We start from the raw sequence: 72089 nt of genomic DNA on the forward strand, positions 1-72089 counted from the left end.
ATTTTATCAATTATAGCCATGCTCACTACTATAAGCACTCATGCAAATGAGGGTTAAATGGAAGACAGAGTATCTGCAGGTGTGAAGACATCTATCCTCAGATTCATTTTCCCTTAAACATCTTTTAGAAATGTCATTAATAAAGTTGGCCTCATAAGTAACTTGTTCTACTTCCTTTGTAAAACTACTGTTTATCTTGGGAAAAAAATTTTTTTTTCCTATGACTTATATCCAAAGGCAGGAGGAGGAGAGTAGTCTAGCCCCAGGAAGAAGAGAGGGAAAATTATTTTCTCTCCTTATTTTTGTTCTATACAGGCACAAACCCACTGAATGTTGCCTATGCAAACTGAAGACAGGTTCTCCCCATTCATTGTAATGACTTATATGAGAATTTCCTCTGGAAATATTGTCACAGATACACCTAAGAATTAATGCCTTTCTGTTCTCTAACCTTAGGACTTAATAAGAGTAGCTACCCCACTACTCTATTCTCAAAACTTTAGCATTAAACTGAGAATTACACCATTAGCCACCCCATTTCTGAGGCTTTTAGACATGGACTGAGTCACACTACCAGTATTCTTGAGGGTCAGCTTGCAGATGGCCTATCATGTGACTTCTCAGCCTCCATAATCATGTGAGACAATTCCCTTAATAAATCTTCATTCGTGTGGGTGTATATATGAATAAATATGTGCTATTGGAATCATTTATATCTATATTGATAGATATTGGGAAAAGATAGTCTTAATTAAATGGTGAAAAAGTGGATAACTCAATATCTACATGAAAAAACATGAAATTACCCTATCTCATCATGTACACAAAAATAAGTTCCAAATGAATTAAACACTTAAACATAAGACAAACTATAAAACTACTGGAAGAAAATATTAGGTAAAAGCTCCATTACATTGGTCTAAACAATGATTTTTTTTTATATGAACTGAAAAACACAAGCAACAAAAGGAAAAATAGTTAAATGAGATTATAGCAAACTAAAACATATTCTGCAAAGCACGGAAACCAATAAACAGAGTAAACAGACAACCTACAAAATGGGAGTATACATTTGCAAACCATACATGTGATAAGGAGTTAATATCCAAACTATAGAAGGAAACTCAACAACTCAATAGCAAGGAAACAAATAACTAGATTAATAGTCGAAAGACTTGAATAGACATTTCTAAAAGAAAACATACAAGCGGTCAACAGGTACACGAAAAAATATTCAACATCACTGATCAGTAAGGAAAAACAAAGCAAAACCACAATGATATATCACCTCACCCCAATAAGAATTACTATTTTCAAAAAGACAAAAGGATAACAAGTCCTAGAAATACTGTACAGAATAGGAAACTCTATACACTGTTGGTGGGAATGTAAATTGATACAGCCAATATGGAAAAGAGAATGGAGGTTCCTCAAAAAATTCAAAAATAGAATTGTGATATGTTCTAGCAATTTCACTACTGGGTATATATCCAATGGGAATGGACTCAGTATGTTGAAGAGACGTGGATGCTCATGTGCATTGTAGCATTCAAAATAGTCAAAATATGGAATCAAATAAGTGTCTATCACGTAATGAGTAGATAATGAAAATGTGGTATAAAATTCAATGGAATACTATTCAATGTTTAAAAAGATGGGAATTTTGTCACTTGCAACATGTATGAACACAGATAAATCTGGAGCCAGCCATGAAAAGATAAATACCACATGATTTTTTATATGTGGAATACAAAAGTCAAACTCATAGAAGGCAAAAAGTAAAATGGTGGTACACAAGAGCTGGGGAGTGGTTACCAAGGATGGGAGAGATTGGGGAGATGTTGGTCAGAGAACACAAAATTTCTGTTAGAAAAAATAATTTCAGGATATCCATTGTACAACATGGTGACTGTAATAAATAACAATGTATTTTATCTTGAAAAATGATAAGAAAATATTTTAGGTATTCTCACTACACACAAAAACATTATGTATGTAAAATAATGTATATGTTCATTAGATCAATTAAGGCTGTTATAGTTTAGATATGAGGTATCCCCCAAAAGTTCATATGTGAGATGATGCAAGAACATTTAGGGTAAAATGATCAGATTGTATGAGTTTTAACCTACCTAATCAGTGGATTAATCTCCCATAAGGATTAACTGGGTGGTGACTGTAGGCAGATAAGGTGTGGCTGGAGACTATAGGTCACTGGAGTGTGTCTTTGAAGTTTATATTTTGTCCCTGGTGAGGAGAGCTCTTTCTGCTTCCTGTTGTCATGTTCTGAGCTGCTTCCTCCACCACACCTTTCTGCCATGATGTTCTGCCACACCTTTGGGCCCAGTACTGACCTTCCATGGATTAAGACCTCTAAAACCATGAGCCCCAAATAAAGTTTCCCTCCTCTACATTGTTCTTTTCAGGTCTTTTGGTCACAGCAATGAAAAAACTGACTAAAACAGAGCCATTATATAATGTATATACATTTCAAACCAACCATGTTGTATGTCATAAATATATACAATGTTTATTTGTCAATTAAAATTAATGTGGACTCAGTAGTAGCTCAGTAGTAGAGTGCCTTGGCCTAGCATGTGTGAGGCACTGGGTTTGATCCTCAGCACCACATAAAAATTTACAAATAAAACAAAGGTATTTTGTCCATCTATAACTAAAAAAATTAATGTAAAAAAATAAATAAATTAATGTAAAAAAGAGGGCATACAATATGGAGTTTAATAGAAAAAATATTCAAAAAGTAGCCATAGCCATTACTTTAAAAGTATGGTTGTTGGAAAACCCAAGCTGAGAAAACTCCCCTTTCTCTGATTCCTGTCTTTTGATGACCCTTCTGAGTAGTGAACACAAAAGGGTTTGACTTCTTTAAATTGAGATGGGAAGTGGAAAGCAAAGCAAACTGCTGAGAGGGGAGGAAGTGGTTAATATAATCTGCCTCTTTTCAAAGATTTCTCCAGCCTCTGAGGGGCTTTCTGTACATTTGTGGTGATAAGTTAGAAGAAATGCCAAATACACTAAGGAAATTCATTCTTTTAAGCAATACTACTGTGAATAATTTTATAGAATGATTTTTTGTTTGGTCAAATGAATACTTACCTTCTAATTTTTCTTAGTATTTGAGAGTTTTCTTTAAGGGAAGGGTATCTTTACCTATATTGCTCTGATACTTAGGTGATGGTGTATTGATTTATCATTGATAACAAGGGCTATAAATTACAACACAATTGAGAAAATAGATTATTTTGCTTCCATTTTGCAAGACCAGTACATTATGTTAAAAATGTGTAAATTTAAATAATTATGCTCAGCTATTTAAAATCAATTATAAATTTTACTTATGAGCTCGTTCCTAGAATAAATGTCTACCCTAAAGCTACTAACTTTAAGTGACATATTCATAACTATCAAATCTTTCAGCATGTAGCTTTTCATTGATTGAATTCATAGTAATATCCACTATCATTATCTTCCTGCTACATGTGAAAAATTAGATAGATATAATTTATCTCTTTTGGATACATCTTTATTATACGTTTTCATGGTATATCTTAGTAGCAAAGCACATGCCACCTGGTGGCTGAAAAAAATATAACATAATAGTGATTTTAAAATAATTGGTGGAAAACCAAAGTTTCCAAAATATTACTTTGCATCTATTTCTCAATCAATAGCAAGCATGCATTTTTGAACAATGAGAAACACAGTGGGAAATCTTAAATGTTTAAAACGAGACAGTCAATGGAGGCTGTGTCAAATGGAGACATTTAATGACAATATTCCACTTTAGTTGCTTTTTTTATCTCTCTCCAGAACAGTTGTATTTTGAAACATTTTAATGCTTTTATGGCATACATTTTACTATACAGGAGTCAATTTGCATGCAGAATTGCTTGTTCTGGTGAACACCTAGAAAACCAAGTAAAATATTTTCTTTAATAAAGGGAGAAGTAATTAGACAACGAAGGAGGCCTTCATTTCTTCCAGGAATTTTACTGAAGTCATCCCTATCTGTCAGATGCCACACTAGAGGGGAATAAGTGGTAGCTAGGAAAGTTTAGTAGACACACTTTGGATTGAAAATCAGAAAATCCGGTTTGCAGCTCACAATTCACTGGTTGTGTGACCTTTGGCAAATGTGAAGCCACTTGATATACAAATATGTCACATATGCCAGGTCTAATATTTAAGGTTTCAAGAGGTTTGTTTTCTGTGGTCACCAGTTCATCATTAAAAAAAAAATAATAATAATAATATAAAATTTACCCTGTTAACCATTTTAGTGTGCAGTTCTGTAGTGCTAACTCCATTAAATATAATGTATAACAAATCTCTAGACATATGTCATCCTGTAATAATGAAATTCTATGCCCACTGAACAACTCTTCATTTCCCCCTCCACCACCAAATCCTTGGTAATTCCTATTCTACTGTCTGTCGCCACAATTTCAACTATTCTAGATATTTATCCTTCTGTGCATGGCTTACCTTTTTAGATCATCCATACTTTAGCATGTTACATGATTTCATTCTTTTAAAGATGAAATAGTATTCCACTGTATTACATACCACATTTTATCCATTCATCTTTTCATTGGATATTTCAATTGTTTCCATCTCAGCTACTGTGAACAATGTTGCAAGGAACATGGGTACACAGCTATCTATCTCTTCTAGATCCTTCTTTCAATACTTTTTATTATGTATCCAGAAGTAAGATTGTTGGATAACATGATAATTGTATTTTTAGTTTTGTGGAGGAAACTTCACACTGTCTTCCTTAGAGATTACACCATTATCATTCCTATTAGCTCTCCACAAGGTTGTAATTTCTCCATATGCTTACCAATACTATTTTCTGTGTTTTTCTTGTTTGTTTTATATTGACCATTCTAATGAATGTGAGGTGATATCATATTGTCATATATATTTAGAAATGGTCCATTTAATATACCTGTGGGTCATTTCTGTATCTTAGAGAAAATGTTCACAAGTCCTTTCTGTATTTTTTAATCATTTGAGTTTTCTTTCTGAGTTTAAACATTCTATACATGTTCTGCACATTACCCTTTTATGAGATGAATGATTTGCAAATATTTCCCCTTCTGTAAGTTGACTTTTCACTCTGTTGATTATTTCTTCTAATGTGCAGAAGTTTCTAAGATATACGTACCCATTAGTATATTTTTACTCACTCTGTTGATTGTTTCTTCTAATATGCAGGAGTTTTTAGGATATAGTATCCATTAGTATATTTTTGCTTTTGATGTCTACATCTTTGGTATGATATCTAAGAAATTATTGTTAAATCCAATGTCATGAAGACTTTCTCCTGTTTTCTGAAAGTATTGTATTTTCATATGTTATATTCAGCTGTTTAATCCACTTTGTTTTAATTTTGTATATGGCATAAACTCAGAGTTTAATTTCTTTCTTTTGCATGTGAATATATAGTTTTCCCAGCCCTGTTTTTTTGAAATTACTGTCCTTTCTCTATTGTCTTGGCAACTTGGAAGATCATTTGACCTTATATATGGTTTTATCTCTTTTCTATTAGTTTATATGTCTGTGGTTATGCTAGTACCACAGTATCTTGATTCCTATAAATTTGTAATATATTTTTAAATTGGAAAGCATGAGGTCTCTAATTTCATTTTTTTTTTCAAGATTGTTTTGGCAATGCAGGGTCCCTTAAAATTCTATACAAATTTTAATATTGTTTTCTGCTCATGTAACAGGCCTAGAACAATTTCACATAAAATATACATTTTGATGTGTAGCACTATTTTCTTAAAATTCTGGTCACCTTAGCAAAGGAAACTGGTAACTTTATGTGTCAATTCAACTTCCCTTTCTCATATAACAACATTTATTCTTTACCTCTCATTTCAAAAATATCTCCATCACTCATCATTCATACTGTCCCAGGCCTATTATAGCAACTTACAGAATCATCCATTTTTAGTCATGGAATTCCCCTAAAGTGGCTTATATCCTAAAATCGCTGTCCCATTTTGTCTTCTATTTTTACTTTTTATTCTGGCTAGCCAGCTGTTTCCTCTTCTTTGGACTGGTCTTGTGCATATTTTCTAGGCCTTTGGCCAATCATTAACCTTGCACTAACCACCAATTTGTCAAAACTTCTTTCATTGGGTTTATGCTTCATCAGATAGCTGTGACCCCTTCACTGAAAGTGTTACAAAGTAGGCTCTCCCCCCCCAAATATAGTGACTGAGAGTCATTGTTCTATGCAGTGTAATCTCCAAATGTATGGTCAGCTGAACAGAGTAAGCCTTGGCTCCTTTCTAAGGACTAAGTGTAGTCTGTGCTACATCTGTCTGTAGCAGGATCAAAAGGCAGACTGGGCCATTCTTCTGCTCTGTTCAGTAGTAAATGACTTGAGGTTGCCTAAGAGTATGAAATCAACAAAGATGATGCCTAAATCTTATCAAAAGATTTAGGAAGTTCAATTTTTTTTTTTTTGTAGCTAATGAGACCAACCCATGAGTAGTAGAAATGGTAGTTAGTCCATTTTATCTACAAACTTAAATGTGTTGATTGTTCCATTACATTCAAGTAACAATAAAATAGATCTACAATTTGAATGTGATAATATGTTTACAAATGTAAGTGAATTGTGATAATGTCTACTGTTGAATGATAACATCACTGACAGATAGCATAGTAATTAACAACAAAAAGTTTCTGAACAGAAGAATTACACCAGGTTTTAGGTACATAAATGTATTTTCCAGTGCCTTTGAAGAACAGATTAAAAATTCTACTAAGATAAAGATTCATGGACTTGACTATGAAATTACTGGTAATGCATGCACGTTGCAGTGACCAGGTGCAAAGAAACTAGCATTCATTGAAAAAATACACTAGGGTAGGTGATTTATATATATGATTTCACTTAACTATTACAATAAGCTCATAGTATAGATGGTATTATTAGCTCCTTTCATATATGAAGTTCTTGAACCTCAGAGAGGTTAAGTTAGATTTGTAAGATCACATGGCTTGTAGAAAGAAAGGCGAAAATTAGAATGTAGGCTTGTATGGGCATATTTTCTACTCTACCAAAAGGTACATGAGAGCTTTGAAGGAAAAAGACACTAGGATACCCACACAGCTGAAAGATGGCAGAGGAATTTAGTATAAGGAGGTCAAAAATGAAGCTGATATTGAAAGTTTTTAATATTTGTTGCTTGAAGCTATATGATAAAGATTTAGAACATTTTCATTATAAAAATGTGCATATATGCAACTTAATGGTAGTATGAATATACATGAAGGTATCCATACCTAAGCATCTCCACATTTTTAAAATATTATACATATTTTGTCATTTTTAAGTACAAGATCTGTGCTTGCTATGCAGTGGTTTAGGTAGAAATATATGCAAGACAAACCACTCCAAGATCATGTTTCCCAAGGAGCAAGAAAAAAAAAAAGAAGCAATTATACTCTAAGTATCCCATCTCAATTTTGCACAGATTTTGGACTCTACACATCCATTCATTCAACAAAACTTGGTTTTTTACCTGTTATGTACCATGAATTGTGCTAGGTTCAATAGGGGATATATAAAGGAAAGAATAAAACAAAAGTTCCCTAAACATGGCTTCTTTTATTTATACTATCTAACACACTGATCTCCCTGAAAATTTCCTACTTGTCTTAGGCTCATCAAACTCATCATAGGTAACTTGTCAAAGAGGTTAAATATTATAGTCATTCATTCTCATAAAGTTTGTGGGCTCTGTACCCCCTTCACTCTGCAAGAGTATAGCAACCTAACTTCAGCTCATTTATTATTATTATCGCTATGACAAGAACATTTTAAAATTTCTCAGTGCATTACCAGTGGTAGCAGTTTTACTCGTTTCCACTAAGTAGCAGTTAAGAAATCATATTAGGTATTCTGGCAATCTGTTTTAATACTAATTAGCTAATAAAGTAATTAGCAAAGTAAAAAATATATTACTACTATGCTGTATTATAATTTAGCTGAAATTGCATATGCAGATGCATAATGTTGAATTTCTAAAAATTCCATTTAGAAAATTTAGCAGTGTATTTAAATAATTCTCATTCACAGGCAACCAGCTGTGATGGAGGAAGCTGTATTTAAATAGTCAAAATTGAAGGTGCCAGCAGATTTCAAACAGAACACGTGAAAGCAAACTTTTTATAAACTTTGTTTTCCTTCTTGGAATGGATTATCACAACACACTGAAATTGAGGTGTTAGGTCTATTTTAACCTCTTTTGTATATTTAAAAGTTATGAAGCACACTCTCTTCAAAGTGCACAACTGTCTGGTTATAGTCACTAATAGTATCTATTCAACCTGTACACCTGTACCAGACACTATGAGCATGAGTGGTCATGACATTACTATACGTTTGCATTAACCTTAAACATAGCTTTATCTAACATATGGGCATAATTATTCAAAGCAAACATGCTTTTACATCTGATTATCTGTATGTATAATTGTGTGTGTGTGTGTGTGCGCGCGCGCGCATGAGTGTGGCCAAATTTATTTTGTACTACATGAAATTATAAGGTAGATTTTAAATGTGTTATAGTGTTTTAGTCAACTTTTTCACTGCTGTAACTAAAGTATCTGAACAGAACTGTAGAGGAGGAAAAGTCTATTTGAAGGCTCACGGTTTCAGAGTTCTTCATTCATAGAACGCCAGTTCCATTCCTCTGGGCTCATGGTAGAAGAATGTGGCAGAGGGAAGCAGCTCACATGATGATCAGAAAGCAGAGAGAGAGAGAGAGACTCCACTCTCCAGATACAAAATAACTACCCTTTAGACACACCCCCAATGAACCACTTCCTCCAGCCACACCTGACCTGCCTCCAGTTACCACTCAGTTAATCCCATAAGGATTAATTCACTGATTGCATTAAGGCTATAACCCAGTCATTTCTCCTCCAAATCTTCTTGCATTGTCTCACACGTGAGCCTTTGGGGAACCACATCTAAACATAACATGTTGTATTATCAATACTTCTTTCCCATTTAAAGTGCAAGCATCCTACTATTCAGCACTCATAGAATAAATGATGCAAGAATTAATGAAGACTCTTTCAACACGTAGTGTCAGATCACAGAGTATTTTTAAGCAGTGAAACTACACAGTATAACACTGTAATGGGTACATATTATTATATGTTTGTCCAAATCCATAGAATGTACAACATAAAAAATGAACCCTACTATAAACTATGAACTTTGGATGATAATGATGTGGCAATGAAGGTTCATCAGTAATAACAGGGATAATATCTGGTGGGGGATGTTGATAATTGCAGAAGCTATGCTTGTTTGGGGGAAGACTGTATATGGGTAATCTCTGTACCTTCCATACTCAGTTTTGCTATGAACCTAAAACTACCCAAAAATAGCCCATGAAAAAAAGAAAGAAAAAACAGTAATAAGCATAACACTGGGACAAATAATAATTTCGTTAAATCTATTACACCATGATGAAGCAAACCTTTTCTATCCACTAATAGATATTAAATGTACAGACATATAGTTACCATTTTCCTTTCTAAAGGGCATATTCATCATTGAAAATTATTAGGAGTCTAGTTTTGTATAGCCATATAGAATATGAATCACATAGATTGCTTCTTGGAACTTAGCATCCTATATCTGACAATTAAAAAAAATTAAAAATAAAAAGGGATACAAAGCATAAAACCAAGACATGTACATGGTGAAAAGAACACAAAGAAAATGCTATCCAACTGCCTCTTAGCACAGTACATGATTAGGTAGATTACTAAATGTGGATGGGAGGAAGTTCTATAACCAATGGGCTGGAATGGGTAAAAGGTTGGCTGTTCTCTAAGCAAACTGGTAAAACTGAAGAAGCTGTGGGACCTCAGAGGTGTGCTGGAATAACCAAAAGCAGCTGCAAGTCAGGGAAAGTCCAAATAGGAAATAAAGAATGAAACAGCATCTCCGGTGTGATTCTACATCATATACAACCAGAAGAATGAGAAGTTATACTCCATTTATGTACGATGTGTCAAAATGCATTCTACTGTCATATATAACTAATTAAAACAAATTTAAAAATAAATTTAAAAAACAAGAAATGGATCTGTTGGAAATACAAAAAGAATATCTTGGTCCTCATGAAAGAACTACTTATTACAAAACTTATTTGATGAATTAAGTTGTGACTTTAAAATATATAAATTAAAAGCTAAATGCAAATGAATATATAATACTAAGTCATGATCTTAACTTTGCTATCCCACCATTGATAACATTTAGGTTTCCTTGTGAAAGGAAAATAGTAACTATGCTTCTTTCTTTCTTTTTTTATTTTTTATTTTATTTATTTATTTACTGTACCAGGGATTGAACCCAGGGGCACTCAACCACTGAGTCCCATCCCCAGCCCTTTTATATATTTTACTTAGAGAGAGGGTCTCCCTGAGTTGCTTAGGGCCTTGCTAAGTTGCTGAGGCTGGTTTTGAACTCATGATCCTCCTACCTCAGCCTCCCCCGCTGCTGGAATTACAGGCTCATGCCATGGCACCCAGCATAACTATGCTTCTTTCAATGTAATATCTATTGGTGGATAGAAGAGGTTTGCTTCATCATGTGTTAATGTTTTTTACTATATTAGTAATTGTGTATTACTATGATTTTCCTCCTTTTTTCATGGATTATTTTCAAAACAGTTTTAGGTTCTGGCCTTTATGACTATTATAAGATTGAAATCGATGTCACAACAAAAGCACTCTGAGATGAAACAAAACTACACCAAAAATATATTAAAAGAAATGCTGAAACATAAAGATTGCCCAAACCACTATCTATGACATTTTTAATTGCATACAGATTGTATAATGTTGGTTGATTAAAAATTATTTAAAGAAAAGATGAATAAAGTACACTGAATTCACCATCAGAAACCCCCAGTAATTTGCATGGATTTACAATGGGATTTATTTCAAGGGGCAGCATAAATCATTTAAAATCTGGATACAGTTACTCTTATTATCATTATTCACTGATAAATTTTCAAAAGGTATTCAAAACACTGGTTTATCCTGCTTTGTGAGATTTCTTAATTTACTGTGGGGTATGGGAAACTGCAATTATTCACTGATTTGTAAGGGCAACAAGAGGAAAATTCATGGAAGGTCACCCGCCACTGGCAAGCAAATTAAAGTGAAGAGAAATAAGCCATCAGTTTATAAGCATGAGCCCTTTAGGTGTGAAAGTCTAACACAGCTTAAACATGTTTCCCTTATGTTCAGCTGTTTTACTGGACCTTTAAGTATGCACCTTGTGACAGACTTTCTAAAGAGAAGTCCCAAAATATCTATCAGCTATTCATCCAAAATAAGCCTTTCAAACCAGTAACAACTGAGTCAGAACCACATGCTGTCTTATCTTTAACAGTTTAACCTAATGCTATATAATTCCATTATATTCCTCTGGTATGTACTAATCACTTAGATTGTTCTTGATCCTGGGCCATATAACCGGCATACTACTGGATGGGCACTGGGAGAGGTAAATACAAAGATAAGACAATAGTACCATAAGAAATCTATAATTTGATGAGAAAGGATAATTTAAAGAACAGATTACTAAAGTGCACTGAATTTATCATAAGAAACCTATTCATCCAAAATCTGCATGGAATTAAAATGGGATTGACTGAAAAATGTTTGACTCTAAAAACTGATGATGTGCTTACAATATTATAAGGAAGCACATCTGGTTGAAAAGTTCAACTAAAGGCTTTAATGTAGCATTTTTTATTCAGTTTGAAGTATTCATCTCAGGACATTCACAGGCAAATGGAACAGTAGATGCTCATGCCTAGAGGTGCAGCAAAATACATTTATATAAAAACTGTTTTCCATAGATCCATGCATTTCTTTAGAAATTTCTAATTAAATGCTGGATTTCCTGTTCAGCATTCCCCAAAAGCAACTTCTCAGCCAAAGAGTTCCTGTAAGACACAGGCAGTGTCTATTCTGCTGCAGTAGCCCATCTCAGTTTTGGACAATACTAACCATAAGATATTACCTTAATGTAAGCTTACATATTCTTTCTTCTGTCATGCATCTACTGTACATCATTCTACCCTCTGGGAATATATAGAATATTAAACTCTTTTCAATAAAATATCCCTCTACATGACAAGAGAGTCAAACTTCCCTGGTTACAGGTGAAATGCCATCAGTCTCTTCAATGGCTTTTCTTCTGACATGATTTCTAAAACCGAAGTTTCATTCTGGATGCTTTCTACTGAAGTATGGCACTTGGAATGGAATAGTCCAGTTATGCTGTGATCAAGAGAAAACAAAACAAAGTGATCTTTTGTATTACAAGCACAGGATTGTCATCATAATGCCTATTTGCTTTTGTGGCAGCCATGTACGCAACTGACTTACACAAACACCTAACAGTGCCTGACACAAGACACACTGAAAGATTATTAAAATCTGAGAGGCAAAGAGAGATCAGGCCCATTAGGATAAAGGTTGGTGAAAGAATCACAATTTACCTGAATACAGAAACAGTCTTAAATATGACTAGTGAATACGTTTTTAGAAAAATCCTTTCAGAGCAGAGGCTAAAAAGAGGAAGAAGACTTCTTGGATCTGGGCACTTCCTAGAAGAGATTAAAGATATGAGTGTAGGTAGGATCTACCTGCCTTAAGCAAGGAGATCATAAACGTATACTTCAAGTGAGAAAGAAAGAGGGACTCAGAGAGATTATAAAAGTGATCCTGAAGGAGACTGAAATTTCTACAAACTCAAAATTATAAGTCAACTTCCCAAGTGTAACACTAGTAGAGGCCTGAGTATACTTTGAACAAGCGTCTAAGCAGTTGAGCTAACCACCCAATACCATGTGAGCACGTATTACAATTTTTCTTAAATATTTCTGATACAAAATTTTCTCTTAACATCAGAATGGAGTGGCAATATTTTGTTTAAGAAACAAAGCTATTATCATGTTCAGGCAAGAAAGTAAGGAATTACAGACAAAGGACAATGACTATAATAACTCTGAAACACTTTTGAGCTATAAATCAGTGACATCAAAAGATTTACTAGAACTATAATCTCCATGAAGATAGGGGATATTCAGTTCCACTGCTGAAACCCTAGTACTTACCACAGATCTTGGGAAAAAGTAAGCCTTCAAAAATGATTTGTTATACAAATAAACAGAAACATTTCTGTTCATCTCAACATTTTTCTTCATAGTGATTAAGACAACACCACTTTAATTTAAAAAGGTAGGTGTGAGGACAATAAAAAAAGCATTAACTCCATTCTACAAGTGATCTTCCAGGAAAGGGGACTCTCAGGAGCTAAGATATTTGGCACAAATGATGAAGATGAGAGAAATATGAGGTAATGAGTAAAGCTGGTGAACAGGAAAAAAATGAGGAAGGGTCAGACTATTTGCCTGGGCCAAAGACATTGAACTTGTGGAAGAACAGTATAGTTCCCTTAAATATATTCATTATTGAATTTTCAAATCTACCCATTAACTATAATCAAGTAGACATAGAATTAGTTTGGTATTATTGCAAATGAAATGTGAATGCAATCTTGGAAATCACTACAATTACCTTAAATTTTAATTTAAAAAAATTAACCATAATAATCCCATTGAGTTCAGTGTATTTTCCACCAGATTCACAGCACAATATGTGCTGCGGCAGTTCTTCTCATGTTGCATCACATAGCCATGACAGGCAAAGAGATCTGGAAGGCTGGCATCGATAAAAGCTGTCATTTAATAAACTGTAATATTGTGAAAGAACATGCCTACAAAAGTCATCTGACACCTATAGTTTTTGCTATCTTTGAATTTGTATCATGATTACCAAGGAGGATTTTCCATTTTTGCTACACAATATAAGTAGAAATGACTATGGGTCTTAGAGCTTCCATGTTGTCTCCTAGCATGTGGATGACCTTGAGAAAATATGAATGGAAAAAAAACTCAACTAAATAGTGAAGCAGGACTAAGGATTTAGACCACTTGAGTATGCCACTTTCAGGGAAAGGACACCTACCATCTGAATCCTGGTTTAGAGCAAAGGAAACACAGAAGGGGTAGAGAAAGAAGGTAGGTATGACTATTTTTACAGCATCATAAAAGAAAGAAGTGCAGCAATGCCTATTTCCTCCCTTGATTTGTGTGTGTGTGTGCAAGTAAATATATACCATATACTATTATATATGTATATGCATATACATATATGTATACCATCATATATATATACTATATATATAGTTCATTACATATATATATATAGCTCATTACAGATATATATATATATATATATATATATATATATATATGAGCAAGGATGTATGGGTGTGTCCATATACAAACACACATACACAATTTTTCTACTCTCCCCTCTTTTGCTCTTACTGGAAGTTAACTTTACAAATCAGTCTTTGAGTCATCTAATCTTTAGGTGACATTAAAGGAGTATTTATTATCAGCTAAAGATGGATATCATGATTGTCAGGACTTGGGGGGCACAGAAAGGAAGCATTTTAATTCAGAGAAAGGATAGAAAGCACATTATTTCAATCACAAGAATGAGAAGTTATATTCTATTCAGGTATGATGTGTCAAAATGCATTCTACCGTCATGTATAACTAATTAGAACAAATAAAAAACTTTAAAAAAGAAAGCACAGTGTTTTGTTATTGTAATGAAATATATGTAGAAGGGTGGATATGGATACCAAGTAGCCAAAGAGCAGGCCCTGCTGGTTATTAAGCTGCAGACTCTCAGCACTGTACACAGTTGTGTTAGCAGGTTCCCTGTTAGATTTAGCCAATGGGGGTGCTAGAGGGAGGCTGCAAGGTTGGAAGAGAAACAAAGAACTGACTTTCCTGATGACTAGCTGATACTGTCAACAGTGACCTAACCCCTGCCCTTTACCCTAGCACTGCAAGTTGATTCCAGTCTCCAGTTTCTTCCTCAAGACTATTTTTCTGTTCATTTCTGATGACTATATAATAATTACCCACCTTTTAGAGTCACAGAAAAACAAATTTAGCATATCAGAATGGGAACCAGGAAATCTAGTTTTTTCAAATATTTTTTGTTTGTTTTTGTTTTTTCTAATTCCTAAATTATCAACTAATGTAAATTTAATTGAATTTTCTTTAGTTGCTTATAACCAGTGTTATTATGATGTATTTTTTAATAGTCTACAAGAGTGTTGTGAGCATTAATGAGCTCTTAAATACAGAAAAAGTATAATTTTGAGCTAAGATTCAAAATGGCCAAAAAAATAATTTTCCATATTAAGCCTTTTGGAAAATATACAGGCACCAATCCAGATGAATGACTAATAAACTGAAAATCAGTCAAATAATAGTACAGCAGCAACAGCAGGGAAATGTGTTTTTTTCTTCCCAAATAATTGATTTAAGAAAAAAAATTAAACTTCAAGTTGATTGAATAGCAGCAGGGGATTTCAGAGTAAGATGACAAACACCAAATGTTTTGGCATGGCAACATTTTTGGTTTTCCTTTTATCTTTTCCTTTTTGGAAGGAGGTGCAAGAAAGGGTGAGATAGGGGCTTATTTATGCAGAAAATCAATGAAACTGAGAAAATGGCAAATCTAGAACTATTGAAGTTCTAACAGAAATCCTTGCTCCAACTCAAATGCACCACTAACCCAAGACTTGTTTATTGGTGGTAGGCTGAAGAAATGCACAAGCCAAATATCATGTTAAGAAAAAAGTGTAAAATCTCTTGACATCCATAAACAACAATTAGAAGGCATCACTGTCAGGAAGAGGTAGGAGTCCCAAGGCTAAATGGCTGTAAGAAGTAAATCTACAGTCTGTTTTGACCTAGTAAAACAGACAAAAATATAAAGGAATCCACTTTCAGCATTGGTAAAATAATCTCAGTAAGATTCCTCTCTTTCCTTAAACATATCTCAAATGACCCATTTAAATATTGTGGCAATTTTATGTATATTGATTTAAAAACTAAGTAATAATGTAGAAGCAGATGTGATTATACTTAGAATACTAATATCAGCTGCCCTTATTTCCTGCGATGAAGTTGAGGTTTTTAGTTGTTGTCTCTTGATGGCTTGTATATACAAGGTAGAGAAGACAATTTCATTTTGCCCTCAGTTCCACTTGGAAAGCCAAGTCCTTAACACCTATATAATATTCATATTCATGAAAACAGCATGCGCTCCTCCTCTTTCTTATATCATCCTTTGTGAAGCTTTCATAGTTTGGACATCAAATTTGAAAAGATCCTTTTTGTTTTGGTATCTTCTTTCATTTTGTTTCTTTTGCTTATGTGAGTTATTTCAATTTCTGGCCCTTCTAAATGATTTAATTTCTTATTTTATAGAACATTTCCTGTTAATGTCCTTTCCAAATATGCCTGGCACATGGTAATATTTGACTCTGTATTCTGGAGGGATATCAAAGTTTTGGACTGTGTCATCTCCAGAAGGACATACAAGTTGGTGACCTTACCATTTGATGGAAGGCAATGTTCTGATTTTCTTAATTTCCTTGAATATGTGCCATGGAAGCCTAACATTATTGCTTTCAACTATGGTATTTCACAATATTTAATAAAAGTGAAAAATTTGGTAAAGTTTAAAGATGATTACATAGTACTTCAAGGGCATTTTAATTTAATACATTATATTATTTATCATGACACAGTCCCATCTGATTATCACTAAAATAAGAGATCTTGAAGGACAGGGGTAGTTCCTTTCGCCTTGGTATCCAAAGTCTGATGTGCAACAGATGTTCAATAAAGATTTAATGAACTGAACTTAGTGGTTGAACAAATTATTTGTACTTAGGTTACCTTAACTAAATTTTGAGATGTTTGAAGTTCTTGGAGACTGAAAGGAAAGGCAATTTTCTATTCCTAAGATAGAGTAGGAAAGGCCAACTTTGACTCTGAATGTGCAGGTAACAAATCAACCATGGAATCAAGAATGGGAAGGGTGAGTGGTACTGATTTGTATAAATTCTGGATAGTTTGTTTAGTATATGACATGATGGGGCTTCCTAGGAACTCTGAGGATTAAACTTGCTCTCGTCCCAGAAAATCTCTTGAGTATAAATGTGTTGAATACAGAAGTTACAGTCATTGGTAAAGAGAGGAAAATGCTTGGTTAACAAAAAGTTAATTACTTGAAGTAGGCAATATTTTGAATGAGAACAAAAACCGACTTGAGAGTTATGTGTAATTTATAAATTGTATGCATGACTATGCTAAAATGTCATTTGTTTCTCCTTCATCCATTCTTCCCCTCTAGGCTAGTCTATTCTTGCCATGAGTCTTAATAAATGATAAAAGCAGAATCTCTAATGAATTGGAGATACCTTATATAAAAATATTTAATAATGAGCTAAAAAAGAGACCCAAACAAATTTACTTTTTGTGCTAAAATCTGTTGAACCACCAGGTCTTGTAAGTTCTTTGCTACTACTGAAATAATATATGAAATTATATCCAGATAGATTCCACTATATTTGCCAAATACAACTTCTTTTATAAGATGCTACCCCCTTTCAAAATTTCCTTTTTACAAAATCTAATAAATAATCTAATAAAGTTTGACACTTTTTAATCAAAGAGGAACAACTGTCAGTATGTTCAATATCAAGTTTAGATGTCAGTGATAGGGAGGGGAAAGGTATGAGGGTAGGAAGGATAGTAGAGTGAAACAGACATTATTACCTCACGTACATATATGACTACATGACTGATGTGATCCTATAATATGTACAATCAGAAAAATGAGATCACACTCCATTTATGTATGATATATCAAAATGTATAAATGCATTCTACTGTCATGTATAACTAATTAAAACAAATAAGAAAATTAATAAAAGAAAAAAAATTTTAAATGTCAGTGATAACATCAAGACTTCCGACCTATCACATAGGTTTTCAGTTTCCAAGACACAACTGACCAACTAACCAGCACAATCTGGACACTCCAAAAAATTTAGACAAGAGAATGCTGCTTCGTATACTTAAATCTAGAATACCTCCTTAAGTCTCCTAGGAGGAACATGAATGAAAAATCAGATTCACAGAACCACGGTCCTCACACAGGGATGCCCTGCTATATGTCACATAAGACAGACTCTCAAGGAGAAAATCAAAATGACCATCAGTAAGACTCTTCTTTTAAGGCTCAGGAAACTCACATCTCTTCAAATGCAGGCAGAGAAATGAAAGGAGTCGTGATTATGTGGTCCATTTGTAACTTTTCCTCATTCCCCCTGAGTGCTTAGATCCTACTGTTTTGGCATTCTGGATATTCTTCCATCCATACAGATAATAAAAATAAAATTTCATAAAATAGCTTTGGCTGTAAATGGAAGTCAAATGCCCAATAACTTTAGTTCTTCTGTGGGGAAAAAAAAAAAAAACGTTGACTAAGAGGTCATCCCTTGAAAATTTTTTACCTTAGAATACTTTTACTATAGGAAGTTACAAATAGCACCAAGATAATATAGGTTAGAGTTCAACGTTTCCAACAATGAATATTCTAAGTCAATTAACAATAGATATAGTAGGCACTATATCTGTCTGAATAGTTATAGAATGACTGAGATTGAATTAATTTGCATATAATTTATCACACTAATGTGATCTTAGGCATAATTGCATCACATCTTGTCAGGTATGACTTTCTTTGGTCTAAAATAGCTCATGCCACTCTTATGACACAATAATCTTAGAAAAATACTGGTTCTTTAAGTCATTAAACTTCTAAAAATATACATTTTTATAAATAATGTAATAACTTTGATGCCCCAAAATCACTTGAATATTTTTGGGGTATTACAAAAAATAAAGACATATGTCCTCTAGATTTTTCCACTTTTCTTTCCTCCTGTTTCCATACAAATATATTGAGTGACAAGATTCAGAATAAGTGGTTTTAATATTCCCCCAGGGCTATTATGAGCAACTTTGCTTAAATAATGTTAATGCCCACTTCTTCCAGAACCCCAAGTGGTTTTTTTTTTGTTGTTGTTGAAATTAATTTTTTAAAAAGTCATAATAGATGAAATGAGAATAGAAAAGTAAACAAAGGTAGCAGGAATAGTAAGAACTCCCAGATTCATTTAAAAATAATGGTTCTAGATTTTGAAGTAATTTAAAATATGCAAAGATAAACCCCACAATTAGTCCCACCATCCTCTCTTGTAATCACCATCCTTAGACAGATTCAGGTGGTAAATGAATATATAGTCTGCATTCTTAGTTTTTCGCATATGTGGAGGTTGTTTCTGCTTAAGCAAAGAAGGAAATAATAATACTTTGCCAGAAAGGCACGGTGCTAGGTGCTTGACATTGTATTTATTAGTCCTTATAAAATTTGGGGAGATTGAATTGGTTATTCCCATTATACAGAGGAGACAATGAGAGCTCAGAGAAGTTAACTGCCCTAAACCACAAAACTATTAAATAGCAAAACAAGAATTTAACTCCAAGTCCACGTAGAGTGAAATCTTGCACTCTTTAAACTCTGATAGATTCAATTCTGTGTTGCTTTCACATGTGTAAAATAGCAGAGATTACAAAAATTCTGTAATTTTCTGGGAGATTTCACCCCCAGTGAGGCCCCATCATGGATTCATCTGATGAGGATTTCAGTTTCTACTGAGTGGTTAAAATTGAAAAGCATTAAGGCCCCTTTACACCCCAAATTTCAGATTAACAAGAACACTGTGCACATAAAAGGTAGCAGAAATTCTCTGTGATGATGTTTTCCTATAACATGATCCACTATAATGGGACCACAGGACAGTTCTCATGATGACCTTATATGGGTAGACATTACTCAATTTGAGACAGTAGGGAATTAGAAGTTCCAATTTTGAACTGAAAAAGAAGATAGTCAATCACAGATACATGACACTAGCTTACACAGATGTGCTGCTTTTCTCTGACTCACTCTTTGAGGCTTGAAAAGGGATACATTTTATTTTTGATATAGTAATTGGGATCCAGTCACACCATAACTCTTGTCTTCATATTATGTCTCTTCTGCCTTGTTTTATGCCCCTGATTTTGACCTAAGTTTTGAGTTGTCCAAAAGGAGTCTCTAAAATAAAAGAGGACGGGCTGATAACAATATCAATTTTGAAAGAAAGGTTCAAGTTTATATTTCTAAGGAAAAAATAATACTCTACAGAAGCACTGGAGGAAAAAATCATTTTGAAAAAAAATTTGCTGGCTGAGGATAGCACTCTGGTTCCCCAAAGTTGAGCATGGTAAAAATGAAAGGATTCTCATTAAATTTCTATCTTTCTGACAAAGCTTTGGTTGATTGTTATGGAACATGCACAGACCATGAGACTAATTCTCAAGGTATACTTTTTAGCTATTAACTTCCTATTTTTTATTTCATGATCTTTTTTATCTTCAAGTTGTCTGAGGGCAGTTGAGCTTGTTCTCAGACCTAATCTTTGACAGTGAGTAAGATGTGATTTCTCCAAGTAGAGGATACAAAGAAAGAAAAATGTGTAAACAAAACAGAGATGCTATTGAGAGAATCTGTGGCTTAGCTAAATAATATTCTAGACAGTATAGGTGGTACCAGTGAACCATATGAACAAGTACCACCTATAAGCCAAAATTTCAATGATCCTTCAACACCACACATAATTTTTATTCTTCTTCTAGAAATAATAATTTGTGAAAAATCAGCCAATGACCGACTTTAATATATTAACAATTGACACCTTAGTTTCTGAAAAGGACAAGTTACTAGCTGCACCATAATGAAGTCTGTGGGAAAAGGAAGGACAAAGTAGTTGATATAATCAAATAATCAACCAACATCATATTTTCCAATTTATTTGATATCTTATTGGATAACAGGTTTTTTTGTTTGGTTGGATTTTTCCTCGACTCTGGTGTAAGTCTGGGGAACAACATTACTCCTTTATATGCCTCCACTTGGCTGTAGCAAAATCTCCCCTTGTTAGGGACAACTGAGACATCATCACAGATTCAGAATCAACTCAGGTATGACAGAGGAATAAACAAGACAGAAGATAAAACAAGCCCACTTTGGTGATTGGTAAAATCAGTTGATTTAAGATGCTCTGTCATGTCTAATTGTGAACTGTTATTTGCAACCTTTATGAGTTCATTCTTATGCTAAGTATTGACACTTTAATACCTACAAACATGTATGTCCCAAGTGTTTACCTTTGGAAAATCCATTGTGCTTTCAAATCTATTCTGCTTTTAAAGTCAAAAGTGCCCTGATTCCCCTTTGGAAAAGAAATTGTGGAGTAGCAGAAAGACATCAAAGACCTGACTATGACCTCAGACAAATTATTTGGCCCCCCTGAACATATTTTTAAAGAAGAATAATGATATTTCCCTTACTCATAGGACTAAATAAAATAATATTTGTAGACAACATGACTGAGCAACAGCATTCAATAGGTAGTAGCTACCATTATATGGGTTAGATTATGACCTGAATGTTCTTTCAGTTCCTACACTCTATAAAATTTGCAAAACAAAATAAGTAATTAGTACAAATTTCTCAAAATGTAACAATAAAAAATAGGATCTATTATCAAATAAGTTTGGGAAATGTTATATATCATATCATTTTTCCCTTGGTAGATAAAAATTCATTTTAACATAATTAAATGTTTTTAAAAATCCCAAAGTTAAGAAATATGACTATCTGTACGGAACAAAGGATCTTTTAAACTTATTTGATCATGAAATGGCTCTTCCCAGATGTATTTACAATCTAAGAACCTTTTTTTTGTATTCCACTTAAAGAAATGCCAAGTTCATAATTGTTAAAATGCCAGAGGATACATGAATCTTCAATATTAAACCGAATGATCTGTGATACCTAGATACAAAACTTACGGCTAAACAGTAGTAAGACAAGGTAAAATAAATAAGGGATACTAAGAAAGTGAAAGATCACCAATTGGGGCCAAGACTCATTGGCATGATAATCATTTTGTGTCCTTAGTGTCTTACTCACTACAACTGCCTTTAGAATTAAATATTCAAGATCCTGTTGAAATTTCTGGTGCAATTGTTTATTCTTCCTGAAGGAGGGAGGCACAGTATATCAGAGTAGCCCTATAGTTCCAGGTGTATTCCTGCAAAGCCAAGATTAAGCTCAGTAGAACATCTGCAGAAACATGAAGAGGTTATCACAAATTTTATCATATTTACATTCATATGTTTGAGGAAAAACATTAACTTTGTTTTTGGTTCAATTTCCATACATAGTGCTAAAGTTTTCCTAACACTTTTGTTTCTATATTTACTTCTTTTTAAAGCTAGCAATTCCCCTTAGTTCACTATTGTTCTATCTGGATGTCACATTTCGATCGAGAAGATGGAAAAGAGATTGTAGAACTCAAGGATTGGGTTTTTAAGTTACTTTAAAAGTAAAAGAAGCATAAAACATTGAAGTTGTTTCTTATATTTTATATTGTGTCCACTTAATCTTCTTAAACATTTTAATGAGTTGAATATTAATCATTGATAAATTCTTAGCACTATTATTAATGACAATTTATCAGTGTTCTAGCCGCACTTGCATTCATACCCATATGAAAAATAACATTACGGTTATTGCAGTTAAATATTTCCAAGTCTCAGAACAGTTTTTAAAGCTGAATAAAGATAGGCATTTAAATCATCTGATATTTACTCTCCAAATCTGGCCTTTTCAGCTATCATGGTACTTGGAATGTGCATCATATTTTCAGGTAAAATTTTTTCTCATTCTATTGAATCTTGTTAACATTTATAGTAAAGGAAAAACAATTCACCTATCCTGATAAAATATATCATGGCTTCCTGAATTCTCTGCATTTAGAATAAATGCCAACTTGTTTTGGTATCCATTACCACTTGCAAATTGCATTATGCAATATAATGCAAATGTGAGTTCTTAATTAGAAGGATCTGTTTTGTTCAAATGTACAACAGTAGAGGGATTTTTCAACATACTGCAGCTGTTACCTATAGAGGAAACACGTTTCACCTCACTAAGAAGAGCTGCACAAGTACATAAGTTGTTATGGACGGATCCTTTAGTGTTTCCTTAAGCAATACTATCTCATAATGGGTTTCACATTGAATATAACAAATTTTACCATTGCTGCCCACTCAATTTCTGTCTCTAGGTTGTTTTTAAAAGAGAAGATGAAATTTTTCAAGGCAATGGGACTGGGCTGAAGGAAGGGTTCTTTATAAAGGATGCACTATTTGCCTATGTATGCATATCTACTTAAATATTGTATATGCATCTCTGTATAACATGCTGTTCCCAACCACCATTTGCATGAATAACACTGGAAGGCAATCTCATGAAATGATGAAAATAGCAAAAATAATAAAACATATATGAAGAGATATTACAGACAATATAGAAGGTAGGACACTATTGACAAAAAAAATAAAAAATAAGTCCTTTGCCTATCAGATTTTTTGCCTACATTTGGCCTTTAAACATCAACCAATTATGGTAAACGTTTAACTGTAGGAGTTCAGGCAGCCAGCCAAATTCTGGTTTCAAAGCTATTGCTAGCTTTAGCTTAAAGAGTTCTTCATTTTTAAACAAAAGAAAAAGAAAGAAAAAAGAAAACATTCCTGGATATTGGCAATACCTACTGTGGTTACAGCCAGTGGAATCTGAATAAGCGAAGTGGGCAGAACATGGGTCCTGAAGAAATGGGTCTCACCTGGCTGTAGTACTTGAAATGTGGCAAATGGGCTCCCAGGTGTCCCAGGGAAATACTTCCTGCTCATGACTTGGCCCCATTTACCTAAAGTCAGTTTATTTCAGACACACAAAGTAAAGAAAGAGTTGTTCTTCTTAGCCAAGCACCTATAAAAACAGCACAGTTGAGGGAAGGGGGCAAAATGAACATTTAACTTTTTCTTGTTTAGGAAAGCCAGTATTTGAAAAGGCATGCATGACAGCAAAAGTTCTCTGACCCCTTCCCCGGGCTTATTTGTTTTCTTAAATTTATTAACTAAATTACCAATCTGCATTAAACTGGTTTGAACATTGGCCCTTCCTGACGACATTCCTACCTTTTGGTGGAAGCACTAACAAGGGCCTAAACAATCCATAGGCTGAATCTACAGCCTCTGGATATTTGAGACTCAGCTGCTAAGGATTCTTTGGTATAGACAATGAGGGACTTACTGAAGTGACTTTTCTTAGTTCATTTCCTCACCTCGGTCTACCCAGTGAATCCCGTGGGGGCCCTTCCCCTTCCCTCTCCAAGGTCCCTCCAGCACAGTCCCACATCTTCAAACCTGGTCTCCCCCACCCCCTTCCCTAACGTCTCCCATCCACCCCCCACCCCCATCAAAGTCCCCTCCCGGTCAAAACCAAAGCCCGGAGAAGTGGAACGCACACAATGCCTCCCTTATAGGGCTTGAGCTGGGAACTGGGCATGCTCAGTAGCCAAAGCAGAATTTTTTTTTTTTTTCCTTTTGGTCGCAAGTGCGGCATCTCTCCCAGTCCCACACCTCTTTTTCCCCTACCCCTTTTCCCTATCCCCACCCCCAGCTCCCTAATCACCCTGCTTAACCCGTTTTCTGCCAAATGCTCAATGCCCGCGGAATTCTAAAATGCGGATAATTAACCCGTGTGCTTCTAACCCGGCTAAATAGTCTCACTTTGAGCTAAAGCCTCACTTTTACCTTAAAGCCCCCGGCCCCTTACGCGCAGACAGGTAGGGGGAGTGCGAATACTACTGGATCCCAGAGAACTGGTCCCAAGAAGGCTCCATCCAGGATCGCCGGCTACCAAGAAGTATTCTCCGAGCTCTCTGATCTGCAGGGTGACTATTAGCCAAAGGTACCTTACCCGCGATACAAAACCCAAGTGAGATTGTTGTATTTGAATGTATTGTTGTTGACTCACCCCCCTCCATCCTGGAATTATTCAATTCCGCGTAGACTCGACGACCCTATCTCCCTTGGCTCCCCTCCCCCCAGGCTCTCCAATGTTTCTTTGGCTTTTGCTGGGTTCTTGGTTGCTCTCTCAAAGGAACGCCCCGGTTGTGTGTGTGTGTGTGTGTGTGTGTGTGTGTGTGTGTGTGTATGTTCCTTCTTAGGAGACTGTGGAAGAGAAAAGACTGTAGTGTGCGTGTATGGTGGCGGGGGTGGATGGAAGCTAGTGCGCCCGCGTTGTGAAACTGGGGTCTCTATGCCTGAGGATAGGGGTCGCTCCTCCCTTGGGGTGTTTTAGGCAAAAGAGGGGGCGGATTCCAGGAGGAAAGCGCGCTGTCTTTCTTGGTGTGTGGGTAGAAGAGGAATCAAGTGGGGGTGTCGGGGTGGGGGACTGAAGGATCAGGAATGTGGGGGGATCGAAGTGGTTGGGTGTCGGGAGGGAGGGCTGTGTGTGTGCCAGGGGGCGGGGGCGGGGGCGGGGATTCGGCGCGTGTATGTAAAGGTGCAGCCCGAGTGCGAGGGTCTGGGTGCGCGCGCGGTGTCTGGCCGGGTGCGCGCGCGCGCCGCTGCCCGCTTGCTCGCCTGCTAGGGCTGCTCTGTGGGCTTGACCGGCGAGCGGGCGCGGAAAAGCTGGATCCCAGATCACGTAGAGACCATCGCGGAAACTGCAGCTCCGGTCGTGGCGCGGCGGGCTCTGCACTAGGCTCTGGGCTCCAGAGGTGGGTGAATTTCCAGAGAGGACTGCGCGAGCTGCAGCGACACGCGCGTGGTCTCTTCCCGGCTCGGATTGTCATCGTGTGTGTGTGTGTGTGTGTGTGTGTGTGTCTGTGTGTGTGTCTGTGTCTGTGTGCGCGCGCGCATGTGTGTGTGAGCGCGCGCGCGTGAAGGGAAGCAGGTAGCTTATTATTTTTAGTTTGAGTCCTGTTGGTTTGGGGCCGGCTGCGTGGACGAAGTGGACGTGTTAGCTAACCCACACACACCTCCCACTTGCTTGCCCACAGCACTATCGCTTGTCCCTGAGGACCGAAGGAATCCGGGTGCCCTTAGTATCCCTGCCCCCTGGGCGGCGGGGGTGGCAGGGAAAGTGTCCTGGCCTCTGGCATCTGGCAGCTCATGCTGGCGGAGCCGCTGCGCTGTGCTGGGCTTTGTTTCCTGCACCCTACTCTTCAGGCACTCTGCGTGGACGTAGATGTGGGGCTCCAGGCAGTGGTCCGCGGGCTGGTCAGAGATTGCTGGGACTCGCCAAGACTGGGAATTCGAGAGGAGGAGTCGGTGGGTAACTCCGAAAGCCCTGCACAGCCGGGTCGAGCGCTCGCAGCGCGACTTTGCAAGGCGCTTAAATGTTGAGCTGATTTCTGGCTTGGTGAGCAGTTTTGTGAAGCTGGCCAGGGGAGGGGGTGGCGGTCAAGGGGAGCCTGGGCCGTCTCTCGCGGCCACGTAGCGATGGGGTCACTCTGCCTGTGGCAAACGGATCAGTGACGTCCCAGTGCCATCGCCCTCGCGACCTGGGCTAGTTATCTTTCCTTCTTCCTAACCCACCGCGCGCCACGGTCTAGAGAGGCCAACGGAAACTCCAGCAGCTATCCCTTGTGGGACGAGAGCGCGCTGAGAAATGTGTGCGCAGCCGGGCTGAAGGCCCCCGCGACATCGCGCACAGTACCCCGCCTCCGCCACCCTGCCCGCGAGGCTGCTGCTTGGACCAGGAACCGGGGAGGGGGCTGCGCGCCGGCTCCGGGCACCGGGTTGCGGCAAAACATTGCGGTACGCGCCGGCGCCAGTGGCCCCTCCAACCGCGTCGCCGCCGGTCCGAGGTAGCGCACAGGGACGGTAGCGACTGAGTCTCTCCGTGGACTCCTATACCTCTACTCTTGCCCTAGGGCGGCCGGCAGGTTTCCCATGTCAGCTCCGGGGGAGCCACCTCGATCCACCGACGCCCCTGCCAGTGCTGTGTCCCCGGTCGGCAGGCTCCCTCCGCCTGGGCTCTGAGTGCCAGGCGCGGCTCTGTTGGTGTATGTCAGAATTGTGGTAGGGCTAGGTTTTGTGCAGTCCTGGCCGGCCGCGGAATCTGAGCGTCCTGCTGGGCACAGAAGACAGAAAGACAAGGAGACAGATTGCTCTTGGCAGACTGAGAGATGGTTCTTGGTACCCAACTCGGACTTTGTATGTTTTCGTTTTTGCCTCCCCCCCCCCCCACGATTTTTAGTGCATGCTTTAGCGGTGCCTTATGAATGTTCGTATTTTTTCGTTTACATTCAGTGGTCCTTTTTTTACCCTCTTTCAAGCTCCCTTCTCTGAGCTCTTTTTCTTCCATTTTCCACTTCTCCATGTCTCTTACCCTTTCAGTGCTTCTATCCCTCTCTCCTTGGCGGACCCACTCTCCTTCTTCATTGCCTGCTCCTCCAGCTGCTTTCGGCTTCCTCTGTTTCACAAGAGCTGCCTTTGGGAACTTCCTAGCTTGTCCTTGTGCCTTTTTGCCCCTTTGCTGCTTGAAGTAGAAATTACTAGGAGGAGGACAGTTCCTTATGCATTTTCAGATCTGTTGATGCTGATGGTTCTTGTTTTTGTACCGAATTTGGGTTATTCGATTTTTTTTGTTGGTGGTTTTTTGTTTTGTTTTGTTTTCTAGTTTGGTTGCTTTTTGGTTTCCCCATTTTGGGGTGGGGGAGGTGTTGGTTAGTAACAAGAAATGACTCAACTGAACCAAAATAGCTGTTGAAAACCACGTCAAGGTAAAAAAGATCAAGTGAAATTTCGATTTTACAATTAAAGTTTGTTTGGGCGATGTCATACTTAAGAATTGTGAGTTCTTTTTGAAATGCCAATCATACCTTCCTAGGGAATAGGGGAAATGCACCTCTGTATGGCAGCTAAGTAGCATCTAAGCAGTGTTGGTTGTATTTTCTACCAAACTACTTAAAATGCAAATCTTCCTGGGTGGTGGCTTAATGGATTGTCTACCTTGAGATAGGTTCCATTTTACCACTAGCTGATTCTTCCTGAACAAAATAAACAAAGGAATTCCTGTGTGACACTTTTTTCCTTTGCATCATTCCCTCATTGTGTTTCTGGGTATGTTATTTATTGAATTAATATTTGGTGGTAATCATATTGAAATTGCAGCCAGCTCTCCATTCATGATGGCAAAGAAAAGACTCACATGCCTAAAATTGCATCAGCAGAATACACACTGTTTGTGTTCCTTTTAATCTTTACTGTGAAGCAGGAATACCGTGTGTATGAGTGAATGAGTGAGAGTGAGTGAGTGAGTGTGTGTGTGTGTGTGTGTGTGTGTGCGCGTGCACACTGAAGTATGCTGTTTAAGAAGTGGGCTACAACTGGTTAATTGGCTAAGCATTGAACTCTACCAAGAAGTTACAATTTGTTTACAGACTGGAACATGGGGAGATAATATTGGAAGGGTGTTTGGGAACTGATGCCTTTAGGAGGAAAATATGTGGTATCTTCTGCAGATTAAGCTCCTCAAATTATAGCATATGAACTCCTCTTCCTCAGCAGGGGCAGTCTGTGGTCAGTGCGAAGGAGATAGCATTAGAGCCAAACTTCAGTTGGACCTGGGTTCAAAGTGGCAAATAAAGGAATGGGAGAGGGCCGGCAGGCAGGAGAGCCAGTTCTAGGTGTGAAAGGCTGCCTGGAGACAGCTAAGCAAGCAGGTTCTTCTGTTTTCAGGGATCCAAAGACAAAAGGCTTTCTTTTAACCCCCTATTTGGGAGATGACTGGCAGGCAACTAGATGCTGTTTATTCACCTGAAAACAAAATTTGGCCATCCCCTACTCAGTTGTTTTTCTAGAACCTCACAGGGTCATCTGTGTTTTGAAGGCAGCAGTATATAAGAGGGAACTGATTAATGGCACTGTGCCTACCTATGAACTGAAGCTCAGGCAGATCTTTTTGCAGGGCAAATTCTACATAGGTCTTTTCAACAACCCAGTCCTCCCATTGCTACCTTCCTTTACAACCTGGGCCCTAATATGGCGTCTGCTCAGCCTCTGTATCTAACACAGCGTAGGGTTTAGATATCCACTAATTGCAGTGCCTTTGTGGTGCAAAGGACATGGCATGCTTCCTGATCCAGGGGATGGCTATCTGATTTGTAAATAGGAAGGGCAGAGTTTGGTAAGTCAAGTAAAAAAGAAATTCAGATTGTTAAGATGTGAGTATGATTAATAATCTCTTTTCCTATTGTTTGTAGTGTATTCAGCACATGCAAATTTTATATAAACTACAGGTATGGAAATAAAATATGTGGCATTTTTGGTGGTTATTGTTCAACTGAGTGCAGATATTTGCAGTTTGGGTGCCTTAAAAACTACAAGGTAGTAATTATAGCCATGTACTCACTATAATATGATTTAAACACAATTTTTTAAGTAATGACCATTGAAAAAATGTTTTCTTTTTATTTTTTAGATTATTTATCTTTATTCAGAAGCGTAAAGTTCCTTGCTGATTGCAAGAAGATGTTTCTTTGGCTCTTTCTGATTTTGTCAGCCCTGATTTCTTCGACAAATGCAGATTCTGACATGTCGGTGGAAATATGCAATGTGTGCTCCTGCGTGTCAGTTGAGAATGTGCTCTATGTCAACTGTGAGAAGGTTTCAGTCTACAGACCAAATCAGCTGAAACCACCTTGGTCTAATTTTTATCATCTCAATTTCCAAAACAATTTTTTAAATATCCTCTATCCAAATACATTCTTGAATTTTTCACATGCAGTATCCCTGCATCTGGGAAATAATAAACTGCAGAACATTGAGGGAGGAGCCTTTCTTGGGCTCAGTGCATTAAAGCAGTTGCACTTGAACAACAATGAATTAAAGATTCTCCGAGCTGACACTTTCCTTGGCATAGAGAACTTGGAGTACCTCCAGGCTGACTACAATTTAATCAAGTATATTGAACGAGGAGCCTTCAATAAGCTCCACAAACTGAAAGTTCTCATTCTTAATGACAATCTGATTTCATTCCTTCCTGATAATATTTTCCGATTCGCATCTTTGACCCATCTGGACATACGAGGGAATAGAATCCAGAAGCTCCCCTATATTGGAGTTCTGGAACACATTGGCCGTGTCGTTGAACTGCAACTGGAAGATAACCCTTGGAACTGTAGCTGTGATTTGTTGCCTTTAAAAGCTTGGCTGGAGAACATGCCATATAACATTTACATAGGAGAAGCTATCTGTGAAACTCCCAGTGACTTATACGGAAGGCTTTTAAAAGAAACCAACAAGCAAGAATTATGCCCCATGGGCACAGGCAGTGATTTTGATGTGCGCATCCTGCCTCCATCTCAACTGGAAAATGGCTACACCACTCCCAATGGTCACACAACACAGACATCCTTGCACAGATTAGTGACCAAGCCACCAAAAACGACAAATCCTTCCAAGATCTCTGGAATCGTGGCAGGCAAAGCCCTCTCCAACCGTAATCTCAGTCAGATTGTGTCTTACCAAACAAGGGTGCCTCCCCTTACACCTTGCCCGGCGCCTTGCTTTTGCAAAACACATCCTTCAGACTTGGGACTGAGTGTGAACTGCCAGGAGAAAAATATACAGTCCATGTCTGAACTGATACCGAAACCTCTAAACGCCAAGAAATTGCATGTCAATGGCAATAGCATCAAAGACGTGGACATCTCAGACTTCACTGAGTTTGAAGGACTGGATTTGCTCCATTTAGGCAGCAATCAGATTACAATGATCAAAGGAGATGTATTCCACAATCTCACTAATTTACGCAGGCTGTATCTCAATGGCAATCAGATTGAAAGACTGTATCCTGAAATATTTTTGGGCCTTCATAACCTGCAGTATCTGTATTTGGAATACAATCTGATTAAGGAAATCTTAGCAGGCACCTTTGACTCCATGCCCAATTTGCAGTTACTGTACTTGAATAATAATCTCTTAAAGAGCCTGCCTGTTTACATTTTTTCTGGAGCACCCCTTGCTAGACTGAATCTGAGGAACAACAAATTCATGTACCTACCTGTCAGTGGGGTCCTCGATCAACTTCAGTCTCTCACACAGATTGACTTGGAAGGCAACCCATGGGACTGCACTTGTGACTTGGTGGCATTAAAGCTGTGGCTGGAGAAGCTGAATGATGGGATTGTTGTGAAAGAGCTGAAATGTGAGACACCTGTTCAGTTTGCCAACATTGAACTGAAGTCCCTCAAAAATGAAATCTTATGTCCCAAACTTTTAAACAAGCCATCTGCACCATTCACGAGCCCTGCTCCTGCTATTACATTCACCACCCCACTGGGTCCCATTCGAAGCCCTCCTGGTGGCCCCGTGCCTCTATCTATTTTAATCCTAAGTATCTTAGTAGTCCTCATTTTAACTGTGTTTGTTGCTTTTTGCCTTCTTGTTTTCGTGCTGCGACGCAACAAGAAACCCACCGTGAAGCACGAAGGGCTGGGGAATCCTGAGTGTGGCTCCATGCAGCTGCAGCTAAGGAAGCATGACCACAAAACCAATAAAAAGGACGGACTGAGCACAGAAGCTTTCATTCCACAAACTATAGAACAGATGAGCAAGAGCCACACCTGTGGCCTGAAAGAGTCAGAAACCGGGTTCATGTTTTCAGATCCTCCGGGACAGAAAGTCATCATGAGAAACGTTGCCGACAAGGAGAAAGATTTATTACATGTGGATACCAGGAAGAGACTGAGCACAATTGACGAGCTGGATGAATTATTCCCTAGCAGGGATTCCAATGTGTTTATTCAAAATTTTCTTGAAAGCAAAAAGGAGTATAACAGCATAGGTGTCAGCGGCTTTGAGATCCGCTATCCAGAAAAACAACAAGATAAAAAAAACAAGAAGTCTCTGATAGGTGGCAACCACAGTAAAATCGTTGTGGAGCAAAGGAAGAGCGAGTATTTTGAACTGAAGGCGAAACTTCAGAGTTCCCCTGACTACCTACAGGTCCTTGAGGAGCAGACAGCTTTGAACAAGATATAGGTCATGCAATCTAACTTCATACAGAGGACATTTATTTAATGATGAAAGTGCCTTTTGTTGACTTCTAACTTCCAAATACTATATTATCAATAGGCATAGAGGCAAGTGTTTCCAAGGGTGTCTCATTAACTGTAGCTGCAAAGACGTGTCGAGTAGAAGAGACTTTCCTTAATAGATTTTACTACATAAAACCTATACTGTGGAGTCCTGTGGGGATACTGCAAACTCTATTGCCAAAGGGATGCTTTATACACAAAATACACTGAATTTAACCTCAAGAGGCAAATCTGTTTTGTACCCCAATGCAAAACCTTCGTCTCTTTGTGCTTTGTAAAGCAAACTCAAGAAAACTGGTACCAGTGTTTGTACCTCAGCTGGGTCCTTCATCTTGCACGTAGATTAAGTTGGTGGAACTGGAATAATCCTTTTGATTTGTGGCATTGTAACAACTCTGTGTAAAGATTATCTGAAAAGTGTAAAAAAAATAGCATGCAAAGAGAGAACATTCGATAGTATTTGTAAATTGGTAATCTTTATGGCCTGCATCTTGAAACCACTGGATTTATAATGTTAAATTGTGCAAATACTTGTTTAAAATATACCATGCATTACATAACTATAAAATAAATTTGAACACTCTAAGCATTACCTGTCTATACATAAAAACCTAAAAGTGAAAAAAAAAAAATCAACGTGAATTCCATAGCGTTTGTGGTGATCTGAAGAAATACATGATGTTTATCAGAATTAAACATGGCTCAAATTAAACTAACACTAGAGTTTGTTCTCAGTTATGTGAAATACCCACAATCCTTAAAGGTTGTCCAAAATTAGCAAAGTGCTTACCGTGTGAGCGCACCCAAAGCTATTTTTGTAACATAATTCATATTTATGAAGTACTTTGTATACTAAATAGGAAAATATGTACTCCTTAATATGTATTTAATATGCCTGACTTGTTTTCCTGATCACAGTGAATTTATCAGTAAGTATAAATTTAGATAGAAAACTATACTAAACTGAAACTGAAGGTAATGTGTACAGAAATATTTCGGACTTTGTGATCAGGTGAAATTTAAAAATAGAAAAAGCAAAAAAAAACATACAAAAAAACCACAAAAAGACAAAAAAATTCAGTTCTGTGCTATTCTTGTGAATTTAGCATATTATCTTCAGATTTGTTACCAATCGTGCATTTTAAAATAGGCTCCTTAGTTTTATAGTATTATGTCTGGGGCAGTTGTTATTTGCCATCGGTTGTCTTGCTTTTCAGGATTCTATGAGCTTAATTCAAATAGTTTTCACTACAAATACTTTAAAAAATTAATGACTAAGGTTAATAGTATCTTGTATGCATCAGTATCCTGTTCTTTCATCATTCTGACTACTGTCAGATAATCTAGTAGGAACTGTAAACATCATGGTAAGCTTGGCTGTCAAAGCCACACTGTAAAATACTTGCATTGGTATCAGATGAGTTCACAGTCTGCAACTGCAAATGATATGCCCCCAAGTTTGATTGTACTGTTAAGTTCTACGTAAAAATTGGTCAAAGGAATGATGGTATTTGATAAGAGGGGATATTGAAGATTTTTAGGAGCTCTTGATTAGCAAAGTGATATCCAGAAACACATTGCCTTCTTGGCCTCTGTGTCTGTGTGTGTGTGTGTTTGTGCGTGTGTGTTCGTGTGTGTATTCATCTCTTATGAATTACTGTATTAATCTGTAAGATAACCAAGAAGGTGAACATAATCATTCTTCATGAATTTCAAGTGGCAGATGTTTTGGTGCAGCTTCCAAAATGATATTATGGCTGAAGCTGTAACAGCAGTCCCTGTGTTAAGCATTAATTTCAGGGCTTCATGTATTTGTTCTGAGATATAAAAACAAAAAACAAAAAAATTGCCATTCTTGGAGGTGTGTGTGTGTGTGTGTGTGCGTGCGTGTGTGCATTTGGGTATATATTCACACATATAGATAATTTGGAGATTTTTTTAATAGGAAAAATTTCTCCATATGTATGTGCTGGTGCTCTTAAAACTTTAATGTGTAATTTTAATTTTCATGACAATGTCTGTGAAAACTTTATATGAATATAAAAAATCCAAACAAATAATTGCTTTCTGATCTCAAAAGAAAAGACAAGATGTGTGCTCAACAGCTTGTTTTCATCTGCAATTTCATAAGGACTTGTAATATGCCATTACCATGCATGCATGCATCCATGGATTAAAGGGCTCCTAATGCATACTGACAGGGTAGAGATGCAGAGGCTTCAAAGAAAGTGTTTTAGTTTATCCTGTCAATAAAGTATGGATTGAGGAATCTTAAATAGACACTTGTGGGAGGAACCAGAAAACTCCTTCCATGATCTGGAGATAATAGGTCATTGGGATGATGCCTTTTATTCAGTGTGGTGGTGCTTTGAAGATGTTTCAAGGTTTCTGCAGAATTGTCAATGGCAAGAGTACCTGCCACCATCTCAAAGCTTGCTGTAGTATATTGGCTATTTCATACTCCTGCTGAAAGGTATAAATGTTCAAAGTTTTTTTTTAAAGTAACTTAATTGTATGTGGTTATTTGGAGGTTCTAATTGTAAATGAAAGTAACAAATCCTTGGTTAAGGCTGATATATTTTCCTTAACTAAAGTCATTGTGCCTACATTATACAGTGTGTACTATTTTGCACCTGTCTCTCATTAGTTCTACTTGTACATTTTATGATAATGTAGTTAGGCATAAGTTCTGAGTTGAGTACAAGAGCAGTTAAAATACTGTATCTACATTTTGTTGGCTTCAACTATAACCTTGATGTTAGTTTAACCCCTTGAGGTATGACATGTACGTTGGTACAGCATTTTTAGTAGAACTTTGATTCAAATCTTGAAAATCCAAGAAGTGTTCATTTCTAATGTGTTCTGACACATCATGGGCTTCTTGGCATTATATTCGTGTGTATGGACTGTGTTAGAACAGTTGCAAATAAAACTAGATCCTATGAAATCAATGAAGGGGTTGAGATAATATATTGTGTCCGTGTAAGATAAATCAAGTTTTAAATTATTTTTTTATGAAATCAATAAAGATGACTCAATTCTTTAAAAGTAAATCTTTGTGTAATTTTATGAGAAAGCAGCTATTAAAGTGATTCAAGTCTATAAGGCAATTTATATTCTATATTTAGTTTTCCACACTGAATAATAAAGTGAATAAATATATTAATTAGAAAATCATTTAAGACCATCTTTCTTTTGTTGCTTTTTTAAACATTTAATTTTCTTAAACCTCAAAGATCCATAAATTATACAGGGCCTGGCTTCGTGAGTAACATCAACAGGTATTTCAGAAATAACAGATTACATCTAAAAATGTATGGTGATAATACTAATCTATAGTATCTTGCATGACTTTTACATTGACATTGTACGAAATGAGCACAGTGAGTTGTTCTTTGGTTTGTTTTTTTTTTGTTATTGTTTTTGTTTTGGGTTTTTTTGTTGTTGCATCCAAAGAATTGGGGATAAAATATATTAAGAATGTATTTATAATCACTATTTTGAAATAAACTAAAGAAAACACATTGTATTGTTTTTACCCTGATTCAATTATTAGTATTTTAGATTAGTTTATAAAATAAAAATCAAGTAATTCTATAAAATCTTAATGTAATTCACAGAAAGGAACTGTTTTAAAGACTTTTGTTTGGTTTTAATTGCATCAAGGTATTAGAAAGAATTTACTAAATGCCACTTTCATGAAAATCTTAATAAAATTGTTTGCTACAATATTATTTCTGAAGCTACAGTGTGCTATATGTATTTATTTTTTCATTATTTTTCAGAAGAAATAGAACAGTAGCCAAACCAGTCACAGCACTCATATTTGAGAGTAAGATATATAGCTTTTAGAATATGGTTTGTAATCCAATTTAATTATTAAATCTCTGTTAAAGATGCTTTCCTTACAAACGTCTTGGCAATCTGTTCCTTCCCACTGACAGCCCCTTTGGAGAAGAGTCAGAGAGAGCCAAAATCAACATGCTTTGATTCGTGCCCATTCTCATTCATCAGTTGGAATCTGACATAACTTCAGATAAGCAAATATTAGTATTCAATCTTAACTATCTACTCAGATACTTGTAGTAGAACTATAGAACCTCTGTGTAACTTAAACAGCTTGACTGATGGCAGGCTAGCTACCTGTTTATGGGTGACTTTTGATTTTTATTTGGTTCTTTTGAAGATAACCAAAATGATCAATCCATCACTTTATGAAGATATTGTGGTTGCAGAAAATGAACCAATTACCTTATGGCTAATTTGATGACACAGAAGAATATAGACAGTTTTGACCAATAAGTGGGTTTAAGGCATGTGTACTTCAGGGAAGAGAAGAAAAGATGGGAACAGAGAGAGACAATAAATTAAGATTGTTGTGGCCTTACATCTTTGCATAGCTGTGCTGAAGGCATGAAAAGTATAGATAGCATGTACAAGTACTTTTGGACTAAATGTCTTACACATCACAGGAGATACATGATGGGATTGTGTTATTTTAGTTTGTTTTATATGAGTATTTTGGGCACAGGGCTTTGGGTGTCAGCCAGTCTGTTATGTAGACAAGTGGCATCAAATCAAGAGTTGACTTCATTTCCAGTGCTCATTAGTCATGATGGTCAGATGGGCTGAACTAAAATATTCAGTTTGTGGTGTCACTTACTGAGAATAACTAGTGATATATATCAAGTTTAACTGATAATCATTAATCCTCAAATTCAGATCTCCTTTGGAATATGTCCTTTGTTAAATTAAAAGCAAATGGGAGGTCAAATTAATTTTAATAGCTTATTTTATTCAAACTTCCCTTTATCTTAAACTTTGAAATTTATTTATTTACTAAATTTTTTTCATTGCAATTTAGTTTCCACTAATTGATAGGATTGCACTTTTGAAGGGAAAATTTAAGAAGGGAAAGTCTGTCTTCTATCTTATATAAAGTAATAAGTTTATTGTTTTTTAAAATTATTTTAATTTATTGTTCCTGTGTCTGCAGAAGGAAAAAACAGTGGGGCTCTAAGACACTTGAATACTTTGGGTCAAAATAACTGCTATCGAGAATGAAAATATTTGAACTTCTCATTACTTGATAATTACCAGATTCACTGACTATAAAACCTACAACCAAGAGAAAATTACTCAATCATCCACTTTAGTTTACTTTTGTAGATACTGCCTAGATAGGCATAGAAGTTCTGGTGATTCCATTAATCCAGCAAAAATGAGAAATAGTTTTACTTAAAAAGCTCCTAAATGAACTCTTCAGAAAGATAAAATGAATACGTAATGAATAAACATACATTATTATCTTTAATTTACTTATAGAAAGAAGATAGTCTTTTAAAATTCCTGAACAATATACTTCTTTTAGTTGTCAACTCAAAAATACTTGTTCATATCAAATGCTGCTGGTTAGCAGCCTAAGGAAGCCATGCTGTGCTGTGGATATTGCTCATGGAAACATTTGAATATCACAGTAAGCTCTGTTCTCCCTAACTAAGAATTGCAATGTGTATTTCCATCATTGTTTCATGTAAATTGAACCATTGTGCTAAAATTCTGGAGTTGGTATGCAGTAACTTTAATGCTGTTTTCACAAATAAAAGTCTTTTCTTATAGGTCACATTTGTAGCCATTCAGTGTGTTTATTAGTGTGAAATTAGTGAAACTGAAGTTCAAAAAGAAATGGAAATAATCTGTTTTACAGCTGATGCAATTATATTAGTTTATATGGATAGGCAAGATCTACCTATGCACACACATGCACCCACATACAGAGCGAACAACACATGCAAACAGTGAATTATCCACAAAGGGAACTATATACTTGATATTAGCAATTAAAATGTTTGTCTTGATGACCTAGATATTTCAAATCAAATTAGATATTATGGCAGATAATTGTTCTGTATTTTGCTTTCACCTTAAATTGAAACTTGACCACTCTGTCATATACAGTGTCAATTAGGCTCAGTTTATCTTTCAGGGGTTCTTTGGGTTTCAGTAATGTCTGCTATCATGATATTCAAGTTTGCTGTTCCTTACTGTTAACTTCATCATCTTCCTCCATCTGTAAGCTTACTAAATAAATGTCACTGTATGCTATTCCCAGGCAACCAACAATGGTGCAAATCAATGCTGTTATTACCATTCACAAACATTATTCAGAGCACCATGTAGAGGCATCTAAAGCCAAGGTAAGGAGATCCCTCGTGTGAGGATTTGACTAGAAATTACTGCAACGTTCAATTTTTCTTACAAGAAGGAATAGTTGGTTGAATAGTATACCTAAGAAACCTGAAACTAAAGTTAGGATCAGGAAGGATAAGGACAAATGAATATTCAGAGAAAAAAGTGTTTGTTAGATAGAACCCAGTTGTCTTAATCCTGCTTTATCTATTTTAATTGAATATAAAATCCAGGCTAGTGTCAGTATAGCAGTAGTAGTTTATGTTATTTTTTTGGTATATATATATATATATATATAATGTGTATATATATATATATATACATATATATATAATGTGGGAACAGTGCTCATTAGTGTATATATATATATACACATATATATATAATGTGTATATATACACACACACACACACACACACACACACACACACATATATATATATATATATATTATAGAATTTGCAGGTCAAATAACGTATCTAGTTAGCTTTTCAGCCCCCATGGTACCTTTTCCTTTGGTTGACCTATCATTATTTGACTGGTTATCAGAGCCTTCTGATACTGCTTTGGTTGTTAAAATAATGATAAGCAGCATTTTTGTTTAACGAGTATAAGAGGTAAAACATGCATAATACACATAAAGTACTTTGATAGGGAGCAAAATTAATCAGTACAAACATTTTGGGTTCCCAATCCTGTGGTAAAATGCTTCTAGGCTGTCTTGTTTGTTTTCAGAAATTGTAGTTCAGTCAAAATTATTAAGTGCCTATTTCAGAAGCCATTTCCTACATGAACCCCCAGGAAACCATGTATCTGCCATGGATCCCCTTGCTCCATAGCAGGATATGTCATATTTGCCAAGTCTTCCCTGCTGGAAATTGTTCTCTTCTGCTGTTACAAACAGCCAGCACTATCTATGGCATGGACTAGCTTAGGGAGAATTTTTCACTGTGGTTTTGTTAGTGGCAATACACAGAAAAATCCAAGATTCTAAGTCCAAGCCAGTATTCGCCATTGTAATATTACCACTAGATACTAGTAGATACTACTAGATAATTCTAGTAGATAAAATACTACTAGAGAGCATTTTGGTCGTGTATATTTTCCACATTGCATTTTCGTTTTTGCTCACCAGTTCCCTCTAGCCCATAGAAGCTAGTGGTCATTTTATTCATCATTCTCCTACAATATAAAAACTACCTTCTCTCCAGAAATCTCAAAGTTATTTAGAAAAAAAATCATCACACTCCTCTCTACCCATTTCCTTCTATAACTTCTAGAAATACAGAAGATAGAATGCAGCAAGTAATGGATTTAAATGGAAGTCCTGCTGACATAGAAATAATTATAAGATAGAGTGAGGTATCAGGGAAAGAAAGCCAATTTGGGGAAGATATTTCTTGTATTTTAGATTTCCTTTCCCAACAATTAGGGTTCCATGTCTTACTTAGCTCATGAACTGAATCCAGAGAAATCAGTTTTTACTCTTGAATCTCTGTAGTAACTACAGATGTATATTATTGCTGACATGTTGGTCAGTTTTACCACGTGTTGTCATAAACATGGCTGTTATTTTCTCCTTTCATTCTCTACTTCAGAAAATATTCATTTGCTCAGATTTGGCACAGCTGCTGAAATGCTGCTGTATCAATTCTCACCATGAAATTTCACAAAGCATTTTTTTTCTATATGTAACTAAGCAGTTACACAGAACTGTGTGTTGGAAACTGAATAAAACCATCAGGATTAAGAAGACTAGTGCGCTCCTAAGAAAAGACAGCTTTACAGAACCAAAATGAAGGCATTTTAATAAAATTGCATCACGGTCACCAACCTCCCTTTGAACATGCTGGCTTTTTATAGGCTTCAACGTATGCATCATCAGGGAAATAGGATCAGCTCATTGGCAGCATTTCCACTCTTGTTTCATCTTCTTGGTTGCCTAATTTGTTCTGCAGTGTAAAATGTGTGATCACTAACTTGATTATTTAATCTCGAATGCATATATGATTTCATCTGGCTATTTGCATATAAATACATTGGAGAAAGCTCTATCTGTAACTGAGTGAGACTGCACTAATGGCTTTATATCACTTAATCATTACCAGACAGAGATAAAACAAGTGCCTATCGGTAAATAGTAATCTTCAGTGTTTAAGGTCCCTCACAGAAGATGGAGTATATGTACTCCTTCAATTTTGAAATCAGATTATTTGGTCCCAAATCTCTTGTTTTTTTCAAAGAGAAACTAGGGCTAGAGAGGGGAAAGTGACTTACCCAAGGTCACATAATATATTACAGTCACTCTGGTGTAGGATCTGATTGTCACATAGTAATTTTATTTCCATTGTTGTACTGTGTTTGGAAATTTGGGGGAGGAAAATGAGGATCTGTGGGTAAGGCTACAGGGAGACATTCCGTTGCAGAAGGACGTTTTCCATAAGGTTTTAGAGCAGCCTATAACTTGAATGAATGAGATATAAAATATAGGCTTCTTTAACCATGGGAGTGTCTAAAGTGAGAGTGGTTCTAGCAAGGAAGATGGATTCATTCAAGAAAATGTATTTGAATGCAGGTTTCGATGAGATGATCTTGGAGGACATTTTTAATGCTAAGATATTAAGGATTCTCTAATGTAAATACCAAAATCATTCAAGACAAAACTATCATGTGTTTTGCCCTCAATGTTTAATTAAATACTTGATCTATTGTATTTATATACTAACAGGTGATATTCACTACATATTAGTATTACAAATCAGTAACCCCAAAACACTAGATATTAGGCTTCATGTTAGATGAGAAATATAGTAGAATTCTCCCTGATTTATAACGTTTTTAAGTGTCAGCATTCCCAAAAGAAGACTCACTCATGTTTAATATTTTATAAAGGGAAAAAAACAACTACCTTTGTACATTGCACTGAAGATGGCACTCTAGTAACAACCTCACACTAGAAAGGATAAGACATGCTTGTATTTATTATTTCAATCCTCACTTTCAACTTTGGGGTGATTTCTTGAGCCTGGCAAACAAACCACAAAGGTTAGTTTACTGTACTATCATCTTCACTAATTGGAATTGGGTTGGTTTTTTATAATTTACCCTCAATTAGGTAGGATTGAAATTTATTTCAGAGAATTGCATCTCAGGTTTCAGCCCAACAGACTATTTAAGAATCCACCTGAAGATGAATTATGAAAAAAAGGCATTCTCAGAAATATTTATTTGAATTTCATTCCACATAGACAGAAAGTTTTCTTTAAAAGGAAAGGAAAGAAAAGAAAATCAGACCTCAAGTGTTTTCGTTAGCTTGCTTTGGGGGCATTGTACATTTTTAAAGATTCTGGGCATATCTATGATGACTCTAAGTGAAATTCTGAGGTTTTCTTTTTTTCTTTTAAATGCAGTATCATTAGCTAGAACCTCATGAAACATGGCTACTATGCACTCACTGGTTCCTTTTACTGTATGGGGTCTATCATAGCAGAACATACTGACCCTCTGCCCTCCTTCATCTCACATGTCCACTGATCCTGCCACTTCATGCTGCCTAATGTCTGTGCAACCCCTTAGCTCCCCACTCAAACATCTTCTCTTGTGACAGGGAACACTTGCCCACACTCCCATTAAAACTGTGCTTTTGTTTAGTTTTTCTTCCTAATTCACATTCATATAGCATATTAACATGCAGCTAGTCCACATGCTTGCTAAATATGTCAGTTTTCTCAGAAATATTTGCATTTTTAAGAGGATATCAAAGAGTAAGGGAGGAGAGTACATTAGTAGAATGAACGTTGGCATTTCAGGCCCTTGAGAAACAGTGGACTAGGAGGCAGCTGCGTCTAGCTCAGATCAATGGGGAACGATACTAACTTAAACCTACTTTCAGGAAGTCCCATATTAAACCCCCTTAGTGGTTTTTATTTGTTCAACCTTGTTCATATTGGACTGGGAGAAGGGAAGGGTGGGTCAATCATGTAAGGTTCTCCTATGAAAATGACATTTAAATTAACATCTTGAAAGAGGAGTCAAAATTAGTTGCTGATCATTGGGATTGCAGAAGGCACAATGAGATTGAGGGAGAACTCCAATGTGGGAATGAGCATGTGATGTGGTGCTGATATAGTCGGCAAGAAGGAGACCAGTGGTTTGCATACCTTTTCTACAAAGGGAAAGTAGCAACTATTGGAGTTTTGCAGACCATACCGTCTTTGTTGCAACTAGACAACTCAGCCCTTGTAGTATAAAAGTTCAGACTGTGAGGAAATGAATGTGTGTGATTGTGTTTTTAATAACACTTTATTGGCAAAAACAGGCTGGGAGATGAATTTGGCCTACAGGCCATAGGCGCTGACTCCAAGGCCAAATCATAGAAAGCCTGGTACGAGTTTTTCATGTGCTTTGGGAAGTGAATGAAGGTTTCAAAAGCATTGAGGTAACATGATTAAGTTTGTTTAGGATTCACTTCTGGCTGTTATATGGAAGCTGGACTAAATGGAGCAAAAAGAGTTTAAGTAGGGAAACAAGTAAGGAAACTTACAGTAGTACTGAAAAAAGATGAAGGCAACCTAGTTAAAATAAAGAAAGTATTTGGTTGTGATTTCTGTTTTAAATGTAGATTCTCTGGATATGAGGATCAAGGATGCCAGAGCTGTCACATATTTGGGCTGATGAAGATGTTATTAACCCTAGGGTAGAGGTGACCATTGGGGGTAGATATCAAGGAAGTATTTCATTTTGGACATGTTAGATTTGAAATGGTTGAGTCTTCAGTTGTCAGGTAGGTGACTGACTGTTGGACAGGAGCTCCTCAGATTAATTTAGGCAACAGATGGAAATGAGAATCATCACTGACACTTAGGTCATGAAAGGAAGCCCCAGAATGAGAAAACAATGCCTGGCAATGAGTGCAGATGCTTTAGGGGTTTGTTTATCAGTGTCATCTCTGCTGTGCAACTTCTGCATCAGAATCACTCAGGGTATTTGTTGTGACTGACCCCTCCCTGAATCTCTGTGAGCAGAGCCCTCGAATGTACATTTTAAAGCTTCCTAGCTTATTATTATTTATATTAAATTGTGGGAATCTCTGCTATGCAGATGATTTGAAAGAGAAAACTCAAAAACCAAAAATGTAACTCTATAGCTCAAGGGGAAACCAGGAAGCTCTGGGGTCCTAGGAGCAAAGAGAAAAAAGCATTAAAAGAAGGAGTCAGTGACTGTCCATGTCCAGTGTTGCTGAGACAACCAATTGCTCTCTAACCAGGCTTTTCTGGTGCCTACTCTGCTTGGATCACATACAAAACAGATGTGAGAACAGCTGTGAGACTTCATGCCATAACAGGAGACAAAATTTCAGACAAAAACTGCACAGAGAGAAGGAATGCTCTGAGAAATGACAGACAAAGATCAGGAGCAGAACACTGGCCAAAGCAGAAGCAACAGATCAGTACAGGGAAGACTCTGAGATTCCACAGGGGAGACAAGGAAGCAGCAAAGCCAGCAGCGGGAACTTACCAAGCTCAGGAGGTGGAAGTGAGCACCCCACATCAGCACCAGAAGGCAGCATATGTGGGCTACAGGGAAAGCTCACCCAACTCCAGTGCTTTTTGAGAGGTCTTATGTTTAGTGGTCCTGTCCCTCCAGGGATGAGGAATAAACAGGAATCTGGAAGCTTCAGCTGTTTGCTGTGAGCTTTGAATTGGAGCAAATTCTGCCAGGAAAACTCCACTCTCACCGTACTCTGCCATGGCAACATATCCAAATAAAGTGTGTGTTCCTTAAAGTCAGATTAATCAATATTCATTGAATGCCTACTATGTGTTTTCTCTGAGCTGGGTGCTGAAAGAGGCAGAACAGTTGGACCAAGTCCCAGTTCCCAGAGAGTATAAAACCCAGTGGAGATGGTAGGTATGAAAATGATTCAATACCAGAACATCACGTTCTCAATGCCGTAGTATAAAGTCAACATGCTGCATGAACAGGTGCTCAGTTATGAGAAGCAAGAAAGGCTTTAGGACAGAGGTGCATTGGGACCTAACTTTCCAAGGATTGTTTGAATTTTGATAAGCAGAGAGGGAAGTCCCCACTGATAGGTCTGTTAGTGTAAAAGCAGAGAAGGGTTGAGGGGGTGGTTTGGTGTTCTCAGGAGTTGGGGTGGTTCGGTGTGGCTGGAGCATGTTCCTTCTGTGTGACATCCTCACTGATTGTCTGTCATGTCCACTTGCAAGACTCACAGGGACCTCGAGCTCAGTAATGTCAGACTGACATCATCATTCTCCCTGCACAGAACAGTCTTGTAGTCTATGACATACTAGTGATCAGCCTCTCAGCTGCCTGGATGCTCCAGTTAGAATTCTGTTCATCATGTGAGCCCCTCCCTAGTCTTCACCCCACGTCAACGATGACAGAGGATTCTCTCCCAGTTTTCTCCTTTCCATCTCATTGCCACCATATTGGGCTCTCTTGGACCTCTACTAAAGCCATCCAGCTGCTCTCCCTGCTCTGCTGTCACACTCTCCCATTAATTTTCCACACAAATCAGCCACAGTCATCTTAAACTTCAAATCACACTCAAGCCCCTTCCGTGACTTCCCACTGCCTTCAGAATAAGATAAAAATAGTAAAAATCATTTTCATTTGTCGAGTGCTTATTACCTGCCAGTCACTTTTCTAAGCACTTCCCATGCGTTAATTCTTTTTTCCCCATTTTTTTGGTATTTGTCGAACCTCAGATTGTTGTTCTTTTATTCTATATATTTAAGGTGTACTATAAGATGTTTTGATTTACTTATACATATTGAAATGGTTGCTACCATCAAGTTACTTAATCTATCCATCACCTTCAATAGTTTCCTTTCTTTGCCTTTGTGGTAAAGGGTTCACAAAATCTATTCTCTTAGAAATTATTCAGTATATGAAATTATTGACCATAACTGTACATCAGAGCTCTAGAATTATTCATCTTATATAACTGCATTCTGCACTCTTTGACCTACTCCTTCATATTCCCACCCACTACTCCTGGTAACCAAGGATCTTTCTGTTTGTCTGTATTCAACTTTCCTTAGATTCCATGTATAAAAGATATTATGCAGTAATTGTCTGCATTAAGTGTCTGGTTTATTTCACTTAACATTATTCCACAATTTCTTTATCCATTCATCCATCCACTCTTAGGTATGTCCATGTCTTGGATATGGTGAATAATGCTGCAGTGAACTTAGCAACACAGATATCTGCATAGGTCCTGATTTTATTTCCCTGAGTATATACCCAGCAAAGGGATTGCTGTGTCTTGTGGTAGTTCTATTTTTAATTTTTTGAGGACCCTCCAAGCTGTTTTCCATAATGGCTTCACCCATCTACATTCTCACTAACATTGCACAAAAGGTTCCTGTTTCTTCACCCCTTGCCAACACTTTTTTATCTCTTTCCTTAACAGTAGTTAGTCATCCTAACAGGTGTGAGGTGCTCATTGTGGTTTTGATTTGTATCTTCCTGATGATTGTTAATTATTAAGTTCCTTTCCATATTGGAAATTTTTATGTCTTCTTTAGAAAAAATGCCTATATTGCTTCTCTGTCCATTTTTAATCAGGTTATTAGCATTTGGGGTTCAGTTTGTGTATTTCTGGATATTAACCCTTTATCAGATAAATGGTTTCCAAATAATTTTTCCTAATCGATAGGATGCCTTTTCATTTTGTTAATTATTCCTTTGCTGGAAATGCTTTGATTTAATGTAGTCCCACTTCTTTATTTATCCCTTTGTTGTCTGAGCTTTTGGTATCGTGTATAAAATATTGTTATCAAGGTCAACTATCAAAGAATTTTTCTTCTAGCAACTTTTTGTTGAATGAAGTACAATTGTCCCAATTTACAGACTCAGAAATAGAAAAAAAAGGAGATTTAAAAATTTGTCCAAGGTTACACATTAATAAATGACAGAGCCAGAAAAAAAATACCACAAATTCTGATTACAGAGTCCAGACATTTCTCTGCTATGCTATGTAGCTCCAATGAAATGTAAACCCTTTACCAAGGTATGCAGACCCAAAATGGCTGAACCTTTGCTGCTCTCCCCAGCCTTAACTTATACAATTGTTTTCCTCTCTTCCTTAATATTTTATGTGGTCAATTAAACTAAATGGTTGTAATTATATGAATTAATTTAATTAAAGTGCCATGTTCCCTTATCCCCAAGCTTTTGGACAGGACAGCTGCATTTCATTGCCTAAAACACTCTTCGTTCCTCTTTTGGCCAGGTTTACCTCTATTGCTATCTTAGATCTCAGCTTACTTGCCATCTTCCCCAGTAAAACCCTCCTGTACACCCCTACAGTATCTGTGCTAACCCCTCTTTCAGCTCATTCTACCTTGTATTAAAATTGCATGTTTTCTTATCTGTCTCCCCAAATAAACTATGAGCTTCTAGAGCACAGGATCCATATTCTGTTACTGTTGTGTGTACTATGCCTAGCCTAGTACCTGGTGCTTAGTATGTAGTGAACAGATATAATTGAATCAATAAGCATATTAATGAATATTATAGCAGATGAAGTCTGAGAGAGAGAATTTAGAGAGAGGTTGTTAAAGATTTTGGATGCCATGCTAAGAAGTTAAAGATTTTGAGAAGAGAGAGACATGATGTAAACACTTTCATTTTAGGAAGGTGAATCTGGTACTCTGAATATTGGCAAGAGAATTTTGAAGGCAAAAAGATAATTAGGATGTTAGTAAAGTAATTAGAAAATTAGAACATTATTATTCAAGTTTTGCAGGATAAAATCTGCCTCCAAACTCAACAGCATACATCACAAGTCAGTTGCTTAAGGTGATGGGTCTATGGGTCATAACAGAGACCATACTTTGACTGCAGGCATGTGGGTTGGCTGGTCTAGGCTGATTAGTCTCCAAATTGCAGGTTTAGTGTTGTTATTTTTATGTGTCTCTCATTTTTCTGGGACCAGTTGGCTACCCAGGAGTAGCTCTTTTCCTAGCAATGTCAGAAACACAAGAAGGCAAGCTTGATCAAAAGAGAACATACCAAGCCTCTGCTTGCATCATGTTACTGACCAAAGCAGCTACGTAGGCAAGCCTAACATCAATGGAGTAGGGAAAATATCCTTGCCATGGGAGTGTAAAAGGAGGGAATGTCTATTGCTGAATAATAATTTTCTATAGCTGTTGTTGCCAATAGGAGTATCACATTCCTGTTTACGGGGGTGGAATAAAAGCTTGAGAAACACAGATATAGATGACAGGTGATATGGACTTGAAATATGAGAGGAGAAACAAACAGAAAGACAAATGAAAGGATGGAAAGAGAAGGGAGAAATGAGAGCCAGTGATGACTTGAAGTATTAGAAACAAGGTGATCAATAATATAGACATGGCAACATGGCTTGAATGAAGATAAACTATGGGATGAAGGAGTTCATTCATTCAAGAAATAAATATGTACAAGTCCCATATTCACAGATGTGGATGATATGGTTCCTGTCAACATAGATCTTACAGCCCAGTGAATATAAGACATATATAGAGATAAGCATATATAGAGATATATATAGGTAAACACATATAAATGTGTGTGTGTGTGTGTGTGTGTGTGTGTTTTAGAAATAGTTAAATGCCACAGAGCAAAGAAGAAATTGTGAGAGTTTATATTCACCTTAGAAATCAGCAGTGGAGAACATCATTATATATCTAAGCCCTAAAAAATCGGTGGGGTTTTTATAGATGGCATAGAGTGTGGAGGACACAGCCTAAGCAAAGGCATATAGCAGGAAGTGTCTTGAATACGTGAGAGGCACAGTATATAAAAGGTTAGTGAGAATTGATTTTGGACACGTAGGCAGTTTTAAAGCTTCTTCTGATAGCGGGAGACAAAAACCCAATGTGAATTAGCTCCGAAAAAAGAGGAAGTTTCTAGAAAATATTTTAAGGTATCTTAGAAAACCATTAGAAAGAGTATAGTTAGTTGACCATGACATAACTGAAACCACAGATGCTATCAAGCATCTCTCTCCAACTTACATCTCTATTTCTTTCTATTTTTTCCTCTTCTGTTACTCTTCTGTCTCAGACCAATCCATCCATGCATTCTGTGAATTCTACCTTCAATATATACCCAGAAGTTTCCACTCTCCACCAATCCATAGCTATCATCGGGGTCTAAAGCATCATTATCTCGCTTTTAGGTAATGTAGTCATCCTAAAACTGCTCTCCTTACTCTTTCTTTTGTACCTCTTCAATCTGTTCTCAACATAATAAGCAAAGGATTCTTCAAAATAATCCATGATAGGTCATGTTACTTCACTTTTCAAAACGCTCTAGTGATTCCACATTTCTTTCAAAAAAACCAAGAGCTGAAATTCGTAGAAGGCCCAGCACAATCTAAGCTCCATTACTGATCTGACCTTATCCCCTATCACTTTCTACCTCACTCACGGTGTTCCAGTTCTGCTGGCTTTCTTGCCATTCTTCATACATGTCAGGTACATTTCAGTTTCCTGGTCCATTCAGTCCCTCACGCCTGGAACACTCTTCCTTCAGAAAGCCTCCTGATTCATTCCTTAGATCCCTTAGGTTTTAGCTCAAAACATACCTTCTCAGTGAATCCTAACCTGACAGCCCGATTGCAAATTGCAACCTGACCTTGCACTTCACATCCCCTCCTTACCCTGCTCTGAATGCCCCCTTCTAGTGCACTGTAAAATTTACTTATTTATTCATTATGTTTATTATTGCCCATCTTCCTCCTCTAAATTATAAAGTTCAAAAGAGTAGGACTGTTCACATGATTTATTTGTTTTATATTCCTAGTAATTAGATGAACACCTGGCAAGAAGTAGGGGCTTAATAATTTTGTCAGATGAGTAAAACTGTAAGAAGTCAACAGTTCTTATTTGAGTGTCATGGCTACAGGGTATGTGGGTGAAGGTTTCTGAGTGGGTAATAGAAGAACTGCAGGAGAGAAGGCGCTCTTCCAGCTTACAACCATCTTTCCGTAAAATCCTCTTACAATGGGAAGTTTTCGTGACCCATGGCTCGACTTACTTAATGGGTTCTCCTTTGTATTTTCAAAGTTCTTTAAACAATTCTCCATAAAACCTGGATTTGGATAATTTCTTAATTGTTCATGTACATGTATTTTCCCTTGACAGTGTGTAAATTGACTTGAGCCCATTGCTTCTAGAAAAGAGTGATAATTAAGAAAAACTTCTCCCACCCATTTGGTGCCCCCTGGAATGAGTTTTCCAACAAAGAACCAATCTTCTCCAGATGACAGGGCTAAGACTCTCCCATAAATACCTATGACAAGGCTAGATATATACCCTGAAAATTGTCATTCTTTGTCTCATGAATGATTAACAGAAATGTTTGTTCCTGCTGACAAACTGGAACAAATGTCCACTAACTTGACTTGACCAACATTTGTCAGGCTTCTTTTTCTTCCTCAGATCCCTAAACTTTGACCTGCCCTCAACCTGAGCCAGCCCTCCTTAAAGACTGAGTTTAAGGGTAAAGTGTTCTCAGACCTCTGTCCAATCAGCCACCCTTTTTCACCCTACTTTCAAACACCCCATTCTTTCCAGCCTTGTTTATTCTTCCCTGTAAAAGAAAAGCTCTTCCTGACTGAACATAGGGACACTACAGGTTTCATATTGGATGCTTCTCCCTGTTGCAATAGGCCCTCTTCCTCTGCTGCAAGTCTTTTTTTCCCCTCTATCTTAATAATTCTTTTGAATAAAGTATCACCTTACCTAAGCCTAGATGAGTTTTTAATTTCATTCATTCATATATATATATATATATATATATACATATTTTTTTTTTTAGGTAGTGGGGATTGAATCCAGGGGCACATTACTACTGAGCCATATCCCCAGCCCTTTTTATTTATTATCCTGAGATAGGATCTTGCTAAGCTGTGAGGCTAGCCTCAAACTCCTGATCCTCCTGCCTCGGTCTCCCTCCCAAATCATTAGAATTACAGGTGTGTGTTACACCACGCCCACCTTACTTTCACTTCTCTTAAGGACAATGGTCAGGTATGTCTCAATTCAGGATGCCCAGTGCCAGCACCTGGCCTGCCAGTATGGATATTGCTGCATAACAGCTAAATAAGCACATATGAGTGAATAAATACTACCATTGCAGGTGCTGAAATATTTGCTTGGAAAGACAAAAGAGAACTAGGCTTTCCCTTCTGCAAAGATACTGCACTTTAGATAGTTTATGCTGGTGATGTTTCTCTCAACACGGAAGGTAGGGATTATTTACGCAAAAATCTTAACTTTGTATCACAAAATTAGCCTGACTCATACACTGGCATGTATTTCTGGTTATGTTTTTTTCCAATCTGAATTAGAAAGGACTGAAGTCAAGGTGCTTTCTCAATCAAGTACAGGGTTTGTATTTCCTTCTAGCTTAGCAAGGCCCTTGAGGGAGTTTGGGGTTATTGTTTTGAAACCTTGAAAGCAGAGCTGGAAATGCATTACTCCTACTCCTATTGGTGGGTGTGCTCTGCTACGCTCAAGTGCAGCCTTTGTTGCGGGGATTTGTGTTGTTCTAATTCTTCGCAGGCATCTCAGGTTTGAAAGAATTAAGTATTGCAGCATTTTTGTAAGAGCTGTCAACAATTCCATTCAAGGCAAAAGTCCCTGCGTCCTCCTAGCGATTTCTATACGGGCTCTTTATGTTTTCCAATTTGCCCCAGCCTCTGGTTTTAGGTAAAAAGGAGAGCACCTATTTCTTTCTTTGCTTCCCTTTCCCCTTTTTCCTCTTTCTCTACAAAGAAAATCAGTTTTCATTTTCTTTTTCTGTGTGTGGCTGCTCTGCTATTTGAGGAAGGAGGGTCTGATGAGTTCTCACCTTTCTGAGACCAGAGCTAGCATTTGGAGTGTGGTTCTGGGCTCCTCTTAGAAAGCAAGCAGCAGGCTGGGTGGTCTACTCAGTTGCATGTGGGTGTCAAATGGTAGAGCACTATGGGTCAAACATCAACAGAGTGGAGAGAATAAGCCCACTCTAACTACAGGCTCCATTTTTATCTCCAGTGGATTCAAAATAAAACTGGCAAAAATAAAGCCATGCTCCTTAGGGAGGATGCCCTGTGTACCCCATCCTGCTTCACATGGGTCTTTCATTGATAGGAAGTCAATCATGCCCCATGGGAAATGGATTTGGGCAGGAGAGTCCCCAATAAATGGTCCCCTCCTTCACGAGGATGCAGCAGACAAAGGTAAAATCTCAGTGTTTAAAGTAAAGTGGTGAGGAGGCAGCCTGGTGTAGGAACTTGGGCTGAAGGGACAGGGGAGAGGAGAGGTCCAAATGATTTGGTGAAGCTGTATGGTGTTATCCACCCTTGCTGTTTCACTCCTCTGAAGTTCTATATTTGCTTTTTTTATATTTTAGAAGGGAGGGTCCAGAAATAATTGCTATGCCCTTTGTCATGTTAATTTCAAAAGCGTTGCCAAATCTTCAGTGAAAACCATTTTTGCAAAGTGCTCCATCACTTGCCATGCTGTGGTCAGTAATGACTGTCCTTCCTTCTTATTCCCTTGAATGTGTGGATTTGCCTATTACTATTGCTAAGACTCAAAATTAGTTTACAGTCACGGTCTCCTCTATGACAGCCCAGGATAGGACAGCCATATTTTTAAGGCAGGAAGAAAGATAAATGTTAGGAAAATTTTCTAACATTAAACATTACTGCCTACTCTACATACTAAAAAAAAAATAAGAAATTTCAGGGGGACACTGAATTTAGTTTTTCTTGGGAGGAGAAGTTCAGAAAAAGGGAGCAAGATTAATTTGGAAGCAGATTGACTATAAAGGACTTGGATTTTAAAAAGTCAGTGGACATTATTGTAGAAGAATCAAACTGAGAAAAAAAAATCACTCTGTGTTATATTTTTACTAAAAGATGGAACCGGATTTTTCTTCTCTCACTCTACTTCTGCCTTCAACTTCCATACCTGTTCACTAAAAACACTTGAGACTCTTTTGGCGTGATCTAATATGTTCACATACAGTTAGTTGCTTGTTCCTTTGGTTTTTCTTCCATTTTTTACTAGTAGGCACGTTGCATGCAGTCTGGCAACACCCTGAGCTGCTGTCATCTACCCAACAGAGACATTGCCTTTGTGGGCCTAGAAAACAGTGTTATAACACTGGAAAGGTCAAGTGTGGCTAATGCCTTTCTCCTTCTAGTGATGGATCTTTTTCTTCCTTTTTGCTGTCTCTCCATAGGAAGGGGGCTAAAAAACAAGAGTGAATAAATCTACTGAATTGTCCAACTCAAGTAAGTTCCAGCATATCAAAGAGGCTAATAACTTCCACAAAATTCCCATACCAGAGAAAAATGAACATTTTTATCTAATAGGTCTGGTAGTTCCAACTACGAGAAAAAAAACTCAACAACTTTAGAGAATTCTAGTCTTCTAGTAGACTCTCTTTCTGGCACCATGGATTCTTTATATTTAGTGATATGGTAACCCAGTTGGTTGTTTCATTTTCTATAGACAAAACAACTAATTGATTAATTTAGCTTGACTCCTTCCCAGCTTACCTTGTAAGTGCTCTCTAATAATGATGCAAGTCAATGATTACAGAGTCCTACTCTGGGCTAGCTCAGGGATGAGTGAGTTTATTAGTGTGATTTTACTCATTATTCTTAGCATTTTTTTTCACATTGTGCTTGGATTTTCAGAATCTGACCTGATTCAGAGTTTACTTCATCATGATGAGTGTGATGAAATCGTAAATTTCACTTCACTTAATACATGACTGAAAAAAAAGTAAATAAAAGACGAAGTACGGTCCAAGTTTCTGTGTTACTGTTGAGACCATAATGATTGTCATTGGAACTCCTTGATACATTCCCTGGTGGTCTCAATTTTTCACACTGGGCATCTATGATCCTGGCAGATCAAAACATCCTCCTTGCTCACAGGACAAATTGTTTTTCAGCTATTATGATAGAATTTTAAAAATTATTGTGTAAGAATACTTATCATTACATCTGACCTCTTAGAATTTCGAGTGTATCATAGAATATTGTTGACTACAGGCACAATGTTGTATATCAGACCTCTAGAAATTATTCCTAGAAAATAACAAACTTAAATATTAACTCTCCTTGAATAACAACTCCCTATTTTCCCTCTCCCCAATCTCTGGCAACCATCAAACTACACTCTGCTTTCATAAGTTGGATAAAATTAAATTTCTCATGTAAAGAATCACATAGTATTGGTTCAACGATTGTCTTCTACATAGCATAATGTCCTCCAAGATCATCCATGCTATCATTTTGTGGCAGGATTTCCTTGTTTTTGGAAAGTAGTGTAATGTTTTTTGTATGTGTTCACCACAGTGAGTTTATCTATTCATCTGTTCATGGAAATTTAGGTTATTTCCACATTCTAATCTAACCTTAACCAAGAGGACAAGAAAGGGTGTTTCCACCTCTTGAATATGGTGCAGAATACTGCAAGGAACATGGAAATGCAAATCTCTTTCTGAGATACAGATTTCATATTTTTGATAAATGCCCAGAATTTGGATTGTAGGGTCATACTGCAGTTTTAATTTTAATTTTTGAGAACTGAAATAGCAGCTGTACCACTTTGTATTCCAGTCAACAGTGCACAAACATTTCAATTTTATATCTTCCTCATGAACACTTGTCTTTTTTATAGTAAGCATCTTAATGTGTGAAGACATGATATTTTGGTTTTGTTTTTTTGCCTTTTCATTTGTTTTTTGTTTTCGGTACTGGGGATTGAACCCAGAGGTACTTTACTACTAAGCCACATTCCCAGCCCTTTTTATTTTTTATTTTGAGATAGAGTTCACTAAATTGCTTAGGGCCTCACTAAGTTGTTGAGACTAGCCTTGAATTTGTAATCCTCCTAACTCAGCCTCCCAAATTGCTGGGATTACATGTCTGTGCCATCAATACTAGCTCACATTTTATTGTTTGCTCTATTTAGTTATACCTGACACCAAAATGCATTTTGATTCATTGTACACAAATAGGGTACCATTTTTCATTTCTCCAGTTGTATACAATGTACAGTCACACCATTCGTGTAATCATAATGTACATAGGGTAATGATGTTTGTCTCATTCCACCATCTTTCCTTCCCCCTGCCCCCTCCTCTCCTCTCAGGTCCCTCTACACAATCCAAAGTTCTTCCATTCCTCCCTTACCCCCTCTCCACCCCACCCCCATTATGTATCAGCATCCACTTATCAGAGAAAACATTCGTCCATTGGTTTTTTGAGATTGGCTTATCTCACTTAGCATGGTATTCTCCAATTTCATCCAGTTTCCTGCAAATGCCATAATTTTATTCTTCTTCATGGCAGAGTAATATTCCATTGTATATATATATATGCCACAGTTTCTTTATCCATTCATCAACTGACGGGCATCTAGGTTGGTTCCACAATCTGGCTATGGTGAATTGAGCAGCTATGAACATTGATGTGGCTGCATCACTGTAGTATGCTGATTTTAATTCCTTTGGGTATAGGCCAAGGAGTGGGATAGCTGGGTCAAATGGTGGTTCCATTCCAAGTTTTCTGAGGAATCTCCACACTGCTTTCCAGAGTGGCTGCACCAATTTGCAGCCCCACCAGCAATGTATGAGTGTACTTTTTTCCCCACATCCTCGCCAACACCTGTTGTTGCTCGTATTCTTGATAATCGCCATTCTAATTGGGGTGGGATGAAATCTGAGGGTGGTTTTGATTTGCATTTCTCTTATTACTAGAGATGTTGAACACTTTTGCATATATTCATGGATCACTTGTATATCCTAGCTCACATTTTGTTTTCAATTTGCCTTTTCCTGATGATTACTAACACTGAGCATATTTTCTTACATCTGTTGTCCATTGGTATGTCTAATTTGGAGAAAGGTCCATTCAGGTCTTTAGAATGTTTGTTAATCATTAGTTGGTTTTTGTTTTTGTTTGTTTTGTTTTACTATTGAGTTGTAGGAGTTCTTTATACATATAGGAAATTAACCTGTTATAAACATATGGTTCACAAACATTTTCTTCCATTTTGTAAGTTTCCTTTTCACCTGTGTTAATTGTCTTCTTTCTTGTGCAGAAGCTTTTTAAATTGATATAGTCCCACTTGTCTATTTTGACTATTATTGCCTGTGCTTTTGGTGTCATTTCAAAAAAATAATTGCCAAGACTAATGTCAGGGAACTTTTCCCAAAAATCTTCTTCTAGGAGTTTCATGTTTTATATTAAATCTTTTGTCCATTTTGAGTTGGTTTTGGAGTGTGGTATAAAATAAGAGTCTAATTTAGTTCTTTTGTATGTGAGCATTCGGTTTCCCCTACACCATTTTTTGAAGGATACTTTCCCCATCATTCTTTACAACTTTGTCAAAGATAAGCTGACCATATATGTGAAGATTGCTGGCTTTTCTAGTCTGTTATATTGGTCTTGTGTGTCTGCCTTTATACCAGTACCATACTTTTTTGATTATTGTAGCTTTGTAGTATATTTTGATGTCAAGCAGTGTGATACCTCTGGCATTGCTCATCTTTCTCAAGATTGTTTTTACTACTTAGAGTCTTTTGTGGTTTCACACGAATTTAGAATTTTTTCCCATTCTTGTAAAAATGGCATTGAATTTAGACAGATATTGCATTGAATTTATAGATTACTTTGGGTATTATAGATCTTTTAACAATATTGTTTTCCAATCCATGAACATGAAATGTCTTCCTATTTGTGTCTTCTTTAATTTTATTCATTAATGTTTTTTAGCTTTCATTGTACAACTCTTTCACCTCCTTAGTTAAGTTTATTGCTAAGTATCTTATTCCTTTTAATAGTATGTTTAATGAAACTGTATTCCGATTTCCTTTTCAAATAATTTGTGGTTGCTACATAGAAACAATTTTTGTATGTAGGTCTTGTTTCATGAAAAAATTGACTGTGTTTTTTTTTTGTTTTTGTTTTTTTTTTTTAAGTTTTAACATTTCGTTGCTGTTCTATTTGTTTTTGGTGAAGTCTTTAGGGTTTTTTATATGTAAGATCATGTTGTCTGCAAACATACAATTTAACTACTTCCTTTCCAATTTGGATGCCTTTATTTCTTTCTCTTGCTGAATTCTCTGACTGTCTTCCAGTACTATATTTAGTAGACGCAGAGAGCAGGCATCCTTGCCTTGTTGCTGATCTTAGAAGAAAAGCTTTCAGCTTTTTCCCATTGTGTGTGATATTAGCAGTGAACTTTTCTTATACGGCATTTATTATGTCGAGCTAATTTTATTCAGTTCCTAGTTTGTTGAGTATTTTTATCATGGAGTGTCAAATTTATCAAGCACTTTTTCAATGGGTTCCTTCCCCATTCTGGTCAAAGTCCCTCAATCTATTGAATGTGGGTATCAGTTTACAATTTCCATTTGTTATTATGGGGAATTGTTTTCAGGACCCTCTTAAGATGCCAAAATCAGAGGATGCTTAAGTCTCATATAAAATGGTGTAGCATTTGTATAAAACATATACAATCCTCCCATGTACTTTACATTATCTCTAGACTCTGTATATTTAATATAATGAAATGTTATATAAATTGCTGTTCTATATTCTTTAGGCAATGATGACAAGAAAAAAGTTTGTACATGTTCAATACATATGCAATTTAAAAATATTTTCAATTTGTGGTTGCTTGAATCTGTGGATACAAAACCCTTGGACATAAAAGATTGACTGTATTTTACTTTCCCCTAAAAAGTAGATTTTAAAAAATTATTACTCAATGAAAAATAATGCATGCTAAAGAAGAAAAAATATAAACGCAAACAAATTAAAAGAAAGAGATACTTATGATCCAAAGCTAGTCTTCCTCCCACCAGCAGGCTTATCCCCTGTCCCTAGTATATCAATTTGAGGATGCCTTTCCAGGAATTTTATAGCCTTATTCAGCATATGTATATATTTTCTTTTGTGCTTTCATCAAATGGAAGAATACAGAGTACTTATTTAGTAAGAAACAATCAAGTAAAGCAGTTAATATAATGCAGTCTTAGAAGTCCAACTCTCATAATTTATATCCTAGTTCTGTGACTGTTTGAACTTGGTCATGTAACCTTTTTATCTCCAGTTCCTCATCTGTAATGTGGGCATGAAGATAAGGCCTACCTTATATGGTTTCATGTAGAGGAAATCTATTAATAATAATATAAATTAAATAATGCATAAATAATAAACTAATCACTCAAAAATGATCATCAGTTTATACATTCTTCATTTCTTTTTATTTATGATATAGGGGGCTGGGGCTGTAGCTCAGTGGTAGAGCACTTGTCTAGCACGTGTGAGGCACTGTGCTTGATCCTCAGCACCATAAAAAAGTAAATAAAATAAAGGTATTGTGTTCATGTACAACTAAACATATAAATATATATACATATATATATATAAAAAGAATATCTTGTCTCACAAGTTTCTCTACCCTTATTCTACTGAATGGTTTTAAATTATTACAGTAAAGCAAAGTTCATGTAACTAGCCACCTAATAAAGAACACTGAAGTTTCCAACATTTTGCTATTAAAATATTGCTGCTAGGTAGATCCATGTCTATACTACATTTGCACAGTGTTTGTGAATATATTGGTAGGATAATTTTTGAGCAGCAGAAGTTCTGTGTTAAAGGAAAGATGTGCTGAAAATATTGATGTGTATTGCCAAATTTACCTCCAGTGAGTTTTACCATTTTATTATGGAAGTGTTAGTTTTCCTACCCACTCCAACTCTGTATTATTGATTGTGTTTTACATATTTACTATTGCAATTTGTGAAAAATAGTAGCTTATTACTATTTCAATTTTCAAATCTTTAATTATGATTGAAGCCAAGCATCTTTTCCTATGTGTATAAGCTATTCATACTTCTTTTTCTATTAACTGCCTGCTCATCTTCTTTGGCATTTGTGTGGTTTTAGAAATTGTTGATGATTTAAAAAAAACTTAAATTAATCCTATTATTTGGAAGCGTACATAATTTTGACTCTAAGATAAAAAAAAATTTTTAAACTTCTTAAGAACCACTTTATTAAGGTATGATTGACATTCAAAAGGCTGTACCTACTGAATGTACACAACTTAATGAATTTCAATAGCTTTTAGTATATTCAGAGCTCTGTGACTATAACTACAATCTAATTTTAGAATATTTTATCACCTCCAAAAGAAACCTGGCATATCCATTACAAGTCACTCTCCATTCTTCCATGCATCTATACCCACCCTAGCAAGTGCTGCTTTAGATTTGCCTACTCTAAGATAAAAAATTTTAAACCCTCCCCTGCATTACCCATTTTACAATGTAAGAAACCAAGTCCCAAAGAATTTAAATGACTCACATGATGTTACAGAGTTGACATCTTAACTCCTCCCTGATTTTTCTTTTACTTTATTTTGTTTTATGAGAGAGCAGTTGCATTGTTTTTTAGATGATACCACCTTTCATTTTTGCTTTGTTAATATATAGATATAGCCATAAATGCCTCTCTACCATATTCTTCATTTCACTGTATAGTAGCCATGTGCTTTAATATGTGCAATGTCTTATTAACCTGACTTTCTTATAAATGTGCAGAGTAAGTAAACTCACCAGTAGTTTTTTTTATTCACTACAGTCCTGACTAAATATTTCCTTTGAGAAGACATTTACCATTTTCCCAAGATGTCTTCACAGCATACACCTGTTCTTAAAATAGCATCTTCAACACCTCCCAGCTACCTACAAAGTTTATTTTGTTCTAGTGTTTCTTCATCTATCATGTCTTCTCAGATTTATATGTTCACATTGTATTCTATTAGTTAATGTTCTGAATTATATATTAGGGAATAAGTGGGTCCATAGATTTGTTTTTATTAAAATAAAAATTATCTGGATGTTAATTTCAGACTTATTTGAATCTGTGCAAGTCAGGTATAAGTCTGGAGAGCTAGCACTGGGGAAAGGAGGTGCTTTATACGTGGAGGATGGGTGCATGAGAATGAGAACAAAACCAGATTTTCTTCCTTCTGTTTTGAAACTAGGTACTTTGCAATCTCATCTGTGAACAAAATGAATATTGCCATTGCATTAGTGCTTATTCTGTTTCAGGCACCATACTAAGCTTTTGACATGCATTTATCTTATTTAATTTACATAATACTTTGTAAGATGAACATTGCTATTCTAATTTTTACATAACAGAAAATGATATTTGTGAAACCTAAATAATACCCAAAGTCTTAAAATTAGTAGTTGGCAGAGCCAAGGTTCAAATACAGGGTTCTGACAGAAAATTTCACATGTATTTCATGATGCTGTGCTGTCTCTAGACATAAAGCATATATGTTCTGAACTTAGGCTTTTAGTGACAGGACACAATATGTTATACATATGTGATTAGAAATGGCAAAATTGGAATTTCACACACATGAACACACCTCTCTGATTTTAATGAGCTCCTGAGAGAACACTGGATAAGGCATTTATGCATTTGATTAACAATGTGCTATACCACTGTTTCCTAAAATTATTCTGTAGAACACAGGTTCTTAAGGCTAATTGGTGATATGTTTTTCAAGTTTCTATGTTCAAATAATTCTGAAAAGCGTTGATTTTAGTGAAGTTATACAGGCTTAGTTACTTTAAAACTTCTAGTATGTATTGTGTTAATATGCATTTTAATACACAAAAACATGTGATAAAGGTTTCCAGGTTTTCCAATGTAATTAAACTTTGTGGTGCCTCTTTAAAGTGTGTTATGTGCCATAAAACATACTTTGGGAAATGCTTACTAGTTTGAATCTCAATTCCCTTCTAACTCTGAGCAAATCTGATTCCATCTTTCTGTCATTGCCATGAAGACTTATGTAAAAACATCTTTATGCTATGCTCTTGATCTAATCTGTAAGTGTTTTACTGTATATGTTCTTAACTGAGTTCAAGGTGCTTTGCTGTAAAACTTTTAGCAGATCATTGATAGTTTTATGCATTAGCTGGAAAGTTGAAGTGGACTACACATTCCTAAACCAAGCTGCACATCAGACCCATGTGTGGCAGTTGTTAAAAGTACAGATTTCTGAAACCAACTCCCAGGAATTCTGTTTCTATTTTTAAAACAATTTTTAACTAGCACTCCAGGTGCTCTGAAGCATATGTTTAGTCCATATGTGAACATTTGGTAAGAGGCTGAGATAAAGAGTCAAGAAAGCCTGTGGGGATACTACAGAGGAGTTCTCAATGCTATCCATGGACCAGATTCCATAGTCTAACTAAGACCTTGGAAGTAAAGGAGTGGGAACCATGATTGTCGCCCTATAAAAAGCTCTACAAGTAACCATGATATTGGTGTGTCATAGATGTATACTTAGAAACTCCAGCTTAAACAACTTCTAATTCCTTCCAACCATGATATTCTTTGATCTTATGAGTGTAACATGACGTTCTAAGATGTACTTACAACAAGAAGCAAAGCATGGTGTCAGGATAAGACTGGTTATTGTTCCAACTCTAACCTGTCATAATGAGTCTAGAACAGGAACCCTGTGTTCAGATAGTCATCAATCCGAGAAGAAGCAGAGTCCAACTGGAACAAGGTCAGAGAGGAGGGATCAGGGTAATAAGAGTATTCAAACACATGGCATATGAGGAATGGTTGAAAGAACAGGGTGAGTTCAGCTTGTGCATAGACAGGAATACTACCTTTAAATATTTAAATTGCAAAAGCACATATATATTAGGCTTGCTGTATAGTATGCTAGAACAAAAGAAGAAACATCCAACAGACAAAGAGGAAAGTACTATGCTTGGGCACATATTAGTTAAAGAACAATTCTAGGCATGTAGTGCATGTTATTTCATTTAATACTTATAATGAATCTGTAAAATTGATATTGCTGAATCATTTTACAGATGATGAAGCAGGGCCAGAATAGGTACATTTTCCCACTGTCACATGGAGATATGAACAGTTCAGCATTCTTTAAGGCTATTTACAAATCTTCCATTTATCTTTCTTCAAGGAGCATAGTAAAATTGTAGTTTGTGAACTCCTTTGAAGCTCAGGGTGATCACGTGACCTCTGGGTATAATTTCCAAAGGCCATTATTCTATTTACCATACTCTCTTCTCCCTGCAGTGGCAATAATAGAAATATGCCCAGATGAAGTAGAAGTCCCCTGACAATACAGATTGCATTTATATCATAAATAAGAAATAAACCTCCCTTACTGGTTATGAAGACCCAAGAAAAAGCTGCTATGTGTATGCATCCTTATTCTATGTTCTTGATCTTAACTGTAAGTATTGATTGTATAAGTTCTTGTTTGTCAATGGGATTTTGGAGTTATTTGTTACAGTAGGACAACTCAGCACATTTTGACTGATAAAAACTCTAAATTGGAGCTGAACCTAACTTATTCTGCTTCCCAAATCTGTATACTTTCCATCCTAATATCTGGCCTCCCCGATGACCAGTGTAAGCTCTATAGCAATGAAAAAAAACTCTTTAGTTCATTCACGCAAATATTTGATTATAACTTGTTGGAGATATTTCAGATGAGATTGACAAATCAGATGACTGAATGGTCTATTCCAATTCTGGTATTTTATGATTTCCTGCTTTTATTATAGGTTGTAGAGCTCAAGTACAAAATCACTGTGTGTGTGTGTGTGTGTGTGTGTGTGTGTGTGTGTGTGTGTTCTTCCTTTTTCTCTTTTCTAGGCCTAAGACATACTCACTTTATATGGGCCTTTCCCAGCCTACCTCAATTGGTCTTTTTAAGAAAAGAGAAGTTCTACTTTTTTTTTTCCTAACAGGCATAAAATTTGGCACCGAGTTACAGTGACCTTTTATTCTTAATGACTTCCCTGAGGAGCAAAAAAATATTTGCACTTTAGCTCATTATTTTCTAGTGTATAATCCATTCACAGATTTATTTATAATTTTCAGGTATTGTACCTTCCTGCATGTTCTCAAAGTTTAGTGCTATGTCAAAATGTCATATCTCCATTTTGTGTCATAATAGGGGTGTGGAATAATTTCTGAGTTGAGATTTTGCCATAACCATAAGCACTTCCATGTCATCATGGAAATAGATATGATGTTAGGAATTACCCCATTGGTGCCAACACATGATAACAATCAGGAACAATCATTTATCACCTTCTTATCCTCCCACACTAAACACTCTTACTTCTGATATAGGCTACCACTACTCGTGTAATTCCATCCAAATGCAGAGACTCTATTGAAGGATTTAAAAGGACTGAATTCAAATAAGCTTCATAAAAAAGTGAAATCCCTACATTATATCATACATTGTTGTCAGTACCCTTAAAGATAGTTTCCAATACCTAGGCATGGAATGCCTGCAAAGACTTCTAAGACTTTGGAACCAAATCCAAAAAAGTACTCCGTAAAACTGAACAAATATCTGTTGAACAAGATCATCTTCACAATAACCTATCATAATGCATAGTATACGTATCTGATAATCATTGACAAAAGGCTACATCCTGTGGCTCTACCATGAAGATCGAAGTGTCTCTTAAATGATTACAGAAATCAGCATAGCTTTTAACCTATGAGGTCACCACAGAGTGTGTGTGTGCTCAGAGATGCAGTCATTCAGTTAGACAAAGTATGTAAGGTGTACTTGTTGGTAAGGTACTCTGAGAAACACAAGTTCCTTGGTCAAGTTGCTAAAGTATACCCATCCCCCAAAGTATCAAAGAGCATATTAGTATATCAAAGGTGTAGGAAAAGACTTGTAGAAAAGAGACCTCTTTAGCTTTGCTTAACCCCAGATTCCCCAAATGTATTTGCTATTGAGAACTTTTTATAAATAATGCTTATTGAAAACAATCAAGGAATGCATTTTGGCAAATACCGAGTTAAGAAAAAGACAAAGTCTAAATAAACAGTGTTTGATAAGTGTGAAAAGAGTGGTGTGGGAATTATTTCTGATTTTATTTGTATTATCTTGAACAACTTCAAGATTCTTGGCTCTGAGCCTCAACTTCCTTTCCTATAAAATGCAAATGAAGATGTTGAGTGCAACAGGGTATTCTAGCCCAAGAAAAGCAGTAGAGCATAGTAGTTAAACACATAGATTTTGGAGCCATATGCCCTGGGTTTGGATCCTGATTTCATCACTACCTACTTGTTCGATGTTGGGAAGGTTATTCTGCATACTTTTCTTCTGTTTTCTCAGTTGTAAAGTGACGTAAGAATTGTACCTACCAAAAAAGTTTACTCTGCATAGTAAATGACATGAAACTATTCAGGTAAGCATTTCACTAAATTTAACATATTATTTTAGCTTACCCAAATATCTGGGTTCATGTAATTATTCAATAAATGACAGTTCAACTTCAAGCAGAGGTGAACATGTTAACAAAAGAGGGCTGAGAGCTATATGAAATTTGGGGAGAAAAAAAGAGAAGAGAACCCAGGACAGGAATAGTGTACATTCATCCAGCTGCTTGGAGGATGGCTACTTTGAGCAATATCCAAAAATATTTTCTTCCCCTTGACAAGTTAACCCTAGTTCAATAGTCAGTCACAGTGAAAGGAATACTGTTAACATGCTCAGCTCTTTACCTTCTGGCCATCTCCACACTCAGCAAACAATCCAATATAAAACATTCCAAGAAGCATTCTTGTAGAGGAGAGAAATGAATTATAATTAATTTTTTCAATTTTTTTGGTCGCAGTGCTACTTCCCAAGGGACATTTAAATATTATTTGTAATTGTCTATTTCCAAAGGAAATTGATTATGAGGAAGCTCATAGTAAAAGTACATCGACCCAGAGTGGCTTAAATAAATATCAAGAAGAGCTCAAATACCAAAGAGAGATGGGGGAGATAATTGTCCCAGGAAAAAGAGAAGATATAATTATTGCAATTAAGCACTAATTTCAGCTCTGAAGGCAATAAGATCTGAATTCCACTTTCTTTTCAAACTCAGTCACTGTGTTCCATGTCTTAATCACTAATCTTACACCTTTATAAAAGAATTACATTGGCCATTCATTCGAAGCACCTTTACTGGGTAGCAGACTCGGTTCCCTAATGGCCAGTGTTTAAATGTTTAATTCCTCAATCCATGCTGTTATTTTTTAAAGAAACCATTATGCATTTTTATCTCACACCCCCACACACATGCATGCATACATAGTTTCTCCTTCTGTATAGATCAAGCTCTCCATCCTAGATCAATGGACTTGGTTACTTTACTCTTGGATTATCTCAACCCTCTGCAACCCACAATAGCATCGCATTGCCCCCTTCCATCACAATGACCTTTTGCCAAGTCAAGTGGACTAGCCTCATAGTACTTAACTTGAAAGTGGCATTCAACATAGTTGACCATTCATTTTTCTCCTGTCTTGGCTTCTGCTTAAAATGCTTTCTTGGTATTGCTTCCACCTCATTAACAGCATCTCAGTCTCCTGTGCTGGTACCTTCTCTCTTGGATCTTTAGATATTGGGGTTCTTCCACATTCTATTCTAGGACCATGGTTCCCTATATCTAAAATTTCCACTGGCATTCTGAATGGCTAGCAACATTTCTATTCTTTCCTTTACATCATTATTCTGAAATATCTGTCTGGCTTTATTGTATATTATCTATGTATAAATATCTGTCTCCACTTTCTCTCTTCCCATTCTCTCTTAAACCCACTGTAATCATTCCTTTCATCCAAACCGTATCACTTCACTCCATGGAACAGCTCTTGTCAAGGTCATGAGTGACTTTCTAGTTGCCAAATATGTAAGATTCATGACATCTTGCTTGGATGGCTTTAAGAATCTACTATCTAGTCTGCTGCCTTCCACTCTTGCCCCTGAACAATTTTGTCCACTGCACAGACTGATCCTGCAAAAATGTGAGTCAGATTATGTCCCTCCTCAAAACCATTAGATGATCCCATCTCATATGGAGAAAGACAAGTCTTTACAATTAAATTGAAAGATCTACATAATCCAACCATTTGTTTTTCTGACCTGCAGTCATTTGTTTCATTTTCCACATCTCTTCCTCTTGTTCACTCTTCACAGGTTACACTCAGCTCTTTGTTATTCTTTGAACATGAAGGGTGCTAGGAATGCTCCTGCCTTAGGACCTTTTCACTAGTTATTCCTTCTTCCTGGAATACTCTGCCCAGAGATAACCACATGTCCCACTCATTTCATTCAGATCTCTATTCTCAGAGAAACCATTCCCACTTTATTCTAAAAGCACCTACTCACTACCCACATTATGCTGCTTTATTTTCTTCATAGTATTTATCACCAATTAAAATATTACATGGTTATTTGTTTATTGTCTGTCTCACTGAGCTAGAATATAAGTTCATGAAGAAGGTCTGCCATCGTTTTGCTTACTGATAGATCCCGAGTGCCTAGAATTCTACCCGGCACATTAGCAGGCACTCAGTAATTACTAGGTCAATGCATTGCAATGGGTTTTCTTCACACTCTAGAACATAGCTCACAGGTTCAGATCTCTTCAGTGACACTTCAAAAAATGAGAATTCACGTCATTCATTAAATCATTCCAGTATGTGTTGAGCAGGCACTGGGGTACAATGATAAAAAATAAGGTGTTTCTTGCTTCCAGAAGTTTTACCAGTTTCTTACTTTCTTCTTCCAGTTTCCCACCACTGCCACCTCTTCCATTGAAACACAATTCCTCTGTGCTGTATATTTTAGTGCCATGCTATTACTTATATGGTCAGCCAAGCTAAAATTTGAGGTATAATTTTGCCTCTTCTTTTCCTTATATCCTCAATTCCAATAACTTACCAGGTCCAGTCAATTCTATCCAGAAGTATCTCTAAGATTCATTACTTCCATTCTACTTCTACTGTCAAATAAATTCCACTTTCTCCAGCCTCACGACCACTACCTTCATCACTTTTTGTTTAAAAACAAATTCAACGTATTGTCCTACCACCTCTCTACTCCTTTCCCCTCCACTTCACTATCTGCACTGCAGGTAGCATGATTTTTCTCAAATGCAAATATGACCACACGTCTCTGTGCTTAAAACCTTTTGATGGCTCTTCATTGCCCACAGGGCAAAATTGAGGTATATTAATGAGATGTTTAAGACCTTAAATGATCAGGCTCCTACTTGCCTCTCTGGCATTATATCCTGTTATTGTTTCATTTTAACTCATGTGTGTCCTTTTTCAGCACCTTCCCAGATTCCTTGTGCTCCCGCGGTACTCCCATTAATTAGATCACCAGCATAACTTGATCACAATGCATTGCAGAGGATAGTATGTCCCGGGGACTGGCTGTATGTTCTAATGGAGTGTCAGCTCTAGATACTCTCTATGTGATTTCAAATATCTCCCCTGCTGGAGTTGCTCTCTTCCTTTCCAGAACTCACACTCTGTGACATCTCTCTCTTTCCCAGGACTCCTTTTATTACAGTTAGTTCTGCATTGCTATCACCACTGCAGTCTGAGAACACCTGGAGGGCAGAACTGCGAGCTTCCTGCTATAGTCAGCTCTTTAACCTGTGCATGATGGAGCCTGTTGGTTTGCTCAGAGTGGACACTCAACTAGTGCTTATTGAATGAATGACACTTATGGACCTTTGAGCTTATGTTGTATTGCTATCACATCTTTTCCTTCTGCTGATATGGTTTCATTATTTACTAGATTCTTTTATGAGATTTAAATATATTAGGTTTTCTACTAAAGAATTTCTTGTTATTTTCTTTTCTAAATTTTGTAACAAAACCATTACAAAGGCATTTACTAAAATTCTCACAGAAAGCCAAACACTTTTGTTTACGTGAGGGATTTCATTTATTGGCTTCAAATCAAGTCAAAACATGTTTGATCCCAAATTCAAATTTTTCTTTCTTTTCATCAAACTTAATCTTTTATGATTGGTTTTACTATTGGTTGATCTCATCTAGCAACTGACCTTAGCCTTAAGAGAAATCAAAAGGTATGTTTTCAAACATACAGATACAAACTAATCAAAAGAAAAGTAAGACAAACCAATACTTTGAATTGGTATTTTGAGGGTCAAGGGTACTTGCTTTTCATTGGAATTGCTTTTACAAAATCAGTCCAAAAATAATTGACTGTTTAATTCAGTTTTTAAATGTATGTTCTTCTTTATGTATTCTTTTTAGATATACATGACAGAAGAGTACATTTTGACCTATTATACACATATGGAGTATAACTTATTCTAATTTGGATCCCATTCTTACTTTTAAATATTCTGATTTGAAGAGATTTGTTGGAATAACATAGAAACCAGCAGCTTCTCCTGAATATCATTCCAACAATTCTTAGATACAAGTGATGTTTGTTTTGTCCTTCTATTTGGTTCTATTTCTAACTCAGCAAGTTTCTTGGGTAAGCCCCATGAGTCACAGAATATTAGAATGAGATGGATAAATACTGGATATAGGTGATCATTATAAAATGCACACTTTGACCTCTTAAATTATGGCAAATGATAGAACTCTTTGTGACAGATTAAGATGATCTGCTCTCTTAAATATTTAATTTATTACTAATGAGGGACTACAATTGCTTTGAATTAAGTAGACTACATTGATCATAAGATCTATTACATTTCTACTTATATTTAAAAAAGAATATCTGAAAGAAAAAATGTAGAAAATTAGATGCATGAAAGTGCATTGTCTAATCAAGAACCATGATCATTAACAGCTGTCAAAGGATATCTTAAAATATTTAAAGAGCCAAATGAAACTGAAAAGTCATGTCATATCTTTTTATGGAGATTTACCTATATTTGTTGACCCTTTTATCTTAGTCCAGTGCAGCATGAACCAACAAAACAGGGAGAACACAGAACATCATGGATGAAGAAGAATTCATTCAAGGAGGTAGGACACCAAGCCACACTTCCACTATAAGTTTCCATTTACCTACCTGTAAAATGAGATGGGTGGACTAATTCAGCAGTCTCTGACCATGTGGTAGGCCATGATTATTCCATCTTCATAAAATTCAGCTCACCTCTGTTCATGTCTGTTCAATCCAACAATCTGGAGGGTCAATAACAGGAGCATATTATACTATTGTAAAATATAATATAATATAAACATAGTCCACACCTTTGGAATTAGATAGAATTTGACTCTGGGCTTTCAGCTTACTATCTATATGACCCTAAAAATCCAATAACATGGCTGATCTTTAGTTTTCTGTCTGTAAAATGGGAATGACAGTACTAGATATCTTTAAAGATTGTTATCAAAAACCAAATGAGGTAATGGACATCGTGAATTATGTGGTTTTCTTTCCTGTCTTAGGTAAAGTTGAGAATAAAAAGATGAACTTAACACAGTGCCTGCTTACTTTTAAAGTGATTACAGACTCGGCAGGGGGGTGTAAGTAAACAATGAATTTAGATGCAATGCAGTCTGTCAGCAACTCCATAGGGAATGACATACTAAGCGATTTGGTAATCACCGAGACCCAGAGGGTAATTTCGACTTGGAAAATCACAGAAAAACACATTTCTGCCTTCAGTTATCATTTACTGAACACCTATTGTATGCTGAGCATGAAAGTAAAGAGATGGTTAATAAGAAACACTTGTTTTTCATGTATTCACAAAACCAGCAAAGCAGTTAGTAAGCATTTTCTTCATAGAGTCCCTTTAAGAAGTTGATGACTTCAGCCAGTCACGGTGGTGCAAGTCTGTAATCCCGATAGCTTGAAAGGCTAAGGCTAGAGGATCAGAAGTTCAAGGTCAGCCTCGGCAACTTGGGAAGGCCTTATCTCAAAATTTAGAAAAATAAATAAAAAGGGTGGGGATATGGCTCACGGGTTAAGGGCACCTTGGTTCAATCCCCAGTACTAAATAAATAAATAAAGTTTTTAAAAATGATTATACCAATTTACATTTCCACTCTCCCTATAGATAAGAGGAGCTGATGAAAATGGACTCTACCACCATAAACATGGGAAGATAATTTTCCATTCAAATTTAGCAAATTGAAGACTCTTTTGAAAGTTCATTCTTGTACCCCTCAGATCCATGAACTCCAGATTCAACACTCTAGATTTGTTTGGAGACTTAAGAGGTTGCATTCAAATGATACAGGAAAAAAAAACAAAACAAAAACAAAAAACCAAAAAACAGTTTTCCTGAATGCTAATCCATCTTCTCCAATGCCCTGACTCATACAGGTCATTGGCTTCTACGTATTTGGTGGTCAGGGCAAGTGCCTCCTTTCTTCCTGACATCCCTTGCCTGTGTGCTCCCTAACTCCTGATTGTATGCCTAGCTTCTGAATCCAGCTCTTCAATGACCTCAGGCCTCTGCCACCCTGACCTGCCACCCTCCTCCTAGGCATCCATGCTGTCATATATGCTGTCTACTTTTCATTGCTGCTAATGTCTGTGTTCTCCCATCTTAATGACTTTGTCGTCTCTGTGATTCATTGTCAGAAAAATGCCCAGTGGTACAGGCACACATGTAGTGAAGATGGATTTGTGAACAGAAGGCCCCTCTCAGATCTAATATCTCTTCTGCAAAAGCCAACCTGGCCTATAATTCTGCTTTTCTCCTGTCCCAGGTGTTCTTCGATTTCATCTCTTATATCTATACATGACTTTATGGCTCACAGAGTAGATGAATTTGAGTAACAAATGGCTCCCAAATCTCAATGGGTTTAACAAGTCGACATTTGTTTCTTGCCCATGCTTCAATCCAATGCAGGAAGGTTGAGAGCAGGCTTAGCTCTAAGCAATCACTCAGGTTCAAGGCTATCCATGTTCCACACACATCTCCCAAGACTATGTTGGAAATTGACGTGTAGATGATGAACAGGGAAGCAAATCAGTTGTGGGGTAAGTCTATGATGTAATACTTGTCTCATTCTACCTGCCTTATTCGTGGCCCCATTAAGGGAGGCTCAGAAAGGCAACTTAAATGTGTGCTCAGGAAAAAGCGAGAAGAGGCTAGTGAACACGTGATGTCATCTCTGCCACACATGGCCTTTAGGTCTTTTAATCCTGCTAAGAATTCTGGGAGGTACACGGCAAGGATTAATACCTCTCTTTATAAATGAGAGAACAAGATGTAACAAGTGAAGTAATTTACCTAAAGCCACATTTGCCTGAAAGCTGCTGAATGACAGAATCTAGAGTCAACGCAGGCTGTCTGCTGTAGTATTCGAACTCTCTTTTATACAAAATGGCCTGTAGGGTACAATAAAATATAATGCCGAGTGTCAAGGGAATTACATCAAAGTGAAATCTGTGGACCACTTACATAAGAAAGAGTCAAAGGAGATACTAGTATGGGATTCTCTGGCCCCACCCTATGCTCACTGATTCAGTATGCAGAGGGTGGGCTATATAGAGTATAGTTTTAGTAACTCTGCCTTATGACTTAATACTCACCTGTATATTTGAAAAGGAACAAATTTAAGATACTTATAGAAAGCCACCTTTTTACTCATTATTATAATCGAATCTCTACTGGAAGACCTCCAAATCTGGCATTGATGATAAAAGATTCAGTTGCATTTTAATGTTTAAAGACAAATGGATTTCTTTCTAAAAATAGGCAGGTGGGGATAGGGGAGAGCAAGGGTCTATAGCAAAATTATGATTCAGGTGGAAAGGTGTTCAATACAACTAGCTAACTCTACTGGCAAAGTGACTAGAGACCTGCAGCAAATTCTTGGGCAAGTTTAAAAAATCTTACTTTATCTGGAATTAGAGCTTTATGTGCAATTCTGAGATAATGCTTTAAATTGAAGATAATTTTAGAATCAATTTAGGGGATAGGTTCTTTCTCTTGTCACATTGCCCAAATATTGAATACAGATTCCACTGCATATATAGCATAAATACTGTATGGTCCATGACATCAGGAGTATAAATATTTTATAATTAAGAAAAAAGATATAGTAATCACTCATCCAGTTTAATAAGCCTTTGAATTTGTGCCTTCAAATTTCACCCCCAAAATGTGAGAATGCTGATAAGCCTATTTAATTATGCTTTGTAATATTTCATGTTAACATAAAAATTATACATCATTTTCACGTAGAAATCACTAGTACTTTAAAGAATGTTAAGTAAGCTACCTAATGGCCTTAGAAAGTATTATTTGGATAGTCAAAACATTTGCTTTTCCCCTCCAAGGTGGTTTTAGACATTAACATTATTAATTCCAACTTTAAGTTTAAAATATACTTCTAGTAACTATAATTTAGTGTGAATTATTTATAATCTTCAGAAGAATCATGTATAGGGAAATGCTGAATCATGAAATGGTACTTATTACTTATGGCAGCAACAATCACTGCCAAGTTTCCTTGAGTGGCCTTAGTACCTACAGTTGGGTTGTTGCAACAATTATGGAAGACACACTCTTCATGCCTTCTGAAGAGCATGGATGACTAGGCATCCTGATTCTCACGGGACTGAGATAGAGTCTATTTTATTTGTAGCACAAAAGATAAAACCCCACTTTTCTGCCTGTCTCTTCCTCTTATAAATGAGGCCTTAGTGTTTCCATCTAAGCTGTAACAGGCTGATTGTTTTGAAGGGGCTTGGGCACGACTTTGATGTTTCAGAGCAACTGTGACCTAAACGGAATAAAAATTCTCTGAGCATTTTTCCCTCATCTGCAAAATGGAGCTGTCAACAGTATAAGTCCATGAGATACTGAATGTAAAGCATTTAGAACAGTGCCTGACACATAGTTGGGTCTT

The 72089-nt window shown here is 36.6% G+C and overlaps 1 protein-coding gene across 2 annotated transcripts; it reads left to right on the forward strand.

The window, feature by feature from the left end:
• The first annotated feature begins 24605 nt into the window (after positions 1-24605).
• Positions 24606-37727, forward strand: SLITRK4 (SLIT and NTRK like family member 4). Of its 2 annotated transcripts, none has more exons than XM_079123859.1 (2): positions 24606-24960; positions 29485-37727. In XM_079123859.1, exon 2 carries the CDS (start codon positions 29535-29537, stop codon positions 32046-32048), a length of 2514 nt encoding a protein of 837 aa, XP_078979985.1. In that variant the 5' UTR covers positions 24606-24960; positions 29485-29534; the 3' UTR covers positions 32049-37727. The 2 variants fall into 2 exon arrangements, with proteins under 2 accessions (XP_078979985.1, XP_078979984.1); XM_079123858.1 differs by lacking the exon at positions 24606-24960 and adding an exon at positions 25595-25774.
• Positions 37728-72089: the final 34362 nt, after the last annotated feature.

This window comes from Sciurus vulgaris (genome assembly GCF_902686455.1).
Source record: "Sciurus vulgaris genome assembly, chromosome: X".
NCBI lineage: Eukaryota > Metazoa > Chordata > Mammalia > Rodentia > Sciuridae > Sciurus > Sciurus vulgaris.

What these genes read in the sequence shown, in the direction of transcription:
- SLITRK4 (XM_079123859.1), top strand. Translation starts at nt 29,535, where the DNA reads ATGTTTCTTTGGCTCTTTCTGATTTTGTCAGCCCTGATTTCTTCGACA.